Genomic DNA, 72,089 nt, shown 5'->3' with positions numbered 1-72,089 from the left:
CCTTGAACATTCGGACCATAGGCATTAACTAAACTTATCTCCATATTACAGTGCACTAACACTCCTTTAAAGCCACAATTCTCCTATGGGCAATCATCATTTGAACTTATCTGAATAATAAATTGAGCTTAATTAGTCATAATTAGACCAAAACTTATTTCTTTTTTCCAACAGTCGAGGGCTCCAACAATAATTAACTGGGTTTAAGTATCAAATAGAGTTAATTAAGAAACCATTTGCATAATTTTAAACTGCAACTTGGTGTCCAAGTCAACTATTAGGAACTCAGAATCGTTAATGAGACTGAAGGAAATAGAAGCAGACAAGTGCAGTTAAACGTCACTGCTAAGCCAACTCATATATATAACACCAAAACGCCATGAATAGTCTGAATTAGAAACGGACGCAAAATTTCATATTAATAGAAGAATTTATAAAATTTTAAGAGGACAAAAACATATTATCAGTAGACAACGCTTAAACTATATGAAAATTTCAAATTTTCATCCATCCCGACCACAATTGATAAAAAAAAATACTTAATTTTATAGAGGAAAGAAACCGTGCAAATCATGTGTGTATGTCAATAGAAATAAAACATTGTTAACAATTATGGGCTTCATGAGAGCTTCACGTTTGTTTTTAGAGTAGTTTAATTGCAAGTCTCATGGGTGATTATGATTGCTTTAAATTAATCACCAAAGGTGTGCTTTGAAAAGCATATTTGAGCTTTAACCAAATCCTTTTTTCGTACCTTGTTCAACTTTTTTTTTCTTTTTCCCATTTTATAGGTATAGCTCATGTAGTTGAATGGTGATCAAAATTTGACCCTCAAACACCAATGAATAAATAAGGAATTCTAATCATTGGTTTGATTTAATTAATCACTACATTACTATTTCCTTTAAAAAAACGTTTTTGATATATTAACGGTACGTACAAGTCCCTCTCAAAAGATGTATTTAAAATGAGGCTTTTAAAATATTTTATAATAAGGATTAATTTGTCAAATTTGAAATTATGAGAGATCTACTAGAACTTTTTACCAAAATTCATCATGAAAAATAATTAGAGATACTATCAAAATCTTTGTTTGTAACTTTAACACAAATCTTTTGGTTTAGGCACCAAAATATTATAATTTTATCTTGAATTTATAATATAATTTCTTAATTCACTCCTACATGAATTATCAAAATTCTAAATATCACCATTAAATTAAGATTTCGTTGACAATTATGCCATAACCAAAAAGCCTTGCATTTCGTTGATGGGTTAGTCCCCCCCCCCCCCGAGTAGAGGTTAGTTTTAAATGTGATCTAGATGATATTAGAAAAAAATAATTATTGGAGATGTAAGATTTTCTAAATAAAGATAAAAGCATTAAATTTTAATATTATAAATTATAAAAATAAATTAAAAATGTCATTTTTATAATAAATTTTATAAAATTTAATTCAAATTAATCAGCCTAAAATGTTATTAAAAAAATACATAAAGATGAACGCAATTGAGGATAGTCATGGCTTAATGGTGGACTGAATGATGATAAATAAGTTCCAATCCATGGAAGCTCAAAATCATAGTTGTAATTACATGGAGACGCCACATGTTAATAATTGGGTTCTAACTTTTGTTCTAAGTTGTAATTCGATTTTTTAAGTAAATTAACGTCTAGTTCAGACAGTTGTCAATTTTAACTGCAAAATAATGAGTTTAAAACATATAAATAATTAGATGATCATTTTGTAACTTTAATAATTAAAGGACTCGACAAAATAATATCATATAGTCAAATGATCATTTTGTAACTTTTAATAATCATGATATTCAACAAAATATGTCCATAGTCGAATGATCATTTATGTATTTTACCCTTATTATTATTACTTTTATTTTTTAAATAAACCCAATAATATATCAGTGGGAATTAGAATTAATTAATTAATTGATAGCATCGGGTTTTATAAAAAGAAAAAAAAACCCATTAATTTTGATATTTATAAGCAAATTAATAGAATCAATTAATTTGATTTGTTATATTACCAATTTTGAATATCGATAATCACTTACATTAATTGTATACTTTTGTTAATTATGTTAAAACAAAAATACTGAAATACCTCTGATTCATTATTATAAAATTTAATGTATACAGAATGTCTATATATAGTGCTAATTACAAAGAAATTGCTTCTAATCAACTTCTAACTAATTCCTAACTATACAGAAATAGCTAACTAAATTTTTATGCTCAACATTCCCCCTTAAGTTGGGAGGTAAAACACGTCTTTGACTCTCAACTTGGATAACAAATATTCATGCTGTGAAACACCAAGTGCCTTTGTTAAAATATTAGTTTGCTGCTCTGAGGTTGGAACAAATTCTGTTTGGAACAAACCCTTCTGAATTTTCCCCCTTATGAGGTGACAATCTATATCTATGTGTTTTATCCTTTCATGAAACACTGGATTAGTTGCAATCTGTAAAACAACCTTGTTGTCACTATAGATCTTTATTGGTTGGTCATTGTTGATTCCAAGCTCTTCTAGTAGCTCTTTTAGTCAAACTAGCTCTGAAGTTGTTATAACCATGCTCCTATACTCAGTTTCTACTGAAGACCTTGCTATGGTATTTTGTTTTTTAGATCTCCATGAAACCAATGAGTCTCCTAGTTTAATACAAAAACTTGTTACTGATTTTCTTGTCATTGGACAGGTTGCCCAGTCTGAATCATAACTTGCTACAAGCTGACAACTGCTTGAAGCCTTCAACATAATTCTTAAACCAGGAATCTTGTTGATGTATCTTACCACCTTAAGAGTTGCTTCCATGTGTTCTTTCTTTGGTTGGTGCATAAATTGACTCAAGTGTTGAACTGAAAAAGATATATCAGGCCTTGTGTGTATCAAATACAGCAATCTTCCAATTAGCCTCTGAAATTTTGCTTTGTCAACCAAGTTGTCTTCCTTTTGGTTATGCTGTTGAAGTGAGTTGTCATAATCCACTGTAGTGGATTTAGTATTTTTGCTCCAAAGGTGTTGTAGCAGGCTTTGCACCACCTACTCCTATATCTTGAATAAACTCAAGAGCATACTTCCTTTGATTTAGAAGTATTCCTTCCTTTGATTTAGAAGTATTCCTTCCTTTGTTCTCAAAACTTCTAAACCAAGAAAATACTTTAACTCACCCAAGTCTTTCATTTTAAAACTCCTATGCAAAACTTCTTTCAACTCTGCAATCATCTTCACATCATTTCCAGTAATCAGTAGATTATCAACATAAACCAAAAGTACCACAATGTTAGCCCCAAGTCTCTTAGTAAACATAGAATAATCATGTTTACTTTGATCATAGCCTGTTAAAAGTAAAGCTTCTGTAAGCTTATCATTCCATTGTCTCGAGGCTTGTTTTAGGCCATAAAGGGACTTTTGTAGTCTACATACAACATTCTCCCCCTGACTACAAAATCCTTGAGGTAACTCCATGTATATCTCTTCATGTAAATCACCTTGCAAGAAAGGATTATGAACATCCATTTACCAAAGGGGCCATGACAACTGTCGTTTCGATGTCAAAATAATTTCCTTCTTCTCGGATAATAAATAAAGGAAAATTCGTAGCGTAGAGAAGTAGGGTCGAATCCACAGGGACTTAGAAAATTCTTAATTTATGTTTGATCGGTCTATGTCAGAAGTGAAAGATAGTAAAATGGGGGGGTTTGGTATAATGAGATTTAAGTAGTAATAAAAATGATTAAATAAATAAAAGCAATTAAAGTAAAAAATAAGAGAATAAAGGTTGTGAATAAATACGGTAAAAATAGCCTCAAGCCTTGCTTTGACTCAATTTCCTTTAGATCATCGAATAAGATTTTCTCTTCGGGATTCACGTTGGTTACTTTGTCTACAAGGGCTATCCCCGTGACTTTATCTTGTATACCGAATACCTAAGGCAATCTTTGATTCTGGCTTCGGGAATTGATTCTATCAACATCTATTGTCGTATATCAATTATCGTTAAGTTTGTGGCGACCGACTCGGATTGTTGCTTCTATAACCGTCAATTTCGATCTCAAATCCCTCTTGGCGAAGCTATCTCGCCAAGTGTGTTCCCAGGAAGTCGAATTGCTTTCTATAAGCCGAATCTTCCTCCCACACATTCAATCGCAACAACCTCTTGACCAAAGTCAATCTTTGATTTTGAAAACTGTTTTGATTTTGAAAAATAAGCGCAGAGATTGAGAGAGATATTCCGAAGATATTAAGGGACCGTTTCAATTCTCCCATTGGAATTAAATCATCGCGATAGCTCTCAACTTATGAAAAGTTTAGCTAAGCATGACAAAAGTCATACTTAACATATTGAAAACAAAGCTTGAAAATAAAAGAAAAAATGGAAAAACTTAAAAAGTAAAAAGAGAGAACTTTAATAAAACTAGAGAGAAAAGAAGAATGTAAATTGAGTGATGAGTTTAGGCTTCCCCAAGTGGGTATTTATAGCCTCTCAAAGCCTAAAGGATAAGCAAAGAAAATAATTAAATAATACAAAAGATAGTTGTTTTTAAATTTAAATTCAAACTTAAACTAGTCTCCTAATGCAACTCTACTCGCCAATCTTCCAGAAGGCGTGCAGACAAAGTCCTCTAGAAACCGCCGCTGACTGGGCCTTCTAGAAACTGCCACGTCAGACCGCGTCGTGCCCATGTCTCCAGCCGTGACCAAATAATAAAAAAATGCAGAATTCGCCCGTTTTATCACTAATTCTTGAAAGTAAGGACCTGCACGAAAATAGGCATAACACAACCAAATCAGCAGCAATAACTCCATAAAATCGAAGAAATAACGAACAAAGATTAACGATTCTAAACACTCATCAAATTCCCCCTCACTTATCTCATGCTTGTCCTCAAGTATGATTAACGAAATCAATCAAACACTTCATTAAACGTTCTTTGTCAAGTTTCATATTCAAGAAAGCAAGGTAGAGACCACAATAACTATTCAAGTCAAGAAATCAATCAATTGAACATCACCAATTGGAACAAGTCAAGTGCAATTGTAATATTCGTTCATTCATTAATCTCAATGCTCATAACTCAACACCTTACCCGGATTCACTCAAATCACTCAATGTGTTTGGGGTAAAGAAACACTCAATGTTAGAATTGACACGGTATTACCATAAGCCTGCAAGTAAATCAAATCTCCACTACTAATAAGAACAAAATGCATAAATCAAAGGGTATTTTATTGGTTGTAACGGGGCTTAGGTAAAGGTGGGGAAAAGGCTAAAAATATGGCTACAAATTCAAGGCAAGGAACTAACAAATAATAATTTCAACTCCATTAAAACATTAAGCACAACAAGATAAAAAGACGACATATCAAACAACAAATTTCTTGTAGAAATGCATTTTTTTCTTTTTCACACTTTTGTTGTTTTGTTTTCCATTTTTTTCTTTCATGTCTTTTTTTTCTCTCTCTTTTTCTTTCGAACAACCCTTTTTTTTCTTTCGAACTGCTATTTTTTTCATTCATTCAACATTTTTTTTCGATGGAGAATACAACGGTAAAATTATTCACTTGCCCTGAAAAAGGTAGAAAAGAGGGATAAAATAAAAAGGCTCGGGTTTATGAATATGGTGAAAATAAAGAAACGAGAATAAGCTCAAAAGTGGTTAGCAAAGGGGAAAATGCATAGGTAGGCTTTTTAGTCGGGAAACAGAATGGTTAATCCTAAGGTGCCCAAATCATCTTTAAGCATCATGTTCATGTGTAATCTCGACAATATTTAACATGCAGGTTCTAGAATACCAATGCCAAATTCGACACACTCAATCAAACAAAATGAGAGCAAAAATGATATGCTCGTAAAGGCTCAAATCTTAGCAAATTGTTTCATGCATTGAGCTAATCACATTTCAACCAACAAATTCATGGAATATCACAAAAACATCAACTTATCACAATTCATGCTATTCGATATCAAGAACATCCTAACCTAAACAATTATGTGTTCCCAAACAAGCATAGCATTCCAAAAAAATTTCAACAAGACAAATAAATTCAGTGAAGTTTCTGCAAATTCAACCAACACATACTTGAATCGAAACATAAAGATAAGCAAAGGGAAATTCAATCCTACACTCTACTCTACTCCCCCTCACTTAAAGCGTTTTGCCTCAAAACGAAAAAAAATTAAAGTGCAAGAGAAGGAACAGAGTACTCCCCATATTTAATGTCGACTGGTCTCCTTAGAAGTGTGCTAACGTGTGTCGTTACATGCTCTTAGGGGTAGAATTTGGCATTTTTCGGATGATAATCTCTCAATTCTTCGTTGTTTAAGTTTGAATAAAAATCTTCGGTTCCTGCATAATAAAAATATAAATTAAATAAAACATGCTCGATAAAAATAAAAAGTAAAAATAAAAATTTAAAGAAAAAACAATGGGTTGCCTCCCATGAAGCGCTTTTGTTTAACGTCGTTGGCTCGACGACCTGGTTCAGGCTACAGGTTTCGTGACAAACACTTCCACTTCATTTGTTTTTTCCAACTAAGAAATTCCTTATGAGAAATTTGAAAATTCTCACAAAGATTTCTTCGGATATTTCCCAATTTTAAAATCTTGTCCAGAAGAATAGCCGTCAAAACATCTTTTTTTACCAAAAAATTATTTCTTCAAATGACTCCTTGATGATTTCGACTTAATTTTTGGCGCCTGCAAAAAGGAAGGTAAATCTTTAGTTTTTAAAGGAGATAAGATCAAATTTGAATCAACAAATGAAATATTTTTCAACTCCCTTATGTCGTCTTTTTTATCATCTGATTCCTTGCATAAATCATCAACCAAGTTAGATTTACCATCAACAAGTTCAAAAATGCCAACAAAATTAATACTATGAACGTTATCCGGATATCTCATTGCTTTATAAACATCAAATTTTAAGATCTCACCGTCGAACTCCATAGTAAGAATACCGCTTCGAACATCAATTTTTGTATTTGTCGTGTTCAGAAAGGGATGACCGAGGAGGATTTCAGAACCAATGTTGCTACGATCATTTTTCATATCAATCACATAAAAATAAGCAGGAAAAATTAAGTTTTCTACCTCTACTAGAACATTTTCTATGAGTCATTCAGGATAAATAATTGATTTGTCGGCTAGCTGAAGTGTAACTCTCGTCTCCTTCAAAGGCTTAGTGGAAATTAAATTGTAGACGGAGAGAGGCATTATATTGATAGAGGCACCTAGATCGTACATAGCTCGCTTGATTTTAACCTCACCAATTTTACAAGGTATTGAAAACATACATTGGTCTTTATACTTCGGTGGAAGCGGTCGTTGGAAAACTGCTGAGACGTTCGCGCCTAAATCCACTTTCTCGACCCCGGTAAGCTTTCTTTTAGTCGTACAGAGATCCTTTAAAAATCGGCAATACCTTGGAACTTTCCGGATAACCTCGAGGAGAGGTATGTTAACTTTCACCTTCCAAAGTATGTCTAATATTTCCTTTTCCTCAGTCTTTTTATACTTTTTAACTAACCTCGATGGAAAAGGCGGTGGCACGTCATAGGGAGATGACGTCGGGTCGTCTATTTGTTCTTTATCATTCTCTTTCTGGGATCATGCATCATCAGCTTTTTCTTCCCTCTGGGAGTTCGAATCTTCTTCTTTCTTCCGAGATCTTGAACTTACCTCCTTTGGGTCTGGTTGTTCAACAATTGTACCGCTTCGGAGGGTGATGGCGCTAACATTCTCTATTGGATTCGGTTCAGTTTGTGATGGTAGCCTCCTTTGTGACTCTAATCTCCCTACGGCTTGAGTCAATTGGCTTATCTGTTTGTCCATCTCTTGGAAGTGGGCTTCAGTTCGAGTTTGGAATTTTTCTTGGGATAGTGCTAACCTCTCGACAATCGATTCTAATGATGACTTCTGCGGTTATTGCGGTGGTGGAGGTCTCGCTTGATAGCCTTGATTCGGTCTTGGGTTCTGGGCATAACTGAAGTTCGGATGATCCCTCTATCCTGGGTTGTATGTATTTCCGTAAGGATTATAAGCTCTTTGGGGAGATCCTGGGAAATTCCCGACTGCATTGACTTGAGTTGTTGCGTCGTCTTGAATCAGTGGACATCCGTCTGTTGGATGATCAGGTAATGCACATATTCCACATAATCGGTTTTGTCCTGTCTTTCCTATAACAAGAGAGTTTATTACTTCAGTTAACTTGTCAATTTTATTTTCTAAGGAAGATGAACTTATCTCATGAACCCTTTGAGAAGGTTCATTGTTTGTGCGAAATTGTTGGGAATTTGCAGCCATTGTCGATATTAAGGCCCTAGCCTCAGTATGAATCATATTCACCAAGGCTCCACCGTTGGCTGCATCGATTATCTTCATTTTCAGGGGAGATAATCCTTCATAAAAGTATTGAATGAGTGTTTGTTCAGTTAACTCATGTTGTGGGCAACTAGAACATAACTTCTTAAACCACTCCCAGTAGTCGTAGAGTAACTCTCCATCAAGCTGATTAATTCCAAGTATTCTTCTTCGTAGTTCACTTACTTTTGCCGCAGGGAAAAACCTGTCAAGAAAAAGACGAGTCATGTGAGCCCACGTAGTAATAGAATTAGGAGGAAGATAAAATAACCACTCCTTAGCCGATTCGGCTAAGGAAAAAAGAAAAGCTCTAAGTTTGATTTGGTCCTCGGTTACTCCCTGTGGTGTCATGCTGGAGCAGACCATGTGAAATTCCTTGAGATGTTTGTGTGGATTCTCGTTTGACAATCCACGGAATGTAGGGAGGAGATGAATAAGGCCGGTTTTCAATTGGTACAGAGTTTCGCCTTGGGGAAAATCAATGCACATAGGTCCTTGTTCAGTGGGTGCGGCGGCTAACTCCTGAATAGTAAGATCGGCCATCGAATTTATATTACCTAAATTCGATTCTTCTTCTGGATTTGTTTGTTGTCTTCTTCTTTCCTGAAGTGGTTTTGCGTGGAGTCTCCTAGCTCTGGCTTCGATCTCCGGGTCGTACTCCACTAATGCTCCCGGATTAGTCCTGGTCATAAATCAAAAGCAAACAAAAATTAGTAACTTTGGCGAAGTCCCCGGCAACGGCGCCAATTTGACAACTGTCGTTTCGATGTCAAAATAATTTCCTTCTTCTCGGATAATAAATAAAGGAAAATTCGTACGTAGAGAAGTAGGGTCGAATCTACAGGGACTTAGAAAATTCTTAATTTAAGTTTGATTGGTATCTGTCAGGCGTGAAAGATAGTAAAATGGGGGGGTTTTGGTAGAATGAGATTTAAGTAGTAATAAAAACGATTAAATAAATAAAAGCAATTAAAGTAAAAAAAATAAGAGAATAAAGGTTGTGAATAAATACGATAAAAATAACCTAAAGCCTTGCTTTGACTCAATTTCCTTTAGATCATCGAATAAGATTTTCTCTTCGGGATTCACGTCGGTTACTTTGTCTACAAGGGCTATCCCCATGACTCGATCTTGTATACCGAATACCCAAGGCAATCTTTGATTCCGGCTTCGGGAATTGATTTTATCAACATCTATTGTCGTAGATCAATTACCATTAAGTTCATGGCGACCGACTCGGATTGTTGCTTCTATAACCGTCAATTCCGATCTCAAATCCCTCTTGGCGAAGCTATCTCGCCAAGTGTGTTCCCAGGAAGTCGAATTGCTTTCTATAAGCCGAATCTTCCTCCCACGCATTCAATCGCAACAACCTCTTGACCAAAGTCAATCTTTGATTTTGAAAAATAAGCGCAGAGATTGAGAGAGATATTCCAAAGATATTAAGGGACCGTTTCAATTCTCCCATTGGAATTGAATCATCGCGACAGCTCTCAGCTTATGAAAAGTTTAGTTAAGCATGACAAAAGTCATACTTAGCATATTGAAAACAAGCTTGAAAATAAAAGAAAAAAGGGAAAAACTTGAAAAGTAAAAAAGAGAGAACTTTAATAAAACTAGAGAGAAAATAAGAATGTAATTTGAGTGATGAGTTTAGGCTTACCCCAAGTGGGTATTTATAGCCTCTCAAAGCCTAAAGGATAAGCAAAGAAAATAATTAAATAATACAAAAGATAATTGTTTTTAAATTTAAATTCAAACTTAAACTAGTCTCCTAATGCAACTCTACTTGTCAATTTTCCAGAAGGCGTGCAGAAGAAGTCCTCTAGAAACCGCCGCTGACTGGACCTTCTAGAAACTGCCACGTCAGACCGCATCGTGCCCAAAGTCGTGCCCATGTCTCCAGCCGTGACCAAATAATAAAAAAATGCAGAATTCACCCGTTTTATCACTAATTCTGTAAATTAAGGACCTGCACAAAAATAGGCATAACACAACCAAATCAGCAGCAATAACTCCACAAAATCGAAGAAATAACGAACAAAGATTAACGATTCTGAACACTCATCAGGCCAATAAAAAATGGCAGCAAGGGCAAGAACAAATCGAACAGTAATGAGCTTGGCAACAGGAGAAAAGGTATCCACAAAGTCAACTCCTTCTCTCTGATTATAACCTTTGGCCACAAGTCTTGCCTTGAACCTCTTAACCTCACCTGAGGCTTTGAACTTAACTCTAAAAACCCATTTACACCCAATGCACACTTTACCTAGAGGAAAAAGAACAAGAGACCAAGTTTTATTCAACTCAAGAGCTTGAATTTCTTCCTGTATTGCCTTAACTCATCAGGGATCATATTGAGCTTCTTGAAAAATTTTAGGTTCAAGGGAATCAGAAATAGAAAAAAATAAAAGACGGTGAATGTTGTGGTAAATAAGAATAAGAAATGTGGTTAGATATAGGATATTGACCTGTAAGAGAAGCGCATTGACATGTATAAATGTAACCACTCAACCAAGATGAAGGTTTAGAAACTCTAGAAGAAGTCCTAATGGACACAAACCTAGGAATAGAAACAGTAGAAATAACATCTACTGAAGTATGAAAAAGATCACCTGTAGGATCAATGGAAACAAAATCTGGAGTATCTTGAGGTAAAACAGAGTCTGAAGGAGAAATTAATGCATGTTGATTTTGTGAAGGAGAGCCTGGAATATGAGGTAAATAAGGAGCAGGTGAAGTCATGGAAGGAAATGAAAGATTAAAAAAAATATGAGTTAGAAATATCATGATTATAGGGGGAAAAAGAAACAGAATCTGGTGAAGCCAACTTAAAAGGAAATACATCTTCATGGAAGACAACATCTCGGTTAACAAAAAAAAGTTTTATATTCAAGGTTAAAGAGAATATAACCTTTTTGAGTAGCAGAGTAGCCAAAAAACACACAAGGGATGGCTTTTGGGGAAAACTTATCAATATATTTTGGTTTGGTTGCATAGCACAAACAACCAAAAAACTTTTAGATGAGATAAATTTGGTGGCATATGATAGAGCATCTCAAATGGTGTTTTTCATTGAAGAACAGATGATGGTAGTCTATTAATGAGGTAACAAGCAGTGAGCACACACTCACCCCAAAATTTAAGAGGAACATTGGACTGAAATCGTAAGGCACGAGCAACTTCTAAAAATGTCTATGATTTCTTTCAGCAACCCAATTCTGTTGAGGGGTACCAACACTAGAACTTTGATGAATAAGACCAAGGGAAGAAAAGAAAGGAGAACACACATAATTAAAAAAAACTCAGATCTATTGTCACCCTGAATGATTTTAACTGAAGTGGAAAATTGGGTTTTAGTTATACAAAAAAAACTATTTGAGAGAAGAAATAACATCATTCTTATGCTTCAATAGATATAGCCAAGTCATCCTAGTATGATCATCAACAATAGTTAAAAAAAATGAAGACCGCCATGTGTAGAGACCCTATATACACATGAATAAGCTGAAACGACATAGACAATCGAGAAGTACTAACATGAAAAGGTAGCCTCGTTTGTTTAGCTAAAGGACAAACAAAACATTTATGAATGATATCTTGCTAAAACTTGACAGAATACAAAAAATCTACTTTATTCATCTTGGAAAAAGCACCATGCCCTAATCTAGCATGCCAAATACAAGTAGAGGAATTGGCATAAGCCATAAAAGAAGCATCAGTAGATAACAAAGATTGATCCAAAGTAGGAGATGAAAAAACAGACAAACCAGAATCTAAGCAAGAGGACTCAAAAAATAAAAGCCTTTGGATTCCCTACCAATACCCTTCATCTTTCCAGTGGAGAGATCCTGTAGGAGACAAAAATCAGGGTAAAAGGTAAGAAAATAACCAAGGTCACGAATAAGCCTAGAGACTAAGAGCAAGTTATGTTTGAATTGTGGAACAAAAAAAAACATTTTCAAGTTTACATTCTGGGCTAAGGAAATAAGATCCAAGGTGAGTAACATGAACTATTTTACCATCAGGAAGATGGATTAAACGTGTAGAAGAATCACAAGAAATAAGATAATCCAAGCTCTTAAAATTAGATAAAATGTGGTATGTAGCTCCTTTGTCAATAATCCATTTAAGTAAGACATTAGAATGCAATGAATTGTTATCCAAAATACCTGCAATATTAACAACAGAATCTGCAGAAGGTGGCTTGTTCAATAGCTGCAAAATTTGGTTATAGTGCTCTTGAGTGAATACTGGAGCAGAAAGAGCAGAAACATGATGAGTAGGAGCAGCTTCAGATTCGGTAGAGACACTTGAATTAGCCACAATACCAGAAATTACTTTCTTCTTATTGAATTTATAATTAGAAGAAAATCCAATTAATCGATAACACTGGTTTTTTTATGGCCCTTAATTTTGTAGTAATCACAAGTGCCAGAAAAATGTTTGCAATCAGAAGAACTACCAGAGTTGGAGAATAAAGCCATTGTATCAAGTGCAACAATCACAGAAAGATGAGATTGCTGCGATTTTTCTTGGATCAACATCGAGTAAGCTTGATTAACCGTTGGCAGGGGCAAGCTGCATGAGCAATATTTGACTCCGAATCGCCGAATAAGAGTCATTCAAACCCATAAGAAACTGAAACAACTTCTGTTGAACCAAATGTTTCATGTATTACTAAGATACTTCACAATCACAAGTAGTGAAAAGAATTAAAGACTCGCATTCATCCCAAAGCATCTTTAAACGAGTAAAGAAACCAGAAACAGTAGAATCCCCTTGGAAATGCATAGCAATTTCAAGATGCAAAAAAAAAAGATTCGTGAACTATCGAATTTGTCAAATCGTTCTTTCAGGTCGTTCCAAACATAAGCAGCACTCAAGGCAAACACCATCCCAGCTGATAAATCCTTGCTAACAACATTAATAAGCCATGATAGAACAACATCATTACATCGATCCCATTTCACCTACAAAGCTTCACTATATGCGCTTCGCTGACAAGAACCATCGATAAGCCCTAGTTTATTCTTAGCAAGCAACACAATCCTCATCGAGCTGCTCCACACACTATAATTGTCCAAGCCAACCAACAGCTGAGAAACGAGCGTTAACTCAGGCATATCTGACGGATGCAAGTATAGTAGATAAGTGAAGTCAAGCATCTCCTCGAAAGAAGACATTGTTGACAAGAACGGAAAAAACGAAAGCAAAAAAATTATAAAATTAGGAAAAGAAACTGCTCAACGAACAAAAAACAACATATAGGAAAAAATCCCAAAAAAGAAGGCAAAAAAAAAAAACTAATGAATTAGAAAAAAAAGGATTGAGATTAAGTATGATACCATGTTAAAACAAGAATACTAAAATATCGTTGATTCATTATTATAAAATTTAATGTATACAGAATGTTTATATATAGTGCTAATTACAAAGAAACTGCTTTTAGCCAACTTCTAACTAATTCCTAACTATACAAAAATAGCTAACTAACTTCTATATGCTGAACAAATTAATATCAAAGTTAATAAATTGAATTTAATTAATCAAACAATATATATTTTAACCAAGCAAATTGATCTTTCTTTGACTAATACCGTGTACCCAACCAATCTCTTGAGAATGAAAAAATATGAGTAAATTGTAGAGATTGTAGAAGTATTAAATAAGTAGATGAGATAATAATCCATTGGTTTAGTAAGATGATGTATTAAATATTTTAATTTAAGAGTTTGAATTTTAATATTTGGAAATTGAACAAATTGGATTGAGAATATCACCCTCATTTCTATAATGCTTAATGTAGATTAATCGATTTATAAATCATATACGAATAATTATACTCAAGAAAAAGAAGTGTATGGAAGGTTCCAAGGGATTGGAGCAGATGGTAGCCTTTCGGAAGATCCATCATCCACCGTAGGAATTTCACTTCGGTATTATTTAAGATATTTTTGGTAAATATATAATTTAATATTCATTCAGGTCCAAATTATTTGAACATTTACTATTAAGTTGGCGCGTCAAAAAGGGTTTTCACGATAAAACACACCAATCTTTGACCAAACGATACTAATAAATTTGACAAGTTACAATTCGACTGGATCATATTAGATTGATTTTTTTAAAAGATAGTTTAGGTCCGTTTGGTTTTCTTAAACTATGAGTTTGGATCAATTATGTTTGAGTTTAAAGTAAAAAAATATTCGATTTGATCTAACTCAAAAAATTAATGTAATTATATCTTATATATCTAGAGATAATTAAATTAACGAATTGAGTTTCGAGTAGATTGAAATCATCTTAAATCCACATCAAATCAAGTTCATATAAAGAATATATCTTTATCGGATTAGATTAAATTAACCCGAACTCTAACCCAATCTATGCAAATCCTAATTAAGACAAACATAAACAAATTTTTAAAACGTGAAAAGATGTCCTTGTAGCCCACATAAAATCCTCTTGTATCCGAGCGAAAACGAACCGCAAAACTAAGGAAAAAAAAGGTATATGTAGCCTTTTCATCTGTACAGTAAAACCTAGGGTTTTGACATTATCTTAAGGCTTGCCTATCGATGGTAAACTTTATCCATAAAAAGAAAAGCAAAAACTAATATTTAAAACTTGATCACTTACATTTTGGATTAGGTTTTAGGTATGATTTTATGAAATCTGCTGGGCCACCGCCACTTCGACCTCACACTTTGTGTTCATCTCTCTTAAAACTCCATAGCTAAACAATTGTTTAATCTCAGCTTAATCATTGTTTAGCTTATAGGGAACAGTATTAGGGCACTTCAAACTTTTTCCAACCAATACAAAATCCTGTTCATAGGTGTCACTAGGTTGCCTTTGAAGTTTTTTTTTTAGTATTCTTTTTTCTTCTTCTTCAGCTTAAATCATTGACTCAGGGAGAGGCTGGCTGAGTTGGCCACGTGTTTAAAGCGAGTAAATAGGTTAATAATTTTTATGAAATGTTTAGACTCATTGTGGACTAGACACGAAAAGAGAAGAATAATTAATGGTTAAGCTACTTTAATCAAAGCCCCCACATGCATGTAAGCGATGGAATCATGCAAGGGTTGGGTTTTATCGAATTTTGATTTCTTCTTAATTCATGATTTTGAAGTAATTTATCTTAAAACGCTTTACATAACATTAAATAGCTAAATTAGTTTTACAAAATTTCATGCCACGCTAATGTTTTTTTTATACATAAATACTAATGCTTATTTTATTTTGCTAAAACCCCATCCCTACAAAATCTTCATTCAACTTCCGATCTAAGCATATGTGTGTGTCCGGTCTTATGGTTGGTGTCGCTCATCACCGCTTCTCTTCTTCGAATTATGTTATATTTTTTTAGATGATCTCTGAAATCTGTGCACTTTTTATCAGTCAAGATCTTTAAATAAACTCATTTCTTTATTAAAATTTTTAAAAGAGTCATATTCTTCAGACACAAAAGTGTTACAACTTCCGAGTAAGCTACATTACACAGATAAGATCTCTGACGAGCTTATGAAATATGTCAGAGCGAAATGCAAGATCTGATAACCAAATATATTTTACATGTTGACCTATGAATAGTTATAATTACTATATACCTAACACCATCAACTATGGTCACTATGAATACTCCTCAGTCACGATTGAGAAGGGAATCCTCTTCACTTCTCCTTTTTACTCTTTATTTTCCCCTCATGCTCTCATCTCTATCATAGAGAAACCCGACCAATGACTATTATCTTATTGGTTGCGGCTCTCATCTAACTCAGAAAGGGCGAATCGTCAATAATCGATGAGACAAACTTGTTCCGTCAATAATTGGTGGAGTAAGCATGAACGAGCCTCACGATCGAGAGAATAAGTTGAGATCTACCCTAAAAATCAAAACAACCATCCTCACTTCTATTTTTCTTCCCAAAATCTACCCAAATGCACCTAGTTTCTCTAACCAGTCCATTGTAAGGAGCCAAAAATGCATATGACAAGGAGAAGAAAAGAGGATAGGGGACAACGCGAGCAACAACGCTTGCCTCTCAAGATCACTCTTCATATCTTAGACTCAACACACCTCTGCTTGTCCAAAGGTCCGAGCATATGAATAGATAGTATGTGTTGCTATAAAGCACTTCCGAGAAGCAACGGATGTTATCGCATGAGAGGCTCAGTAGTACGTACAAGGGATCATCCTCGAAAGCATAAGGAGTCGTACCTTGGACGATTACATCTAACTGAGGGCATCATGGAAAGGCAATCAATTATGTGGTTTCAAAAAATAACCTCATAAATGTGGTGGACATCTTCGAGCGCACGTCTCGATTCAAGTCACTTTATAACATTCCCTCGACTGAGGATGACAACTTGTTATATCTCTAAAGGTGACCTCCAACAACTATAGATCTTCTCCAATTGAGACCTCTAAATAGACTCCTACGCTTACCAGAGCTTTCAAGAAATCTATATCCTCCATACAAAGGAGTATCACAACCTTTGAATTAGCTACAATGCATAGACAAAACATCTTACGGGTCAAATTGACATGTCAGAGTGAAATAAAAGATTTGGTAACCAAATTTATAATTTTATTTAGTTTGTTGACCTACCAATAATCGTAGTTACCTTATGTCTGACAACACTAACTAAGGTTATTATATATATCCCTCAGCCACGATTAAAAATGAGATCATCTCTCCTTTTTTTAACTCTTAACTTTCTACTTATAACCGAAAAATATCGGTAAATGGTTGTTACATCATCAATCATGACTCTTCACTCAAATTAGAATAAGTAAATCATAAACAATCACGAAACAAACTTACACTTACGTAACATATTTTTATAATTTTATTTAACCAATTCATTGGCAACATAGAAAAAAAACGATATTAAAATTTTATTTTTTTTAAATATTATATTAACGACATCATTATATTTTTAATGATTAGTGATTAAAATAAAAAAAATATTAATAATGCTTTTATTAAAAAAATAAGTTAATATTCAAAATAAAAACAGATAATAAATTGATAATTAATTATATAATTTACACTTTATTTTTTTGTTTTATGAGAACATGCCCGTCAAAATTAATGCAATAATTCCGGCGTCAAAAAACTTTAAAATATACCGGTGAAGAAAAGTTATTTTGAAATCTATGACGTTTATTATAATATTTTGACATTTGTCATATAAGCATGATGAGACTCGTAACGTGAGCATAACGAATTTTAATAAAGAATACTTTTTTAAAAAATTTGTCATGTCTTCGTGATAAATTTTAATAAAAAATATTTTTTAAAATCCGTCATGTCTATGTGACGAGTTTCAAAATACTGTAATAAATGTCATAAATCTCAGAATAATTTTATTATATTTTATTTTGCCAAATTATTTTGACGCCACCAATATTTTACTATTTTGCCAACATGCCCGGAATCCTTGTAACTAATTTTGTTGTTCTCTTACCCTTTCAAAGATTTAAATGGATTTTTCCATAAAAAATAAATAGTTATTTTTCTTCATATTATATTTTTATATTTTAAAAATTTATTGTTGATTTGACAATTGAAGTTGGAAGATCAAAGACTTTAGTTTCAGATAGCTAGTGTACTACTCCACATGGCGGCTTGAAAACCAGTCTAGGCTCTATAAGCATGAGCCAAATTTATTATTTTTAAATATGATTAACATCTTTGAAAACAATTTTTTTTACATAAAAGTTTAGTTCAAGATTTTAAAGAAGTTTGTATTATTAATTTGATATATGTATGATTGAATAAAATTTGATTTGATTTAAATTTTTTATCTTTTTAAAATTTTAATTTATTTAAATTAAATTATTTATTTTTGAGTTGATTTTTAAATTTGAATTGAATTGAGATTTAAAACAAGTCACTTGAAAAATAAAAAATTGAATGAATATTTTGATAGTTTTACTATTTTTCCATTGATTTCCTTGTTTATTCTATTCATCCTTCCTCTTAAGTTTAATTTTGACTAAATTTGAACAAAATACTTATAATTATAGTAGAATATATGTGTACTTTCAATTCTAAGTTTTTAATAAATTTTATATTTTTCAATATAGTCCTTTTATTTTACATAATTTTTTTCAATTCATTATTTATTTTAAGTCTGATTTGACTAAATTTGAACCACATGTTATTATACTACTATAGAAGACCTACCTATGTAACTTCAATTCCTATTTCTTTTACTAAAATTATACTCTCTTTTTAAATTTATTGCCTTACCTTTATATTTTACTTAGTTTAATATTTTGATTGCAATTTTTTTATTTTTTTTCATCAGTTCTTTGACTCTTTTATACTCTCCAAAAATACTTTATCCTTAAAATACATTTTTTGAAATATATTTTACAATTTTAGATTGTATTTGATGTATTAAATAATATTATAATATAAAAATATCTTATATAATTAGAGAAAGTCAAAAAATTAGAACCAATTTATACCTTAATACTATAATAATTATAATTAAATTTATATAGAAACTTGAACAATTCAACTTGAAAATAAAATTAAATTAAATTTGAATCATAAAAATTCAAATTAAATTTGAGTCAAAGTAATTGTAACCTGTTTATGAAAGTGTCAATTAACACTATTTTTTCTTAAAAAATAAAATTTTTATATAAAATATCGAACATAAATTTAATATTATTTTAAAAATAGTTAAAAGAGTTTTTAAAAGATTTGAACCAAAAATATAGGGCATTAAACAATGTCGGTTGGACTCACACTATTTTCCCATATAAACTAAAATATGTTTAAAATTCGAACAACTTGTTATGATTTGGCTCAAAAAAAACTTAAATAAAGAGATTAATTCGATTTAATTCAAATCATTATTTATTATTTAAAATAGTTTTATTAATTTTAATTATATAAATAATTAAATATTAAAAATATATTCATATATTAACTTAAATAATTATAAAAAAATAAGTTTCTTTATGTATATTGATTTTATCTTTCAAAAGGATGTTTGATTAAAAAAAATTTCAAAAGGCTATTTTTGAATATTTAACCTATTTAATTTAAAAAATTGATGGTGCCTCCAAAATATTTTTTTATAAATGCCGAAATTTCAAAAATAATCGTTTTAAGTTTAAATATCGTTACCACAAAAATATATTCATATATTAAATTAAATAATTAACAGGGTTTCTGACATCTGATTTGACTAAATATACTTACAAACATTCAAATCAAATGGCAGATCTTTAGGAGAAGATTAGACCTTTCGAAGCTACTCTAAGATTAAAGCACAACCAATGATTGGTATATCCCAAAAGAAACTAAAAACCGCTGTCAAGTACAAAAACATATCTGCTTTTCATCACTGTTGCTGATCTTATATTTAGCAACCAACAATAAGTACAAAGCCACTATGTATTTTAATTAAGGTTTCGAATCTTAATATTTATAAATATAGTAAATTATATTATATTATATTAAAAGGTTTGTCTTTATCTTTATAATATTTAATTTAAATTAATCGATAAATAAATTAAATATTAATGATTATAAAAGAAAGATGATGTTTCGCTCCTAATTTTAATTACCATTATCTAAACATCGCCCAATTGATTTAGTTTTCCTTTTGAAAAACACTTAATTAAATTAGAATGGCAGCTAATCAAGAAAAGAAAATGGTAGAATATATCTTTATTAAGTTACTATAAAACAATTATATAATATTTTCTATAGCTAATATAATAGTTAACTTAATGAATAATATCTCATTTGATCTTTCCATTATAATTAATATTTTATTTTTTATACCTTTTCAAATATTTTTAAATAATAATTCCAAAATTATGTTTATAAATTTAAAAATAAGTAATGAATTTATATATATATATTTAAAAATTATAATTTCTTTCCATTTTTAAAATTTATTATTTAAAATATTAAAGAATATCAAATTAACATTAAAATTATAATTAAGGGGCTCATAAAATGTTATCTATTGAATTAACGTGCCACATTATCTCTAAGTGATATACTATTTTGCAACAGTTTGATAAAATCAATAACTATTATATAATGTTTAAAAATTCAGAAACTAAAAGGATATGTAGGGAATAGCTTAGTGACTACAAGTGTCATTTACCTAAAAAAACTCAAAACAATTAAAAAGTAAAGAAAGGGTCAATCATAATAATTGCACAAAGCTGCCAATCAATGGCAGCACAGAATCCCTGATCACATTCAATCATAAAGTTTAAATATGATTTAGTTTAGATTAACCCTAATTAAAACAAGTCAGCTACCTTTTATAGTCGCATTTCGAATTGTATGATATATATATATATATATATATATATATTTCTAAATTGAAATAAAAAGGGTAAACTACCTACTTGGTACCTCATTTTTACCTTTTTATTCTGGTCATCTAACAGTTTTTTTTTTTATAAAATCATACTTAACCAGTGACGAAACTACTTACCCCTCCCAAATTTTTTGGGTATAATAGTATTTAGGTTCTTTTTAATTAGATTTTTGTTCTTCTCAGTTTTTAAAATTTGAATACTTAACATATTCTTGTTCTTTTGATATAAAATAAACTTGCCCCCTCAATATTTGATCCTAGCTCAGTCTATGTACTTAACGTTATATTTTGTTTTAATTTTATTACTCACCGTTAGCTTTTACCATTGACTATACGAAGATGGTTATTTGGAAGAGTATAATAATAATTTTAGTCCCTAAAACTTACAACTTCTATTAAATTGGTTTGAATTCAAAATAATTCAATAAATTTTTAACATTTAAAAATCATATCCATTTTCTTCCTTATTTTAATTTGAATATTTTAAAATTGTATTAATAATTTAATAATATTTAATATTGAGGATTTATTGAATTATATAAAATTAAGATCAATTTGATAGAATGTGTAAGTTTTGAAACTAAAACTGTTATTATGTCATATCAATTATCATTTTGTTGAATTAACGATATCAAATAAAAATAAAATAAAATATTAAATATAATTTTTTAAATAATTAAATAATCAAAATAAAAAGACTAAAATAAATAAAATACCAAATATGTAATTTTTCGAAATAAAAATCTAAATCTCCTTTTTAGTAGTGCATTAACCTCAAATCAGAAACAATTAACTATATTTAAAGCTTCTTCTCCTTCTTCCTCAAGCACACTTATATATTTCAAAGGCAACAGCGCTGCCTTTTGGCTTTTACGAGGTACGCCACCATCACCATTTTTCAGCAAATTTTTGCTCGCTTTTTACTGTTGAAGACAAAACAAAGTAAGATTCCACACTCGTAAAAGGAAATATCAATAAAAAGGGTAAACCTTTTTCAACTTTTTTTCATTCTCTAAACTTCATAATCTGAGAATCACCATTTGTGGACTTCACTGTTTCTTTTACCTTTAATCTGTGATTGATTTTTTTTGGTAATATATTGGGTTTTTGTTTTTATTTGCAATTATTACTTTAGTTGGGAAGTCTTAGTTTTCCATGTTCTTCTTCGTTACACGTTTATCGATTTTTATCGTCTTCTTCATGATTGAGAATTATTAACAATGGCATTGACTACTCTTGAATTTAAATACCACAAATTTGTATTATAAAAGATGGCTCTGTTCCATTGGCCGGCAGCTTAGCGGGAACTGCGTGTGTCTGTGTCATTTAGCTTCACTTTCAGATTACGACCTCACCTCATCGGACTATCGCTTTGTTACTTTCATAGTTCATTTTCCATTATCTTCAGTTTTCCTTGAAAACAAACACTAAGATTTCTCATTTCCCAAACGCCTTTCACTTTCCATTTGTGTTCATCATTCCCAAATTATGAGGCCAGACTTTTCAATCTTTCAAATGCTTTCCCCTTTCTTCCCTTTTCATCTCTTTAATCAAGTACATGGAAGTACCAAATTATAAGGCCAGACTTTTCCAAGATGTATTACCAGAGATTTTTAATTTTTTCTCAATGATTTAAAAACTTTTACCCATTTTTCCACCATGTCTTCTTCTCTGTGAAGAAGCTTAAAAAAGGCTTAAAACCCAAAACTTTTTAAAAATATTATATTGGGAGTTCAGTTTTCTTTTCCTTTTTTAAAAACTATTTTTCTTCTCCATTTTGCTGTCTCCATTTCTCCTGCAACTAGTTTCTTTTATATTCCCGTTGAATTTGTTCACTTAGTTAAATCATCAAGTTCTCCCTCAGAATATTCATAACTTAATCGCCCAAATCTTTTTCTTTTCATCTGTTATTGATACTCTGAGTTGCCTCCCGGTTTTGTTTTGTTTTTTTTTTCATTCAAGACTTTATTTAATTCAGAATAATATATATAATTTTCCCCCGCCATTATAATATCAGTCAACTTGTTTTCGATCCTGATTTTAAATTTCCATTGCTCGGCAGTTAAGCAACGAGAAACAGATATGGGAAAAGTCTCCAAGGTATGCACCGGACGATTCATCGTTCGTCTGTTTTTTTTGAACGGAATGTTTGAATTCTGAATCTCTTTTTTTGCTCTGGCTGTTGCAGTTTTCGTGGCCTAAAGTAATCGTCCGAAAATGGCTGAATATACCGAGTGGAGTAGACGAGTTTCACTCCGATTACGCCATCAACGGTAAAAAATTTACAAATCCCACCATGAATATGTCTCCTTTCAGATCAAATTTCATTAGCAGATTTCGTTTTAGATTCAAAGGAAGAATCTTTGTTTCTGGTTTTCTTTTTTACAGGCAAAATTGATGAAACAAGAAAGAGTTGCTCCGACGAGGATTACTACGCGTTCGTACCGGAAGATTTCTCAGGTAGATTTTACGATGCGCCACCGGCAGTATTCTAATTTTCCGTACTGATCTGCAAGCTTTTCGTTCTTTCTTTTTTTTTTTTAACTTCCCGCAGCCGTCAGTTTGACGGCTACGATCGAATAACCGGTAATGATTCGGTTGGGACCTCGGTTTGGTTTAGTTGAAATTTGATGACCGGTTTTTAGTTTTCCCCGCCACGTGACGATCTATATTTGACCTTCACAGGACCACTTTCTAATAACACTTGGATTTACTTCATTATGATTATCTTGTTAACTGTGAGTTTTTGGTTTTTAATAGAAGGCTGGTTGATGGAAGCTGCCGGAGGGATTAAGCCGACGTTAGTCTCTCCGGAGACTCTTCCTGTCACCGATTCAGTCAATCTCAGGTGAGGTTATAAAAACTCGGTTAAGTTATTGTTTGAATATTGTACAATTAGTCTACCTTGATTATAAGTTAATACATTTTTAAAGTATTTCTTAGTATATTAACAACGCATACTCATCATGTTCAAATTAGGATTGTTTGAGTTGAAAATTCTTAATTTTTGTCAATAATTTGGTTTTGATTTGGTCTTTGTTTTGTTTTTTTTTCTGAGTTTCCAGGATGTTTGTAGGGACATGGAATGTGGGAGGGAAATCACCTCACCATGGTTTGAACTTAAGAGATTGGTTAAGGTCACCTGCTCCTGCTGATATCTATGTTCTTGGGTAATTTCTTTCTCTTTTCTCTAGGTCATGATCGACTAATCCGAATTGATTCGTTATGCCCTTTTTTATGCATCGAGGGTGTGATATTAATTACGATGTTGTGATATTTCGAGAATTGATTGGTTCAAACTGGATTTGTTCTGCTTGCTAGGTTCCAGGAAATCGTTCCTCTAAATGCTGGAAACGTGCTTGGAGCCGAGGACAACAGCCCTGCTGCACAGTGGCTTTCCCTTATTCGTCAAGCTTTGAATACCAACCCGAGTGACCTAGAACTTGCTCAATGTTACAATATTATGAGCCCGTCCTCACTGTGGCTTGAACAGCAAGCAAGTGGGAAGCGAAAGATCAGCTGTTCCGATTTACTTTCGATGGAAGATGAAATCAGGAAAGATGATTTCGAAAGATTGATGAACTTGAATTCTCGTTTAAGCGAAGACGGTTCACCTAGCCCCACTTGCATGTCCAGCAGTCCAAAGCAGCGGCGCTTCTGCTTAGCTGCTAGCAAGCAAATGGTTGGCCTTTTCTTGTGCGTGTGGGTTCGAGCTGATCTTTACCAGCATATTAGCAACCTGAAAGTCTCTTGCGTTGGCCGCGGCATCATGGGATATCTCGGAAACAAGGTCAGTAATTCCATTTGTTCTACACCCTAGTCGATACCGAATGGAATCCAGCAGTTATCTCAGTTAAATTGCCATTGCATTAAGTTTAGCTTCTTTTATTGTTTACAACAGGGTTCAATATCCATTAGTATGACATTGCACCAAACAACGTTCTGCTTCGTTTGTACCCACTTGACTTCCGGAGAGAAAGAAGGCGACGAGATCCGAAGGAATTCGGATGTTGCTGAAATCTTAAAGAGAACAAGGTTCTCTCATACCCTTAGAGGTCGCAAACAGCCACTTCCTCCGCATACCATTGTCGACCATGAGTAAGATATATTCTAAAATCCGTAACAATCTAAATTTCACACTTTTCTGTTAAGCCTCTAAAGGTTTCCGCTGTTTCGTATTTGTTCAGTAAGATCATTTGGTTAGGGGATTTGAACTATCGGCTTGCTGCCGGTTACGCTGATACATACGAACTACTGAAGAAGAATAATTGGCAAGCACTTCTAGAGAAGGATCAGGTGAGAACCTAATGTAAACAAAGAAAATAGATAGTTAACATCGTATTTCTTTATCGGTTTATTATTGTTATATCTAACGTGAACTTTTCCCTCATTGCTTGGCAGTTAAGATTAGAACAAAGGGCCGGTCTGGTGTTCGAAGGATGGGAAGAAGGCACGATATACTTCGCTCCAACTTACAAATATCTCACAGATTCCGACGACTACGTCGTGCAAACATCGAACTCCAAAGAAAAACGGCGGATTCCTGCCTGGTAAGATTTCAAGATTCTTGTTCCTTTCACCACCTGTTTTGCTTAGTTTTTAGTAATTAAATACATGAAGCAAAGATTAAATTAATCCCAACTTGTGCATTAATTAAGGTTGCTTGTAGGGAACATGTAGCTGCCTTCATCATCCTTTGAAAACAATAATCATGCTGATTTTTTAATGTTGTTAGATATATATTATTCTAATAGTATATATTACTATGGTTCTGCTTCTTGTTTTGGCAGTTTTCATTATTTTTAGGTCTAATTGCAGTTTTAGTCCTTCTATTACGTTGAGATTTCAGATTTATGAGAAAATTATTGCAGGTGCGATAGGATACTATGGAAAGGCGAAGGAATTAAGCAGATGTGGTACTCAAGGGGCGAGTTGAGGTTCTCGGATCACAGACCGGTTTATTCGCTCTTCTCTGTCCAAGTGAATTCAGCCAACTATCCCATCTCGACCGCAAGATCCTGCCCACCAACATTATCGAAATTAACAGCTTGTGTAGCCAAAGTCCAAGCCGAAGAACTTTTACTAATTCCCAGGGCACAAAGCTACATAAACACAACTCCCAGGTTCTGAAAACCCAAAAATTCCATGTCCAAAAGATGGGCCACAAAGCCGACATCATTCTTGCCTTCGGCATCCTTAAGATGGCACGCTTGCTCGGTTTATGATGATGGTCATGATGGAAAATATAGCATGGCCTGCTATTTGGAGGAACATCTTTTGGTGGATGAATCATAATAGAATATGTACACACTTAAAAAACTTGAATGGCATGCCTGAATTTTTTGTCGAAAAGGCGATGATCTCAATGGAATCTGTAAATACGTTCAGAAGTAGAAGCAGTGCAGCCCCTGGGGTTTGAGTTTTGATTATGATTTAAAGTCTTAACTGGAATGGAGGGAAACAAAAAGGGTTTGCAGAAGGGCTTTGATTAAAGCAAGCACTGTTTAGAAACTGCAAATGCTATATTATTGATTATTGGTGAATTTAGCATTATATGCCTTTTTGGGGAGAGTTATTTCTTTCTCAGTTTTGTGCAGTGTAAGTGCATTGTTAATAATTAAGAAAGATATTGAATAATCACTCAAAATTATTTAAAAGAAAAAATTGTCAATTAACGTGTTATATTGATTGCTTTGGGCGTATTCCTGTTTTGGCTTTAAGTGTGATGGTCATTGTCTTGAATCAAATGTATCTCATAAATGTTTACGACAGCGGGCCATGAATCATATGACCAAACCAGGACACTTGTTCAATTCTAGCCATAGGTTGCCAAGACCAAATGGTGAAATACAGCCAAAACACAGCCATTTCTGTTCAGACGTTTCATGGATGCCTGAGAATCCTTGCTTTTACGTTTACCCCAAAGTATCATTATGATAAAAATCCACAGGAACATTTGTTCAGCTAGGATGAAAGAGTCATTATCATGGCTTCAGCAACGGTACCTATAACCCTTAGTAAAGAAAAAGCAGGCTTTCACTGTACTTATAGAACGTTAAAGATGATCATCTGTTGCTCTCGATTCTCCTCTTCCGGTGATTTTCCTCCCTTTCGTTTGCATGCCAAAAAACAAATCTTATTACAAATCGAGTAAAATCTGAACAAATTATGTGGCTTTCATAGCTCAGCTGGTTAGAGCACCCGTTTAGTAAGAAGGTGGTCTTGAATTCAACTCTCAATGATGGTAAAAATTTTCGATTATATATGGTACGCTAAAAGAGCATATATTTCTATGCTAAATGTAACTAGGACATTGTATTTTTATTTGAGAGTATCCATATATTTTGATATAATATCATAATCTTAGTAGCTCAAGGCAGTATTGATATTTTTATTAAATTTTAAACTTTTTAAAATATTGAAGTTAAAATTGAGAACAATACCTATTTCAAGCCATTTTTTGAATAATAAAATTATTTTGTTTCATTAAAAAAACAAGGGATACAAACTCAACGAAATTAAATTAAAACTCAAAGAAATTAAATTAAATCCCAACTTTGAAGTAAAACCATCGGCGCAGGAACACACTCCTTACACATCAACCTGTCCCTTACAACTCATTTTATCAGCTCAAAAATACCCTGAGCACATCTAGACTTGCTCCCATGATTCCTAAAATTTTTTTTCTGTCAAATGAAATAAATCATAGAGTTCCAAGCAATACAAATAATAAGGTGCAGTAACCTTTTCCCCTCACCATGCCTTTGAACCCAATCTAGCATTTGAGTCTAAAAGGCAATATGCACAACCGGTTAGCAAGTGACTTTAATGATTAAGGAAAATTGTGTCTGCAAGATATGTGCACGGCATTTGAGTCTAAAAGGCAATATGCACAACCAGTTAGCAAGTGACTTTAGTGATTAAGGAGAATTGTGTCTGCAAGATATGTGCACGTCTTCCGATAATTTTCTCCCTTTAGTTTGCATGCCAAAAAATTACAAATTAACTAAAATCTGAATATATTCTATGACTTTCATTGCTCAGTTGGTTAGAACACCTGTTTAGTAAGCGGAAGATCTTGAGATTGACTCTCATTATTTATTCTTGTGTTTGAAACCCTTTTAACTTAGTTTCTCTACAAGACTGTTTCAAGCTATGTCATGGTCAAGAATCTCAATCTTGCGGAAGCTGATGGTAACCTAACTAAAACAAATATATGATAATTTGATATTTTCAAAAAGATGATTGGTTCCGCGCCCATCACGGCTTCTACTAATCTAAGGTGACTTATTTATACCTTATAAGTTGACTACCTGACTAGACCACTACGGTTAAGACAACAATCGTTTATCTTTTCTCTCAAAGTTTTCACTAATCTAGCTGTTGATCTTTTTTAACCTTGATGAAAGCGTGTTATTTCGCCATTGTCGTTATACAGATATATTACGCTGTCATTTTGATTATATGAATATGCTAGGGTGTCATTTCGGCTATAAAGTGTATCTCATACTTGTTGTATTGATTAAATGATTTTGTCACGTGAAAATTGAACATACAATACAAAGATGAAAGGTATAATTGACATGTTATAAAATTTCCTGCACTGCTCTACTATATGGAATTCAACTCACTTCACACTTGGTTTCTATACGGATTTTTACGCTTCAGTGCTATACTATTTATTTGTGTACCTAACTTAGAGTCCATTCTATTTACGAGGGTCATATGAGTTGTCAAAACAAGTAAATCAAGAAATTAATGACTGGGAATAAAGATTCGATAATTATATATTACTTATGTTATTCTTCTTAGAGGTTTCAGGTTTAAGCAGTTGCGTCTATATGATATGTGTTCGTTGTCAATAATTTAAAAATTATAAACAAATATTATCTTATAATAAACCTCAACTATCTTAAAAAATATAATAATTATCAAATCCAAATCGCTAGTACCTATAGGTGAAGGTATCATTACCTCTGCTCATAAAATGAACTTCTAATATTTGTTTATTTGGTTGCTATATCTATCTATATTATCCCTAAATGTTTATATTGAATTCAAAATGGTCCTTAAACTATAACACATGTTGAAATTATTTATAGATTAGTCTCAATTGAAGTGTTTGAAGTTCATGTGTTGAATTTAAATTTCGTTTAAGCCAAAAATTTTCTTGATGTCGGTTCATAATGTCACCTGTTCATCTAAATGTCCAAGCCGGATGGGAAGTGTCACTACTTCAGCCTATAATGGGAAAAAATTGTCCTATAGGTCGGCCCATCCATGATTTATGGACATTAAATAAATTTTTTACGACATTTGTGTTTGTTAAGTAAGGTCAAAGATTCAAATTTTATGTTATGAATAAAGTAAATTAAGTTGAGAGGATCATCCCATAATAGATCTCTATGTATATTAATATCCGATCTAAATTAATACACTCGTTTCCGTGGATAAAAAAAAGAAGTCCATTAGGGTTGACAACTGATCAATAACATTTTATATTTGAAAGTCGTATCGTTGTTACACTTGAATCAGAAAACAACTTACCCATTATTTTCTACTTTATCAATGGTTTCCTCTATGGATATCATTTTTTGGAAATCAAATCCCTTTTGAAGAGAATGGGAAAAAAATTCAAACCACAATTGAATCCCTTTTCTCTTGTTGCAGACTCTTATCAATTATGATGGCCTGATGATCAAAACTGGCATCTTCATTGTTAGTAGCATTAACTAATTTACCTGCTTCTACTTGCTGCTCCACTAATGGCTGTTGGGACTAGTATTCCTTGCTTCTACCCCATAGCACAAAATATAGTCCCAAGATTATGATAATTGCTCCAATCACACTTCCAAGGAACATTTGCTCACCCACAATGAAAGATGACATTACTGCTACAATCACCATACATAGGAGACTGAACGCCGTGACGAAAACTGGTCCTCTGTCGTTCATTACGACACCTTGAATGTAATAAGCAAGTCTTGAACATACAATACCCTGCAGCAGCCATGGTTAGATTTGAGGGCTCAATTAAATAAGTGAATCAGAGGTGATGAAATTCTGACACTGTATGCAGCTGTAAGTAACTTGGTGTCCCATTTAGGAGCCCAAATTGCAGCATTTCCCTTTTCCATTACCAAAGCTACTACTGTTCCTTCGAGTGTTCCCATCAGGCATATCCAAGCCGTGAGGGAAAGTTCAGCCGGATATGTTTTGAACGTGACAGCCTATAAAAACATGGCTTGATGTCAATGTCATGGTTCTAGCAAATATATTCTGAATGACTTTCTACTGCAATTTTTTGTGTTTCTTACTTGCAGAATAACGAAACAAGCGTAGCTGAAGCAACTGGCAGCGATCATCAGACCACCCTTGACCGTGTGGTGGAAATCCGTCCCCTTTTTTGATGTTGCTTCGTGGTTGTTAATACTCGATTTGGTCCAAAACAACTTGAGCACCGGTCCTTTCATCAGTGTCATCACCATGGCTCCTGCAACAGTTGCTAGGGTGCCGATAACCTTATCATGGCTTCGGATTGATCTGAAGTTTACCTTCTCAAACCTGCATAGATATATTACCAAACAAAATGAATATATCTCTGTATTATAACTTCTCTGTAAATTTCAGAAAATTTTACCTCAAAATCCAAGCCATTAAGAAGGTAATGGCAGGAAGAATGTTATAGGCAGCTGCAAAAGTTTCCGTTGTGTACTTCATCCTCACATAATACAAGTTTTGATCAATAACTGGCCTGTCCAAGTAAACAAACATGTGTTAATGTTATTATATGATGTTAAAAAAAAACTCGTAATTCGATTCGGGTAATTACTCCATCAAGCCGAGCACCATTATTTTGATGAAGATTGACATTGTCATCTTAGGCCTCACTTTCCTGTAAGTTAAAATTTCCATTTCAGCTTCATGACACTGATTACAAACATTACATCAAAGACTATACAGAAATAGAGATGTTTATATACTTTTCGATGATGACTGCAAAAGGAGCCATAACGAGGGTGGCGATGGCGTGACGGTAGACGACCAACGCGTAATTTCTCATGCCTGGGTTCCATGCAGCCTTAGATAAGACATCCATTCCTGCAAGACCAACTTGCAGAAAAATTGCAGCAAAATATGGCTTGAACTTTATGTGGAAACGATTTCTTTAGAAACAAATTTAATTTTTAAATAAGTGTGATTTAAAAAATTTCGTCTCGATTAATTTGATGTTTTCTTTTAAAATAAAAAAAATATGGTTCGAGGAGTCGCCACCAATATTTGATTAGGGTGTGATTGGGCACCCAAAATGTTTTGTCATTTTAATAAAATATAATTTAAAAATTATTAAAACAACATTTTAAGGTTTGCGTACCAAAAATTGAGTTCGAAAGTCGATTACGCGTGAGGAAGGATTAGCACCCCACAACGCCCTAAATCAGTACCTAATCAATTAATTAGTTGTCTTTGCAATGAATCTTACAAGTTCAAATTTAATTTAATTTAAGATCCCTTCAAATAATATTATTTGAACTTTAGGATGAAAAAAAGACAATATTTAATTATTTACTATCGAGAAGAAAAAACCTCTTATATCTTAAAGCAATCAATTCTCACTCCAAGCAAATAAGGAATATTATTATTTCATTCTAAAATTTATTATTAATTTAAATTGCATGAATAATGATGAAATAAAGTAAAACCAAATTAAATAAAATTACCAATCCTTTTAAAAAGAAGAAGGATATTCGATTATTTAAAACGTCGAGATCGGACCTTTTATAAGTTTTAACGATCTTTTCTCGAAGAATTTAAATAGACGAATATTTCTTTTTCTCTCGTTCTCAAATTTTAGGGTTTCACATGATGGGATATATTTTCATCTTAAAATTATCGAAAGTAACTTTCTTATACGTTAAGATAATAACTTCACAACAACCCTAAAATTAAAGGGCGTTACGCTTAATACAATTCTTTAAATTGGGTCTAATTATGCTCATGAGTGTATCATACATATTAATTAAAGAGTGTCACATACTCAAATAAATAATTGCACCTAGATCAATACATTCAAAAGAGCACATGCACATGCAAATGCTACTATATATATGATTTATAAACATGTTAAGGATTCATAATATTTGAATTTGGTTAAGCCAATATATATTATAATTATTTTAAAGTAACATATAATAAATGCCTATAATACTAGTTCATATAATAATTGAAAGAAAATGCTCATCATATAATGTTTGGTATATGCATAAATATATTAAGGTGAAAATTAGGATATATATATATATAAAAGAATGGACAAACACAACATACTATCTTAGAATATATATTTTAAATATATGAATACCTATACCTATAGGAAAAACAAAATAGATTACATATGGACCATACTATGCATATTTACGTACATTAATTAACCTACTTAATTGATAACATATCCTATAATATAGTAATTAATAATTAACCTATTTAATTCATAATAGTATAGCATATAAATATATAACTATATATAATCATAACTAACATTAATAATAATTAAAAACTAACCAAAAATTTGAACTAATTAATAATATATATATATATATATATATATATAAACACGAACAAAAACTCGAATGAAATCTCCGGACAAAATGAGTATCTACACTTTCCTAAAGAACCCATTTATTGGTTCTGTATTAGGGGTGCTTAACTAGTTGACCAGCTCGAACTTGACTCAATCAAAACTCAGTAAACGCTCGACTCGAGTTGGCTAGACTCAAACTCGAACTCAACTCAAGACTTTAACGGGCTGAGCCGAGCAAAGTCTAACTCGACTTGATAAGTTTGCGAGCACTCATTAATTTAAAAAAAAATATTTTTAGTAATTACTTCAAAATTATTTCATTCAAAAAATAAATCTAAATAATAATTATTAATAAATAATAAAAAATTATAAGTTAACTAATCTATTATTTTTTAATAAATAATAAAATATTATTAATTAATAATATTATTTTAATACCAAAAAAAACCAACCATAATATCCTCATATAGTATTAGTAAATTTTATTTTTAGTTAAAAAAATAAGGTAAATTTTTTAGTGAACTTAACAAACAACGAGTCGAGTTGAGCAACAAATTTTTTTAACGAACACGAGTTGAACACGATTTTAACGAGTTTAACGAGCAACGAGTTGAGTAGAGCAGCAAAATTTGTTACAAGCACAAATCGAGTACTGCCTAACTCACGATCGACTCGCTCAATAATCACCTCATTCTGCACGTGTGTATATATATATATATGTTTTGTATATCTAATGGATATGTGAATGCACACTTGGAATTAGCTCTCAAACTTATAGAAAATTAAAGTAAATGGTGTGTTGCACTCATGAGGGAGATTTGTGGTATCTGTGTCTTCCTATTTATAATACCAGAAGTGCTCCACTTTAATTTATGCCATATTCCACAAAACTTTCAAGTCATTTTCTGATGCAAAAGTAAATTATTTTATTAATAGGACCCTTATAACACCTGCCCACGGCCCGTGTTGCAGCTGAATTTTTGTTTTTGTTTTAAATCCGTGGGTCAAATTATTATTTATTTAAAGATTTAAGATGTTTATTTTAATCATTTGAAAGTGTTTCGAATTCAATTAAGTTCATTTGATTAGAAGATAGTTCGATCGAAATTAAATTGAAAATTAAAAAGTAACATTTGAAAGTTTAAGGACCAAATTGAAAAGATAGCTAAAGTGAAAGAATACATTACTATTAACCCAATTATTTAGGTTAGTGGGAATTGATGAGAAATTGGGAACTGAAAAGCACAATGTTTTCCTTTATCTTAGGGTGAAACCGATTTGAGAGGAAAGAGAGACTTTCCATCATCATCTTCCTTAAGCTATTTGTTAGTAATTGTTGAATGTTTTGAAATGCAAGTGAGAGAAAGTTCAATTTCTCTAAAAGTTACATCTGCATGAGATAATCAAGCTTAATTCTTAAACCTCAATCGAATTCCTTTCAATCGGTGCTATCCATTTCTAATTGAGAAAATAACCTCAGTGACCAAAAATGCCTTATAATATACGATTTTAACCAACTTTTTTTGGATTTGCCAAAATGACCAACTAAATCGCAATGCGATCGATAATTCGCAACGCGATCTCCGGTATCGCAAATCAGTTTCCAGATTCTTAACGCGATTCTGACTATCGCATTGCGATTTCCCAAATTCGCGTTGCGATTTTCCTAATTCGCATTGCGATTTACGTATTCGCATTGCGATTTTCATAATTCGCAATGCGAATACGTAAATCGCAACGCGATTAAGTAAATCGCAATGCGAATTAGGAAAATCGCAATGCGAATACGTAAATCGCAATGCGAATCTGACTATCGCAATGCGATTTACATAGTGCCATTTGTATTAACGCGTATTTTTTTTTTTCAAATTTCAAACACGAATTTTTTCTTAATATATCGGAAACTGAACCGTCCACAGTAATCGCAACACATAACCTCAAACCTAAAATCACAACACTCAGTCCCATCTCCATCTCTCACTCTCTACGGCGAAATCCGTCCCCATCTCCGAAGATTTCCGTCCCCATCGCCGGCGAAATCCCTCACAACCATTCACGGTCAGAAATCCCTCACAATCATTCAGAAATGGAAAATCAACCTCCGAGGGTTAGTTTTTTTAATTATTTTTATTTTGAAAATTTTGCATTATTTTAGGTTTTTCATATTGAAATTGATGATAAGTTTACTGGTAATTTCAATAATAGATTAACCATTTCACTTAGATTTCTTATTAAATTCATTCGATTGCTGCCAATACTGCTAAACTGTTTAGTATTTAACCCTGTGAAGTTAGTATTTGTCTTTGTTTTGTCTTTTGGTTGAAGTAATGCAGAAGAAGAATAGTTTCGAGAATGAAAATCGCAACGCGGAAATGACTATCGCAACGAGAGAATCGCAATGCGAAATGAAAATCGCAACAAGATAATCGCAACGCGAAACCAAAATCGCATTGTGATTTTCATTTCGCGTTGCGATTCTCTCGTTGCGATTGTCATTTCGCGTTGCGATTCTCTCGTTGCGATAGTCATTTCGCGTTGCGATTCTCTCGTTGCGATAGTCATTTCCGTGTTGCGATTTTCATTATCTTGTTGCGATTTTCATTTCAACCAAAAGACAAAACAGTGTTGCAAATTTTAGTTTCAAGAATAAACTACTATTTATGTTTATTGTTTTTGGTATATCTTCATAGTGTAGTTTTTGGTATATCTAACTTGGTATGTTTATTATTTTTGTAGAAATTTTTTTCGGCTTCATTGACATTAAGGAATAAAGTTAGCCTAGCCACTACAATTGCTTCGAAGCTTTCACCTGCACAAAGAAAATTATTTGAGGAAACCTGCTTCGGGCCATGGCTGAGAGTATAGCATCCGGGTGGAGATGCTAATTTAACCCATTTGTGGCTTCAGACCATGACTAGCGATCTACCCGACAGTATACAACGTGGTGAGGAAGAGATATGGTTTCATTTTCCACCGGTGTATACTTGTTTTGGGCGGAAAGAGTTCTGCTTAATCACTGGTCTACGATTCGGACACGATGATGTAGGCCAGTACACTCGTCATATCACCCGCCCATCATGGTTATCCAGGGTTTTTCCTGATGAGTCAATAGAGAAGCCGAACTTACACGTCAACGACCTGAAGAAATTGTTTAATAAGAAAGATGGTTTTACTCGGATGAATGACGTCGATGTTGTCCGAGTATGTCTTCTACTACTTTTGTATGCTGGTTTTTTAGGCAGAGAGGCCAGACAACCTATTCCTCAGGAGCTAATATTATTGGTAGAGGACCTAAATGCATGGAATCTGTTTCCGTGAGGTTCGTATATATGGAAAGCTACCTGGACTAAGTTGTCGTCTGCCTTTGATGACCGCAAAAGTTTGCGGGGCGATGGGTCGAAATACACTTTGTCAGGCTTTGTTTGGGCCTTTAAGGTAAGAATTTCTATATAATGTTTTCAAAATTATAATTAATTATTTAACAAGTACTAATGTTTGTTATTATATTGTTTGTAGATTTGGATATTCGAGGCTTTCCCCAGCATGCGGATATATGCATTAAAAACCTCAAATGATATTCCTAGGGCTATTTCCTGGAAGAGGAAACGTCTGTTGGATTGGGAAGACTTAATACCATATGCGACAATAAATAATGTAAGTTAACACAAATACTATCATATATAAACAAGTTATTAATAGTAGACGTTTAACTTTGTTTGAGTTTTTATATTTTTAGGAGGCCAACACTCCATTAATGAGACTGACACCCACGGAGGCTGAGCTTGTCACTGATTGGTTGCAAGCTAGTCAGTGTTTTCTTGATGGCACGAATGATGAGCAGTCTCCACTTCCTCCACTTCGAGAGCCATCACCTGATCGACCCGACTATACACCTCTACAACGAGAGCCATCACCTATCCCGTCACATCATCGAGCCTCTTCTCCACCATCACCTCATGATAGGCGACCGACAAAGATGCCACGACTTCTATCTCCCTGTTCTCCACCTCCACCTCCACGGGATGAGTCAAGGGAGTTACGTGATGAGGTCAATGCCTTGCGTGAGGAGATCGGTACTCTACGCGATAACGATGGTGCATGGCGTGTGGAGGTGTCTACTTTACGTGGTGAGGTTGCCGCTCTACGTGAGATGGTAGTATCGTTGCAGAATGAGGTTCATACTCTACGCAACGAGGTAAGTTTAAGATTTTTCATATTTAACTTGATGATAAATTTACTCGTAATTTCACTTAGATTAACCATTTCACTTAGATTGCTTAGTAAATTTATGCGGTTGCTGCCAATACTGCTAAACTGTTTATTAACACTGTGAAGTTAGTATTTGTCTTTTGTTTTGTCTTTTGGTTGAAGTAAATTTATTCGGTTGCTGCCAATTATGCTAAACTGTGTATTTTTAACACTGTGAAGTTAGTATTTGTCTTTGTTTTGTCTTTTGGTTGAAAGTAAATTTGTTCGTTTGCTGCCAATTCTGCTAAACTGTGTATTCTTTAATACTCTGAAGTTAGTATTTGTCTTTGTTTTGTCTTTTGGTTGAAGTAATGCAATCCATTCAAGTTTCAATTTGCAGAAGAAGAAGAAATAGTTTATTCTTGAAACTAATTTAGTAACATTGTTTTGTCTTTTGTTTTGTCTTTTGGTTTCGCGTTGCGATTTTCATTTCGCGTTGCGATTCTATCGTTACGATTTTCATTTCGTGTTGCGATAGTCTTTTTTCACGTTGCGATTTTAAGTTCCAGAAACTATTCTTCTTCTGCAAATTGAAACTTGAATGAATTGCATTACTTCAACCAATAGACAAAGACAAATACTAAGTTGACAGTGTTGCAAGTTTGAAACATATTTGCCTTTGTTATCTGATGTATTTTTTGAACTATGATAGAATAATGACTTGGGTGAATTCAATGCAAGTTTGAAACATATTTGTCTTTGTTTTCACTATTTAAATATCATGTCTGTTTATTTACTGATATTTGTATTTAATTATTTAGTGGACCGATAAGGTGGATGCTTTACGTCGGGTTTTTCTTGCACGACAGAGTTCACGCATCAGACGGCGTGCACGTGCTATTAAGTCTCCGTACACCCCAATAGTGCGAAGACACCGCAAGAAGAAGCCCAACTCGCATGTCATCCCTCAAGAGTCCACTCCTATCGTTGAAGAGGCCCCTATTATTCCTCGAGAGTCCCCTCCCACCATTCAAGGGGCCACTGTCATCGTTGAAGAGGTCCCTCCCACCATTCAAGAGCCCGATTCACATGGCGTCATATGTAGGATTCTTGAGAAACCCTCTGACGTGCCGGACATGATGGATTCAAGTTGGCTCTCGTATGAGTTACCGACCAGTACCATACCGGTATCTGAAGTGGAGAGGAGACAACTACTGGACACAATTCTGGATAACACCCTTTGGGCTAAGACCGGAGTTGATTTTTATCAACATGAGCGGAGCCAAGGGTGTTTCACTGACATATGCAAGCTCAACGATGATATCTATTTGTTGCTTGATCGGTCTTGGTGGGGCGTATTATTAGGGGTCGAAGACAATGGCTATTTCGATGGAGGGGTAAGTCTTATATTTTTCTTATATTTCAATTTGATTATTTTTTTTTAAATTTATGTAAGTTACTAATATATGTCTTTTTTTGTAAAACAGCATATCGATGTGTGGGTGTCACGTCTTTTAATAATTAGGAAACTTAAGGAAAATAAAAGAAATACACGATATACAATTATGCCGACGTCTTTTAACGCCGTTCACTTGAAGAATCAACGAGATGAATCATTTGCGTTGGGCAATGGACAAGCTAAACTTTATCCTGCATGTTGGAGGTCGATAAGGTTAGTATTTATTTTAGATTGAGTTTAAAGGTATTCATAAATAAGTGCGCAAATGAATGAATTATTACTTATGATTGCAAGTGTTTATCCCTGTTTTGGAACGTAAACATTGGCTTCTCGTCGAGCTTCAGCTCCCATCCCTTAAGGCAATAATATATGACATCATGATAAATTACATATCATTGGCTGATTTAAGAGATATTATTAAGGGATGGAGCTCTCATTTGGCTAAATTCTTGGATGCGATAAATTATTGGACTCGTTCTGGAAACAAGAAGCCAAAGAAGCTCAATATTACAGTTAGCAGAGACGAGACCGCACCACAACAAATGAAAGGACCCAGAGGGGATTGTGGTCCTCTCGTATGCTTGGCGTTGGAGCGTTTGATCACAGGAAGTATAAAGTATCTACCTCCCACCGATAGAGATAGAGCTGCAGTAGGCTTGTGGTTTCGGCATTATATGGCTAGATCGATATATAGAAGACGCTGCCTACCTGCATCCGCGTTATAAAAATATCCATAAACAATTGGTAAGTTTATAGGCTTGTGGTTTGAAAATGTTTGGTTAAGTACCTATAATTCAATAATTTGCTGTTTGTAGGTTTTAGATGTGTAGAAAGTGTTGTTTGAGCAAATGTTTGGTTTCTGCAGGTTAATCTCAGAAGTGAGCTGCGTGAAAATGATGTATGGCTGTAAAAGTTGATTCAATAGTAGATGAGGAAATAAGAATTATTGCTTATTTTTTGATTGTTTAATTGATTTGTAAAAGATGATTTGTAAAAGTTGATTTGTTTAATTGATGTGAACATAATTCTTATTTGTGCTTGTTTAATTGATTGAAATGTAATGGTTGATTTTGTTGATTTCAATCTGCATTATGTTGAAGGCAAAAATGACTATCGTAATGCGAAATGAAAATCGCAACGAGAGAATCGCAACGCGAAATGAAAATCGCAACGCGAAATGAAAATCACAACGACAAAATCGCAACGCGAAACTAAATTTGCGTTGCGATTTTCATTTCGCTTTGCGATTCCCTCATTGCGATTTTCATTTCGCATTGCGATTCTCTCGTTGCGATTTTCATTTCGCATTGCGATAGTCATTTCCGCGTTGCGATAGACATTAAGATGATTGCGAACGTCATTTCCGTGTTGCGATAGTCAAATGATTGCCTAATAAGTGATAACAACTGAACATATCATAGCAATTTTCAAACTCAAGTTACTAATACATGCCTAACTGAAAATGTTAAAAGTTCACACATAAAATCTACATAATACAACGTTTGCATTTAAAAATCACCTAAGTTAATAGTCCCAAAAGGTGAAGCCAGTTGTGATTGGGATTTTAAAAATGATTGCGATTTTGATTGCCTTTTGCTTGACACCATATGAGCTTTGGATTTTGATGAGGATCCATATTTTGGTAGAGGAAAAGATGATTGTGATGGAACTGGTGATCCACATGTCAACCTTGTATGACCACTTTCCTTGCACCGACTACATGTTGATCTCTTCTTCTCTTCACCCTTAGACGGTATACGATCGTGACTTTTTGGTCGGCCAGGTAGCCTTCTGTCCATGGCTGGTGGCAAAACTTTTTGTAAGTCATCTGGTATGTCCCACTCAGAAGGATGTGGAATAGGGTAGACAATCTCGCCATAAGTCTGTCGATATACTTCTGTAGTGTAGCAATCCATAGCGTATGCGCTTGAATCATCTTGGTTTAGATGAAGAGAAACTTTTATAACATGGCCACACGGATAACCAGATGTTTGCCATTTCATACAACTACACGTCTTTGCATTTAGATCGACAAGCCCATTTAAGTTATTATCCAGTACTTCAAACAAAGTGTTTGAACATGGTTCAACTCTCCATGACGTTGACTTCACAACACGTTTCGTTATCTTTTTTTCTGTCCATGGTGTAACACGATGTTCCAATGTTCCTATAAATTTAAATAAATAATACTTAGTAAAATATATGATAAGTTACGAATTTAAAGAAATAATACCTGCATGGTTTCTTTTCTTGTAGTACCACTGTTGAATAGAGGCTCGAAAAAACTCCATTAACATAGTAATGGGTAATTTCCGGGAATGAAAACTTAGAGCGTTGATTGATTCTGCACTATTAGACGTCATGAAACCATATCTTGCTCCAAGTTGATGTACTCTTGACCATCTTTCAAACCCGACATCTTCTAGTGTTTGAGCACATTGAGGCAAAACACGTCTTAAACAGTTTATATGCTTATTAAAATCCACTTCTCGATAAGCTTTTATAGCCTTCCAGTATGTCCATTTGTGATTTTTTATACCAACAGACCTTGATTTTAGATTTCTATACAAATGAACACCACAAAGTCCATGAAAAGCATATGGGAAACACCTTCTAACAACGTTGTCAATTGAGTTTTCCCTATCGGATATGATTTTCAGATTACTAATAGGACCTATACAATCCCTAAGATGCCCCATAAACCATGTCTATGAATCAGAGGTTTCAGATTTGCCAACCCCGTAAGCTATTGGCAATATCCCATTGTTAGCATCCATGGCTACTGCTAATAAGTTTACTCCAAGGTATCGACCTTTCAAATGTGCTCTGTCAACTATAATAACTGGGCGCATGCAAGTAATAAACGAACGAATCTACAAAATAATATACACAAGAAATATAATCATTTAAATGTGAAATGCATGTAACTAACAAAAATGAGTCAACAGAATTATATTGATTTACTAACCACAGCACCAATGGCGATAAACAGCAACTCAAAGCGTCCATCTCTATCTGTTTTGATATGAGTTACCGACCCAGGATTTTTCAGCTTTAAATTGTGACAATAAGCCGGCAGTTGGGCAAACGATGCTTCTGGCGACCCCCTCAACAATTCCAAGACATAACATTTGGGTCTCCAAGCTTGAGAATATGATATACTAATCTTGAACCGAGCATTCATGTCAGTCATAATTTCATGTCCCCGATATACCCTGCCATTCAAAAACATTAACTCAGCCAGAAAACCACCCAACACCTTTTTGTTTGCCTGTTTATGGTGAGGAAAAACTTAGGTTCTTGAACATGTATGTTTATCAATAAAAGTCCTAACTTGAAACATTTCGCAATCTTTTATCCTCTTTGCAATCATACGCCACGTACAGTTTTTGTCAATCATACACCTTGTTTCGAAACGATCTTTGCTTGATTTGTTAACTTTTAGTTGATAGCCATCTTCCACACATTTCGTATACAAAGCTATCTTCAAGTCTTCCTTTGTATCAAAACAATCATCTTTCTTGATACGAATAACTTTTGTGTAACAATCAACTGCTTTCTTTACTAACTCTTCTTCCGGTATCTGAAGTAATTCTGGCATATTCCTGTTATACTCCCGTGGCATTTTCTTTTCTTCGGGGACTTTTTCTTCTTCTTTTTCTTCTTCAGGATTATATGAATTACAGAATGGATGTTCAACATGTTCATTCACAGTCGTAACTTCCTCGTCATTATCATCAACAACATCTTCCTCGGTAACGGCTGTTTCATCATCAAAATTCGGGTATTGACCAATATCAAAATCATTACACGCAGAGTCTGTTTCTTCTTCTGAAACATCATCAAAATCCGAGTATTGACCAATATCAAAGTCCGGGTATTGACCAAGATCAAATTTCGAATACTGACTAGTACTCACAATTTTTTCTGTTGGCTCATCATCGTCTAATTGGTCAATACGAAAACCGGAATTTGGTGCTGAAAGTTGATTGGGATTTGGATTAGAGAAAGGTTGTGGGTTTTGAGAAAAACTTAGTTGATTACTACCCGCTACTGACCCAACAATACTACTTCTAGGTTCAACAACATACAATGTAACATCATCACTTGAAACACTAATGTAAGCAATGAATCGTTCAACATCTTCATTGTCGGTTAACAAATAAACTTTACCATTTCTCTGATAAGATAGCCTAAATCCACTTAGGGGCTCTAAATTCAATTTCTTTGAAACACGTAACATTAGAGTTTCATAAGTTAACTTTTTTAATGACAGTTTTAGTTGAAGATTCATGGGTAAAGGCATATATTGTAAAACACCATGAACATTCTCCCATGACCCTCCAAAACACAAATCTATCCAAACATGATCAACATTAGATGATTTCATGGTTGTAAATTAATTTACTAAACAAACGAGCTGCGAAACTAAGACCTGTTGCCGGATGGGGAAGGATGTAGGAACAGATATAGGAACGGATGTCGCCGGAGAGAGTGATAGATGGAGATGGAATGAGTTGCGATTTAGGGATTTAGGTTATGAGTTGTTGCTGCTGCGTAGATATATACCCAAAAAATTTGTGTTGCGAAACTAAAACCTGTTGCGAACTTTGAAAATCGCATTGCGATTCTGTATTATCTCGTTGCGAAAGTCAGAATCGCGTTGCAAAAGTCAGAATCGCGTTGCGAAAGTCAGTATCGCGTTGCAATTTTGAATTATCGCGTTGCGATAGTCAGTATCGCATTGCGATTTTCCAAATTCGCATTGCGATTTACTTATTCGCATTGCGAAATGGGAAAATCGCAACGCGAAATTGGAAAATCGCATTGCGACAGTCATAATCGCGTTGCGAATCTGGAAACTGATTTGCGATAATGGAGATCGCATTGCGAATTAGCGATCGCATTGCGATTTTGTTGGTCATTTTGGCAAATCCGGAAAAAGTTGGTTAAAATCGTATATTATATGAGATTTTTGGTCACTGAGGTTATTTTCTCTTTCTAATTTCAAGTTGAGTTAGATTTATCTAGACTATAATTTTTTTTTGAACAAAAGTAACTAGTATTATTAAAAAGTGAATATCCAAAATTATAAGAGTTTACAATTATCATCGTAAACTAAATACATAAATTGGACATTTTTCTATAACATTAAAACTAGTCACTTCATATCATATAAGGACAAACATGGAAAAAGTTAAAAAGCCAACCAAAATACTCGAACAAAAAATAAATACAAGCAAATCTGACTGCATTGACAAATGAACCACAAGATGAGATTAAGCTATTGAAAGACCACCGAGAACCGCAAATCAGAGCTGAGCGTCTTGAGAAACTATCCACGAACGCAGAACCACGTATCCAAATTCAATTTGAGGGTCCATAGCAGGAAAGATCAACTGAATTACGAATAAGCGCCATCTTGATCAGTCTTGGCGCCGTCAAATCCAATTGTGAAAACATAAAATAAAAGAACGACCAAACGACAAAAAAAGAAGACGAAAACATGCCAGAAAGACAGAATTATTCTTATTAAAAAATTTAAAAAAACAAAGAGAGAAGAGAACCAGAGGTCGGCAACCAATATCAAAGTCGGTGTTGTCGCTGGCTAAACAAAATCAAATTAAGAACAAAAAGTTAATCTAATCTATAGAAAACAGTATAAGCTCTAAAGGGAAAAAAAGAGGGAAAGGGATAGGGGAGAGTGGCTAGGGTTATTTATTAACTATAAATTAAAGATTAGAGTCATGCATGCTAATTTTCAATCTTTGATTATGATTTTAGTATCAAAAGTGTTAGCAAAATGTATGATTGTTCTTGAAACTTAAATGAAAATAATGGAAACCTCCAAGGCTAGGGGAAGCCAAGATTATCGACTAATCATCAATCCGAAGCATATTGAAAATTTGAGTTAAGTGAGTGTAACGTTGTAAAATATAGACATGTAATTTGTGCAAGTATACACTTTTAAATAAATAATATAATAGTGAGTGAGTACTGACTCCACATATATTGCATTAATGATTAAGTTATCAATTATTATCTATTTATCTTTTAAGAATGACAATAAACAAATAGAATGAAGGGGATTGAGACACGATTAAGAGAACATGCATAAAAAATAAGTCAATTTTGAGGCAAATAAGAAGCAGCCTCCTCACATCTCTAATCATGAAATAAGGAGAGGATTATTGTATGATGCACTGGTAATAAAAATAGAAAAAGAAAATTATAAGCAGTATTAAGATAATATCAAATGTTTCATTATCTATTTTTAAGCTTAAAAATATTTGACATCATCTGATGAGCACAGCTCGCAGAACTTTTTTATTACAATATATTAAATAATAATTCATAAAAGAAAAGTAAATAATTGTGAGTATTTTAAAATATAACATAATGGGTAATGAATGGGATGGTGGAGCGAAATCATTGCCCCGGTAGTGTGATAAATATTTGACCGTGAGAACCGATTCTAGTGTGATAAATAATAATTTTAAGTAATTATACTTGTAAGGTGTATATATTATTAATAATTAAAAAATATATAATTTTATTATTACTCCATATTATTAAAGAAAAAATAACAATTTTGATAGTGAGAAAGGAAAAGTCGAAAACACTAATGTTATTATATGCCTTTAATAATTTCACGTAGGGGTGGATGGTCCTCTCCATTGTTTTATAGATCTTCTTGTTGTTTTGGCTTTGAGTTGAGTCGATGAACAGGTGGAGTTGCTTTTGTAATTTTCTTATAGAAGAGTAAGAGTGTTTGCCGACTCCTATATAAATAACATCAAAGTCCCTATTAAATATTAAGAGATTCTTTTCCAACCCAACTTTGTGCGTATGACATCCACCCTCAGATCAACACAGTTTCTTCTCTTAAGAGCAAGATTTGGTTTTCTTTTTTTCTTTCTTTTTTTTAAATTAATTATAATATTTGATCTATTGACCGATAAATATAGATCGAGTTTTGTAGAGATCCATTATGATTTATGAGGGCGAGTCTCTCAACCCAATTTACTACATTCACAAACGTCAGAATTCAAACTTTTGACCTATTTCAAGATTATAATGCATCATCTCATCATACCAATTTTTTATTTTTTTTTAATTTAGTGGCATGCAAATAGGGAAAGGTAAAGTTAAGCAACAGGTTAACACTCTTTCTTCTGCATCAAGTGATTTTTGTAATTCCAAGACAGGATATAAATATGTACTCATTATTTTTATTTCAGAGTTCTAAAAGGTTTAAGAAAATATTACAATATCAAAAAATATCTCTAACGATTCATTAAATAATTATTTTAGTTTTTAATTTTTTTGAGTATTTAGATCTATAATGTTTTATTTTATGACAAAATTAGTATTTTAGAGTGTTTGTTGACTTATTTCACATAGGAATCTTTTTGTCTCAAATAAAAATTTAAAAGTCAAAATGTTAAAAAATATTAGTCAAAATGACTCTATAATCAATAATTAAATGTATTTTTTGTCACTATGCCTAAAAATTTTAAGATTGTATTAAAAATATATTCATGATCATAGTTTAAATTTTAATACATATTGTACATTCTCGGCAAATTACAGTTTCGTTGTTATTCCTTGGTATGAGGGATTCAAAGTCCCTAAAAATTTGTCTAAGATATCTCAAGGCTCACTCGGAGGTAATTCAACATGACCACTATCAATCTTATTATCAACTAAATTTACTATCTGACACTATCAGATCTACCCATCTACCAACCCATCAATAGACATTAATCTTATGATATTGACACTAACTGCTCTGTGACTTGGTGTCAAAGACATATATACTCGTACAAACAAAGCTCGGAAGAGGTAAGGATAAGCATGGATCGAGTTTCGGCCAATTCGACTCGATTCAAAAATTTTATATTTTTCACCCGATCTGATCCGACCGAAAAATATATACTCTCCACCTGACCCGAACTCGAACTTATTTTTTGAGATAAAATTTGAATCTGATCTTAGCCGAAATAATAAAAAATATTATTTTTATTAAAAAAACAGTGATTTAATTAAAAATAATAATATATAAAGTGATATTATTGTAATTATTCTTAAATATATAAGGTAAAATTATATTTTTTTCGAGTTGGGTCGAATATTTTTCACCCTAAACTTAAATCCGACCCGACCTGAATCTGAATTTTTTAAAAGAAATCTGACCCGATATGATCGGATCGGGTCGAAACCCGGGTTCGGTTCGTATGCCCATCATAGGAAGAGGAGGCTTTAATCCCACATCCACTATTCATTATCTTCGCTAACTTTTTCTTTTTCTCTAAATCACTATCACCGTAGCTCTCCCTGATAAAAAAGAATAAATCACATAGGTCACCGTCTTCCTATTCAAACCATCAACAATACAATAGATAAGTTTGAGTAGGGGTATGCTTTTGCTTATGCACGTTCCACAAATAAAGAAAGAGAAAGAGGATAAGACGAGAATTTGCCTTGATAATAAAATCGAACTCCATTATTGGAGGAAATCATTGAGATTTTTATTTTCATTTTTTAATTGTTCCAACATGAGAATCTCTTTCATATGTCTTTGTTTCAGCTTTACTGTATGGCTTACCTTGTTGAATTCTTGAGAAGAAGAAGGACCAGTAAGCCCATGGCAAAGGAAGAAAAGGACCCTTAATAAAGCTCTCTCCATTCAATTTTCATGGCTTACCCATCAGTTTGTATCGTTGTGCTTTATGCATGGCCACTAACTCCACCATAACACAATTATTTGTGTGCTTTAATGGACTCTGTGGTCTGTGCCTGGAAAACTTGTCGCATAATTATCCAATGAATCCCGACTCTGAAAACAACTCCAAGAAAATTACGTTTGATCGTAAAGGAACTGAAAGAGAAATCCCCATAAACAACCGACGAAAGCGGCTTTTCTTCCTAAAATTTTGAAGTATAGAAACCGATACAGAATTTTATGTTTGAGAGACAAATTTCTTAAATTTTGAGATGGATAAACTTATAAAATTTTAAATGACGAAAATATATAAAAAAAAATTAAAATATATGATAATTTTAAAATTCAAAAAATATCATCTCCGTCCGTTCCCTCGATCTATCCACATTGAAGCACCCAAAATCATTTACATAATACTACTATTAGTTCTTTAATTTAATCAAATTAAAATCACTCGATCTATTACTAATAAATTAAGGGTTTATTTGGAGTAGTGATGAAATTTAATATACATGACAGTGGAATTAATCATTGTAAGTTAAATGCTAAGGTAAATGGTGATAGTTTTATTTAAATTGACACAATAAAAGAAATTCTCAACATTTATTATTATTTTTCAATTATGTTGTTAAGTTTTTTTGCCATTTTAAATTCTAAAATCATTTTTTCCTAATAAATACTTTTACACGTCAATAAAAGGTATAATATCAAAATTAGTCATCAATATTTATCAAAATGATCATTATGACCTATATTCTTTTTTTTTTTTTTTTGAAGTATTTTGGCTCCCAACGTTTTATTTTGGGATAAAAAGACCCTTCTGTCGATGAAAACTATTAGTTAACAAATAACAAAGACTCTAAAATAGGGGTCTTATGTCCTTAAAAGAAATGTTCATTCCTAAATGTTCCAAAAAGAAAAGAATAAAGATCAAAATAACTATTTTGATAAAAAAATTGGGGGCTACTTTTTAGTATTATGCCTTAAAAATAAGAAAGCATTATGGTTTTTTTTATTACTTTTATACCTTTTACTATTGATTCATAATTTATCTCATCTTTAAATATAACAACTAAAAATAACTATTTAATAATCCTTTTTTCGAATAAACTTTTATATTAAAATATTTTTTCATCACATCGTGAGTGTAAAAGATCTAGTCCACAGTACATTATATGCTAATTAATTATAAAACTCAATAATAAAATGATATTTAAAAATAAAAAACATTTGTTATCAAGACAAATAAAATTAAAAGAATACCATAATATGATACATAACTTTTTATTTATAATTTGGTTGTTCGTCAATTTGATTTCGAAGTTGAAAAGAAGCCAAACAATGGATTATGATCTGTTAAGTGGAATTCGTCATATATTCTCATGTTAGGAGCTCATAGAATCATTGCAGATTAGTATCTCATCCAATTTAAGATAACTGAGTTGAGGAATAAACTCAAAAATCTTTGGAATTTAATACTGTTACTTTCTGCTGCAAATGAAATTCTAAAAACATTTTGAGAATCAGATGATTCTCACCATTAACATCGTCGGAACCGCCTTTCGGTTGAGCCCCAGAATCGGGCTTCGACGTGAGTGAATTGGGTTAAGAGTCGTCACCGATCATTTATTTAAAAGTAAATTGGTTGACCGAATACCTTATTTTTTACCTGACATGCGTCTTACCAGTGATGTGTTGGATTCGGGAGTCGGTTACAGTCAAGGAAGGATTAGCACCCTTGAACTGCCCTTTCGGTACTATGTAATTTCCAGTTGTCTTTAGTTAAGAAAAATGTAACTTTAAATTAAAAGGTAAAGTGACGATCTAAATTACTTACCTCTGATGGATTTAAAAGAGTGCCCCTTTCTAAGTCAAAAACGGGTTAGATAAAAAGTGGTACAACTAACTAAAATCAAAAACATAAGAATCAGATGTCATGAAGGAAAAAGAGATGAAAGGTAAAAAACAATATATATAAAAAATGAAAATAAATAAGTAAATAAAATGAACATGCCTGAAATAAAAAGACTAATAATAAAAGAAACCGAAGATGCAACATGGAAAAAAAGATAAATAAAAGAGAACAAAATAAAGTAAAATATATAAGATATATACTAATAGTAATAATAAAATATATACAAATAAAAAAAACAAGTAACACTATTTTAAGAAAAATCGATGGCCACCGCCTCGCCGCCTCTCATTGGCGGTGGTCCACCACAAAACCCATATATTTTAAGAGAATTTCCTTTCCACAATCCGAAAAACAAAGTGGTGTTTCAAAAATCCTCTCGGAAAAACGTAGATTTAGGAAATAGATTTCGAAAACAATGGGCTCACTTCGTTCATCGGCCGAAAATATTTCTCTTGGTTTTCTCTCGGATCAAAACACAACAAAAAGATGTCAAAATCAACATGCAAACCCGTAAATCGTAAAGGTATGGAAATCTTCACCTTTATTTCTTTCGCAAAAATGTTACAACGCTTCGAATGATTGTGTATTTGCTTCGTATTTTCTGGTATTGCCTGGTATTTCGTGGGTATGGTCTCTGTGATCCCCTATTGTGTTGATTACAAGCTTATTTATAGTCTAATATTTGGAGTGTTTGAGTCCTATCAAAACTCTAACTCTGTTATTTGTTGGTGGCGTCTTGCGAGATCCTTGCGCCGGAGGAATCGGAGCTGGTGGCGTGGGAGTCATACGATCGTGAGATTCGGGCATGGGACGGGGCGCCGCTTGGGAGGCTAGGGTTCTGGAAACCCTAGCTCGCTGGAATGGTTTGCATGCAGCCAGTCTTGGGCTGTTTCATTTTCGTGTAATGGGCTTGTAATATGTAACCCCATGAATAAACAAATAAATATTATATTCTATAATATAGTTTGAAATAATAAAAAATATATTATAAAAACTATATCAATGGATGAAATTTGATGTCTTCAGTTGCCGCTCTTTGCTCATTATCGTATAACGAAAATGGAGCAAAGATTAAAAGACATGAATTTCGGTCATATCGAATATCCTCTGTCACAGAGTTGAAATCCGATATTGAAACTGGTTTGTCAAATTGAACTAAAATATGAAATGACTCCCTCGTCGTGAGGTTAAGTTGAACTGGTAGCTTCTGAGCACGATATCCTTCGTCGTGAAGTTGAAATTGAACTTAGAACTTTTGGCAAGTAGCCTATGAATCGTCTTCTGGCTTAAGATACTTCGTCGTGAAGGTGAAACTTATCCTGAAGACTTTGGTGTTGATGTGCTACAGGTGACTCCTTCGTAGTGAAGTTGGGTCAACCTGTTTGTGAAATTGGAATCGTATATGGCCCCTTCGTCGTGAAGTTGAGCCTGATAATTGGATATCATTCGTCGTGAAGTTAAAATCCAAGTAAGGTGTATTGTTCCGAGTATAATATCCTCCGCCGTGAAGTTGAAATTGATTCTGGAATTGAGAAATTGTTAGTTGACAGTCAGCCGCCCCTTTGCCGTGAAGTTGAGCTTGTGCTATCTTGAGTCCAATATCATTCGTTGTGAAGTTGAAATTAGCTTTGAAATTGGAAAGTTGACAGTCAGCCACCCCTTCGCTGTGAAGTTGAGCTTGTGCTGTCTTGAGTCCAATATCCTTCGTTGTGAAGTTGAAATTGGCTCTGAAATCGGAAAGTTGACAGTCAGCCGCCCCTTCGCTGTGAAGTTGAGCTTGTGTTGTCTTGTGTGCGCGATTCCCTTCGTCGTGAAGTTGAAACCGCGGGTTGTGTGGGTACGATATCCTCCGTCGTGGAGTTGAACTAGACTTGAATATCCTTCGTTGTGAAGTTGAAATCCAAGTATTGTATGTTACGGGTGGACACGATTCCCTTCGCTGTGAAGTTGAAACCGTGGATGACCCCTTTATTTTGAAGTTTGGCTTCGAGCTAGATTTCCTTCGTTGTGAAGTTGAAATCTAATCTCGAGCAAATTATGTCGCTTAGAGTTCAAAATCCTCCGCTGTGAAGTTGAAATTGACTCTAGCTACAACCTGATAAAGTTATGCATATATGTGATGCTATGAATGCAAGACTCTTAGGTGTGCCTAAAATGCATATGCAACATATGTTATCTTGGGGCTCTGGAGAGAAATCTCGATCTCCGATTGCCTGTTGTTGTTGACTCTGGATTTTGAAATCTTGAAGTTCTGATCTCTGATCTTGAATTCTTCAAATGTTTAAATCCGATGTGCATATTTGGGAGCTGCTTCTCGACCATCTCAAGTATGTGCATGAGCCTCGATCGGTTTTCGGGTACCTGTACTTTTCAATGAATCTTTGTACAGTAATATGCGATTATCTTTTGCAAGAATAAATAAATCATTAGGTTTAAATCCAATTCAAGATGCTCAAGCGGAATTGATTTAGAGGAAAGATTGTCTTTATTCATAAGAGAGAAAAGATCAAATAATACATGACAAACATTTTGGAAAATGAATGTCTTAGATCTCGATAATGTGGGCACTTCTGAGCTGAAAAGCCGTAAAGTGACTTTGACCACAGCCTTTGCCAAGGGATCTTTGAGAATGCGACAATGTTCTAGAGAGTGCAATCCTTCTCCGACTTGTTGAGTTTGTTGGAGATTCAGATGCCGGGATACTTCCACTGTCTGGATTTCTTGAACTGATATCCAAATCGCCCTTTCGGCTTTTCAACTTGGACCCATCATTGGTTGTAAGATTCCCTTTGCGGGTTTTCATCTTGAACCCACCTTATTTTCTTTTCTTTTCTTTTTCTCTTTTTACTCTTTTCCTTTTCTTTTTTCAATTTAGGGCGCCCTTTCGGGTTTTCACCCTAAACGATTTTTTTTTTCAACTTAAGATGCCCTCTCGAGTTTTCATCTTAAGCAAAGTACTTTTTGACTGCATCCAAGTTGATGGGATGTGGCAGTTCAGGTCCGTCCATTTCAGCCAGGACAAGAGCTCCTCCAGAGAAGGCCTCTTTCACGACATAAGGTCATTCCTAATTTGGCATCCATTTTCCTCGAAAATCTTTCTGGACTGGCCAAATTCTTTTTAGCGCCAGATCTCATTCGCGAAATATTCTCTGGCGCACCTTTTTGTCATGTGCTCAGATCATTCGTTTCTGATAGATTTGACCATGATGAATGGCTTTAAGTCTCTTTTCATATATCAGATTAAGTTGATCATATCTGGATTGTACCCATTCTGCATCATCCAGTTTGACTTCTGTCAAGACCCGAAGTGAAGAAATCTCTACTTCAATGGGTAGCACTGCTTCCATTCCATAAGCTAGTGAAAATGGAGTTGCCCCAGTCGAGGTTCGTACCGAGGTTCGATAGGCAAACAAAGCGAAAGGCAACTTCTCATGCCAGTCTTTGTAAGTTTCAGTCATTTTTTCCACTATCTTCTTAATGTTTTTGTTTGCTGCTTCTACTGCTCCGTTCATCTTTGGTTTGTAAGAAGTGGAATTGTGATGTTTTATGTTGAACTGTTCACAAGCATCATTCATCATTTTGTTGTTCAAGTTTGTAGCATTATCGGTAATGATCCTTTCAGGTAGACCATACCGACATATAATCTCTTTCTTCAGAAACTTGCAAATAGTGGACTGAGTGACACTGGCATATGATGCAGCCTCTACCCATTTCGTGAACTAATCAATTGCTACGAGAATGAAACGGTGACCATTCGAAGCCTTCGGATGGATTTTCCCGATAACGTCCATGCCCCACACAAAGAAAGGCCATGGTGACGTCATTACATGAAGTGGATGAGGTGGAACATTGATTTTATTTCCGTAAATCTGACATTTATGACATCTTCTAGCATAGTTGATGCAATCCCTTTCTAGTGTGGACGCATTCATTATTTGTCTTGACATCATATGTCCATTTGCATGTGCTCCATAAACTCCATCATGTACTTCTTCCACTGTCATTTTTGCCTCTTCAGCATCGACGCACCTTAACAGGACTTGATTATGGATTTTCTTGTATAAAACCTCTCCGTCAAGGACGTATCCAGCTGCCATCCTTCTAAGGGTTCTCTTATCGATTTCAGTAGCTTCTTCTAGATAACTCCGATGCTTGATGTACTGTAGAATGTCGTAGTACCAAGGCTTAGTGTCTTTCACTTCTTCAATTTGGTAGCAATGAACTGGGTACTCATACGACTGCATGTCGATTGGCATCATTTCAGCCTCCCCACCAGCCTTGAATGCGGCTGCCAAGGTAACTAAAGCGTTAGCCATTTGATTTTCTTCTCTTACCACATAGTGGAAGGTGACTTCGTCGAACTCTTCGAGCAGATTCAGTATTAGTTTTCGGTACTCTAACAACTTTACATCCTTGGTTTCCCACTCTTCGCGGAGCTGGTAAATTACTAACACTGAATCTCCATATATCCGCAAGGTCTTTATGCTTTGCCCCAGTGCATCTCGGATTCCTAAGACACATGCTTCATACTCCGCCATGTTATTGGTGCAATCGAAGTTGAGTATGCTAGTAAATGGGTAGTGACTCCCTTCTGGAGAAATTAGGATTGTCCCGATGCCATGTCCTAATGCATTTGACGCACCATCGAAATGCATTCTCCAGAAACTGTCCGTTGAAGTCCTTGCGTCTTCTAAGGAGATAGCCATCAAGTCTTCGTCTGGGAAGTCAAAGTCCAAAGGCTCATAACTGTCATCGGTTCTACTGGCTAAGAACTCTGATATGGCACTTCCTTTGATTGCTTTCTGACTCACGTACTCGATGTCAAATTCAGACAAGAGCATTTTCCATCAGGCTAACCTTCTAGATAGAGCAGGTACACCCATCATGTACTTCAGGGGATCTAACTTGGAAATCAGCCAAGTAGTGTGGTACAACATGTATTGTCGGAGTTTTTTTGTAGCCTAGACTAAAGCACAACAGACCTTCTCGATAGGAGGATACCTAACCTCGCAATCGGTGAACTTCTTGCTTAAATAGTAGATGGCTCTTTCATTCTTTCCAGATTCATCATGTTGACCTAGGACACACCCCATGGAGTTCTCGAATATAGAGAGATACAAGAACAGAGGTTTGCTCGAGATAGGGGACATCAGGACAGGAGAGTGAGATAAATACTTCTTTACTTTCTCGAATGCAATCTGACACTTTTCATCCCATGTTCTTGGATTTTTCTTTCGGAGAAGACGGAAGATTGGGTCACACTTGTCGGTTAGCTGGGATATGAACCGTGCTATACAGTTCAATCTGCCCAGAAAACCTCAAACCTCCTTCTGTATTCGTGGGGAAGGCAGATTTTGGATAGCTTTAACTTTATCATGATCAACCTCGATGTCTTTCCTGCTGACTACGAAGCCTAATAGTTTCTTGGATGTTACCCCGAAAGTGCACTTGCTAAGGTTCAATCTTAGTTGGAACTTCCTCAATCTCTGGAAGAGATTCCTTAGATTCTCGACATGTTCATTCTCGGTTTGTGCCTTAACAATCATGTCGTCGACATAAACTTCTATCTATTTTGGTATCATGTCGTGGAACAGGGTCACCATAGCTTTCTGATATATTGCCCCAGCATTCTTTAGTCCGAAAGGCATCATATTGTAGCAGAAGGTTCCCCACATTGTGACGAACGTGGTTTTCTCCATGTCTTCAGTATGCATCTTGATCTGGTTATATCCTGAAAATCCATCCATGAACGAAAAGAAAGCATTCTCGGCCATATTATCTATCAATGTGTCAATGTGAGGCAGAGGAAAATTGTCTTTAGGGCTCGACTTGTTAAGGTCCCGGTAATCGACGCACATACGAACCTTCCCGTCTTTCTTCGGAACTGGAAATATATTGGCCACCCATTCTGGGTACTTGGCCACTTGGAGGAAACCGACATCGAATTGCTTTTTGACTTCTTCTTTAATTTTAAGGAGCATCTCAGGTCGCATCATTCTCAGTTTTTGTTGCACGGGTTTGAACTCTGGCTTAATTGGCAGTTTATGAACTACCATATCTGTGTCTAGTCCCGACATGTCTTGATATGACCAGGCGAAAACATGTCTATACTCCTGAAGTATAACTATCAGGCTTTGTCTTGCTTCAGCCGAGAGAGTTGTGCCAATTTTAACCTATTTTTTGTCATCTTCAGTGCCCAAATTTAAGATTTCTATCGCTTCCTCATGTGGTAGAATTTGCTTCTCTTCTCTTTCTACCATCATCAATAATTCGGTAGGCAAGTTACACTCCTCTTCAGTGTCGCATTCATCAAATTCCCCGAGACAAATGGCTGATTCAAAATCCACTTTCAGATCAAGATCATCAGTGCTTACATTATCGTTATCTGGGGTCCTGAAGGAACAAAGAAGGTATGGGTGTGTGAGAGGAAACATCCCACACGAAACAGTCAAAGAATTAAATTTGAAAGAGAAATGGAAATGAAGTGCTGAAATAAAGAAAATAAACAATGAATCCAAAAAAAAGAAACAAAATTTGTTTGCCATGGATATAGAAAAAAAATGCATCCTTTATTGAAATTAAACCAAATATTTATTCACCCTTACAAAAGATCACCTATTGCCCCGAGTATAGGCAAATAGGGATAGTTCGAATATTACTCTGAAAGACTCTTGTAAACCATATTTAGTTCTTCCACCGCCAACTGCTAGGCACGAACCCAGGTGGCAGAGGGCATATCTCGGATCTTTCTCCATTTTCAACATCTTATGTGGTCACAACATTGATGTTCAAATCTTCCAGAGCCACTTCTAACTCGGATATGGTGGTTTCAAACACATAACCGTCTGACTTGAATGTTTTGTAAAGAGGCGGGAACGTCATAGGCTTCCATTGGAGTTCATTTCCAGTCAACCTTGCTAATCTCCTTTCCCGGTTCTTTTGGAGCTCTTTCCTCTTTTCCTGATAACTGGGCTGAAAACCGAGCCCAAACTGATCTAGCTTTGAAATGGGAAAGACTGGATTAATCCTTCATTGCAGTTGTTTCCTAAACCCTCTTCCGATTTTAGCATCTCAACCTAAGGTTTTCTTAATCTCCATCTTTGTACATTTAGAGAGTCGGGGTTTAGGAATCCTTTTTCTCTCTACCATAAATGTGGCATTCACAAATCTACCTCGATATATGGGGCCTCCGTGGTTACACTTGCAATGATATCTTCCTCAGCATTAATGATTACCAGAGCCCCATCAATAACAAATTTAACTTTTTGGTGCAGCGTGGAGGGTACTGCACCTGCTTGATGAATCCATGGCCTTCCAAAAGACAGCTATAGGACGGCATGATATCCATCACAAGGAACTCGACGTTATAGGTGACAGGTCCGATGGTCAACGATACATCGATCTTGCTGATAACCTCTCTCTTGGTCCCATCAAATGCTCGGACCACGTTCTAATAGACTCTCATATGAGAGGTATCTATTGGTAGCCTCTTCAATGTCACCAAAGACATCATGTTCAGGGCTGAGCAGTTATCGATCAACCCACTCGGTAAGGCATGCCCATTGCAGTAGGTAGTGATGTGTAATGCCTTAGTTTGGCCTTTTCCTCCGAATGGAACCTCATCATCTGAAAACAAGATGAGATTATCGGCTTGAATATTGTTCACCAGTCAATCCATTTTGCTGACTGGTATGTCTTGTGGCACGAACGTTTGATTAAGGACCTTCAACAATGCTTCTCGGTGTGCTTCTGAGTTTAAAAATAGTGCTAGCATTGAAGTACGCGTAGGTAAGTTATGTAGCTGTTCTACAATGTTGTACTCGATATGCTTCAAGATTTTGAGGAACTCTTTAGCTTCCTCCTCCTTTATAGGTTCATTGACAATTAGCACATCTTCTTTGAATGGCTCAAGTAGTCTTTTTCCCACTTTGCCATCACATCATTTAGAAGTACTTACTTGGCATTCGTACTTCCATGGCACTTGTCGATTGTCCTTGTATTGAAAAGGCTGAGGTGCTGTGATCACCACCCTGGCTTGTGTTGTTGTTGTCGTCTTCACTTTAGGGGTAATTACCAGAGGACCACCCCTGACATACCTCTTGTCAGATGATTCTTCGGTAGCGCAAACATCTTCTTCCAAAGAATCTTGAATTTTCTCGTAAAATTCTAGCTCTTTCCAGTCCATCATGAGCTGGACTAACGATATGAACTCTGGGCATTCTTGCACATTATTCCCCTCTTCGTTGTGGTAACAACAATGGTTACCATCTCCTATCCTTGTTGGCCGTGAATGGGGTGTAAGAAGCCCTACCTTTACCATTTGGCTCCATACCCAAGCCAAAGGAGCTTTAACTTCCGAAACACAAGTTTTGACTTTCTTGTCATTCTCTGTGGACATTGCGTTGATCCTGGTCTCTGGATTATTAGGCAAGGGATTCTGGGCGACGTTCGGTGCTCCAGAGTTGAAATGAATCCAATTTTTATTTCACATTCGTTGTACCATTCTCTTAAAGACGAGACAGTTTTCATTTGAATGCCCCTGCACACCTCCATGATATTCACAGTGGGTATTCTCGTCAAACCATTTTGGATATGGGGGCTTTATCGGATCCATTGGGTAGGGTGATACTACGTGAATGTCGAAGAGTTGTTGATATAACTCTTTATATGTTATGGGAATGGGATTGAACTATTCCATTTCTCTTTCCCTTATTGGTTCTCTCTGAGATTGGTTAGAAGTACCAGATGGTACAGCTGCAGTTGTTTTCGAGATCGTAACACCTTTGATAGCGTTGTAGGTGTTGACATTGTTGATCTCGTGGTCCTTGTTCTTCACGGGAGGCTTTCTACTAGAGTCACCTCATTCAATATTTCCTTGTTTTATGGCCAGTTCAACCATCTCACCAGCCATGACTAAATCTGAGAAACTTCCTGACGTGATTGCTACCAAATGCCTGAAGTAAGGTGCCTTCAGGGTTTGTACAAACAACTTTCTAGTTTCCTTTTCATCCAAGGGTGGATAAACTTGCACAGATAAATCCCTCCATCTCTGTGCGTACTGTCGGAAACTTTTGTTATGCTTCTTTTCCAAGCTCTGCAGCATAACTCGGTCTGGTCTCATATCATTGATATGTTTGTACTGCTCTAAGAAATACTTGGCTAAGTCTTTTCATGTCTTGATATGAGTTCGGCTGAGCTGGTTGTACCACCGGATAGCTGAACCGGACAGGCTCTCCTAAAAGCAATAGATTAAGAGTTGGACATTTCCCCCATACCCTGTCATCTTCCGATAAAACATAGTGATATGGGCTGAAGGGAAGTTGTTCCCGTCGAACTTCTCAAACTTAGGAACTTTAAATTTTGGTAGAAGCACCAAATCGAGAACCAAACTTAGTTCCAATGCATCCACACCATAATAATCATGGTCTCCTTGGACCATCTTCATTTGGTCTTCTAACATCCTGATCTTTTCTTCCATCTTCCTTGCCTTATCATCCTCGTCAAAATCTGGGATATGGCAGTCGTCCGGATGACTATCAGGTTTTACCGTAAAAGTCTGTAAATTTGCCACTAATGCAGCTTTCCCTTTGGCGGCAGATGAGTCACCTTGTAGTCCGGGTAAGGTCCCGGATAAGACAACCACTTGTGGGGTCGGTGGTATGGTTATCCCCTCAGATGCACCTTCTCCAGATGTACTTGTTGTTGTTGTAAACCAGATAACTTAGCCACAATCTAGTCGACTAAGGACTCCGTGCTTTTCTTAATGGACTCCATGGTACGTTGATTGTTCTGAGTCATTTTGTCCTCCAATTCTTTCTGCAGTCTTGCCATGTTCTCCTCAATCTTCTCGATTCTGGCATCTATTTGTTTCTTTTTTGCACGAGTGTTGTGAGGGTGATGCGTATCTAATGCTTGCGGCGGTAAGCTTGGTGTCTGAGACATGTTCTGTTAGTTAATACGAATGTAAAAACATGGAAAATATAAAATAAAAACAAACATGAAATATAAAATACAAGAAATGCAACACATGATGTATGCAATTTGGAGGCATTGATCCAGAAAAGTGTCCATTATTATAAATAATCCTTATTCAGACAAATTTTTTTATCTTTTAAGAGACATAAAAACAAATTAAATGTACATTCGGACTAAATCCTCTAGACCCCTAACAGCTTCTAGTAGGTTAACAAGTCTTCTACCTTCATCTGTCAATGGTTGAATGCCTTGTCGAACCACTCCTACTTCCCTGGCCAGGCCGTGAAGATGACGAGACGCCTTCTGTACTTGTTCCAGGAATCTCGGATGGTTGCGTCTCTGGTCCTTACCCTTCGTTGTGCTTGCTCCCAACGGAAACGCCACTGTAAACCTCCATCGAATGGCACTATCTGAAGCTCGTTCGCTTTCCTTTTGAACCCATACACAATAGCTTCTAACTCAGCTATTGTCTTGCCATCCTTTTCATGTTGTTTCTCTAAGTCAGTCACTCGGATTCTCAAGCGTTGGTTCTGATGTTGACTGTCTGCTAAGCGCCTCTGAGCAGTCTTCAACTGTTCCTTCCAAAATCTTTCATCATGTCCCTCGAACTTTCTTTTTAGACTGTGAGCTTTGTCTTTCCAGTATTCAGAGGTTACTTTCAACTTTGAGTTATCTTTGACTTTATCTTGATACCCCTTTCTCAAAACGGACTCTTTTATGTTCTCTTTCAAGTTTGTCTGCTCTATCTTTCTGAGAGTCGGCATCTAGCTTCCATTGATAACGTTCAGCTTCAAGTTCCTTAATCTTCTGCTTAAGCTCGTTATTCACAGCTTCAAACTCTACCCTGGCTATCTCATGTCCAGAAGGGACAGACCTGAGATGTTCCTACATAGTTTGGGTGTCTTCGTAGTCTGGCACAGGGATGTTATCATTTTTTCTCAATCTTCGCCACTCCACATAGTCCGGAGTAAGCATGTCTCTGGCAGCTACAACATCCATCTGAAATACTTACTTCCATGAATCGTGTTGAGTTAATCGATTGACGAATATGGCCAAGAGGGGGTGAATTAGCAATTAAAAATTTGGTGGAAGCTTTTGCAGAAAATTGAAAGAAATTGCACAGCGATTTAGAGTGGTTCGACTTTATCAACCAAAGTCTACGTCCACTACCTTAGCTATCCACACTAAGGATTTTCCAACAAATTCACTAATTTGTTCTTTCTTTTGAGGCGAAAGAGATAACCTTACAACTCCCTCAAGAATATACCCCAATTCTTGAGAACACTATTTTCTCAAAGAGAAATACAAATTTGCAAACTTACAAGAAAAACCTCACAAGGCAAATATGTTTGCACAATTCTAGAACAAAGAAAGAAAACTCAAGAATAAATACAATTGAGCACAATAAGTGTTCTTGAAAGCAAAATGAATATTAAATGAAAAATAGGCTTGAAATGCTCAAACTTGAGGTTTGATGCTTTCTCTTTGATTCTCTCTTGATTCTAATTGCTTAATGTTTCTTGTTGTTGATCAATGGCTTCTAAACTTGTTTAAATACTTCTTGAATCAATTCTGAACGTTGGTGATAATTAGTGGAGTCAATAGAGCCGTTATTGTATGAAAACAATTAATTTTCTGGGTGGGAGCGTCTCATGCATCGATGCATGACCATTATGCATCGGTGCATTAGTGTAAAATTTCAAATATTTTGACCGTTGGACTCCTAGTGTATCGGTGCACTAAGAGTGCATCGATGCATGAAGTGCATTCGATGTTTGAAAAATAGCCTGGTGCATCGATGCATGGCTTGTGCATCGATGCATCAAATGCATTCGATGTTTGAAAATATTCCGAGTGCATCGATGCATGGAGAGTGCATCGGTGCATGAAATGCATTCGATGTTCAATTAAATCATAGGTGCATCGATGCATGGTTTGATGCATCGGTGCATCACCTTGAATAATTGTTTTAAGGCTTGATTTTGGTTCAAAATACTTTATGAAAATTGTTTCAAAAATAGTTTAAGTACAAATCATAATTTTACACATTTAGTAAGGATTAAAATTGATCTTGAAAAACTTGGAGTAATAATATGATATTCGATTAATTGAATCGAATATAAATTGTAAAATCATTTGTAAAAATCTTAAAATTCATTTAACTTAATTTGTTATATCGAAATATCAAAAATGTTTTCAACAATCTCCCCCTTTTTGATATAACAAAACACTTGAGTAATTTTAAGATTTGTTTAAGAATTTATTTTTGAAATCGATTTTGAAAAGTTTACTCCCCCTTACTATAGCACATCTTAAATCTTCTCCCCCTTTTTGTTAAATCAAAAAGACTCTATAAAACGTTTTAAACAAGAATTCTGAAAAACATTAGCCAATTGATTTAATAATTGGTCATATAAAACAATTAGAAGCTGCTAAGATCACAATCAAAAGAGAGATTAGCCATTAGTTCCATAAATCAATATTCATAATAAAATGTGAAATGACATAATTGGTCATATATCTAATGATGCAAAAATAAATAAAGTTTAAACCAAATATATTAAAATAAGTTTAAACATCCAAGCATCCAAAACAAAAAAATATCCAAACAAACATAAACATCTAAATCAAAGTGTTTAACAATCCATGTATTTAAAGTTCAAAACCAAACATAAGTAAATAGAGTTCAACCATCCATAGCGGGATCGGGAGGAGGAGGAGGATATCGAGCTCGCATCTCGAGAGAAAGACTATTTAAACGCTCGTTCATCTCTCGTTGTTGAGTCCCCAAGGACGTAAGGTGAGACTCAATGAAAGAAAATTGAGACTCCATGGATGCCGTATGCAAGGAAAAAGACTCCATAAAAGATAGAAAATATGATGGCACAGGGTCTTCTTGCTGAGCGGGTTCCGTAGCCGGAGAAGCATCGTCGAGAACTTCCTCATCAATGTCTCGCATGAGCTGCTGAAGTTACGGATTGTCGTCCGTATCTTGTGCCGGAGGAGGAACGCGAGAAGAGCTAGGAGCAGCTCGTGAAGAACTAGCTCCCGGGGTTTGCTTACCGGGTCGAAAAGACCATAATCCGGTGTCCTCATCCAATTTCCAATCCGATTTCTTTAAGGATTGTCGAGGGAGACATCTAGGCCGAGTTTGATAAACAAATTGCTTAGTAGACAACCATAAGGTAGGGTTTCTACATGCTTTGAAGGAATGACGTTTGTTATATCGACAAGCGTGCTAAAGACAATATGTGGAAAATTGATTTTCTTTTTGTTCTTTATACAGTGCATCCACCATAAGTCCCTAGTACGTAGTGTGGAGTACCGATCTGCGGATGGTCTAAACCACCAAGAGATCATTAAGTGAAGAAATCGATCGTGGTGAGATTTAAGGGTACTGACACTAGCATTAGGGAGATATGGATATTCCACATCTTCCTTCTCATTATACAAACCATCATCATCTAATCCAAATTGTGTTGCTATAGCTTGGGAGTCAATAGTAACATATCGTCCTAATAGATAGGATCTAATCGCTATAGTACCACACTGAGTTGTGTTCTGAATACACACCGCATTGGAATAAAAAATGCGGATAAGTTGGTGAAAGACAATGGGTTGGAGAGAAAATAGTTTATCAAATTTCCATCTTCTAAGAATAGGGAGGTATTCAAAGTCAAGTTTTATCATAGCTTGTAGTGAAGGAATACGCTCTTCCCTAATACGATAGGATTGGAAGGAGTTCATGTACCTAGTGTACAATTCATCCCTACGGTTTTCAGGCATGTTAAAACAAGTACTAATGAGGGATGAAGGAATATTGGATGGATTTTGGGGTCTAGGAGCGGGAGGACGGTTTTGGTGAGACCGACTCGAGGATGACCTAGGGCGTTTGGGATTAGACATGGTTAGGGAAATTGGAAAGGAATATCACCTACAATTTTTAAAACACATGTATGCACAAAAATCAATCCCAAAACTCAAATGAGTCCTCAATAATTCAAGGTTCTCTAACATAATCCTAATGGGCAAAGTTTTGAAAACTATTTTAAAATAATATCATAATATGAAAACAACACAATTGAATCAAAAACTATCACTAATTTTGATTTTTTTTTAATTCGAATTTTTTTAAAAAAAATTGAGAAATTGTGTGTTTTTGATGAAATTGATTGTTAAAACTATTTTAAAATCATCATATAACCAACGCCCGATAATTATTTCAAACTAGAACTAATCTAAACTAGTCTTAAGTTCAAAAATAGAGTTTTTGTAAAAATACATTGAACAATTCGGATTGAGGGGAATGAGGAGTTGTTTTGTGCGATTTAATGATTGTAGCAGGTTTTTAGGATAAAAATCTTGAAGAATCCGATGATTTTCCAAAGATTTTGAGCAAAAATATAGATTTGAGGGAGAGAGGGGTCGAACGGCTGGTTTGGAGAATTTTGGGGTTTTAGAAAAATGAAGAAGATGAAGCAATTTAACCTAAAACCCGACGGATGCATCGGTGCATGGTCTTATACATCGATGCATATTCAAGGCATGCATCGGTGCATCATGCGAATGCATCGATGCACATTCAAAGGTATGCATCGATGCATTGTTAAATGCATCGGTGCATGAAGCACAAAAATGTCAAAAATCCGTTTTAAACACTTAAAATGCTAAATAATTTGGCTCTAATGGTATTGGCAACTCATATATCATAAATTAATTATGTTCAATCAATCAAGTTAATCTTCAAACTTTATTTGAACATAAAATTAATTTTCACTAAGAATCACAAACTCCCCCTAACTAATAGCAAGAATGCAATCAAAAATTATTATTATAAGCATTTTTCATTTATTCTTAAAAGTGCTAAAAATTATTTTAAACACTAATTGAGGATAGGTTGGCTAAACCTAATTCTCTCCTAAGTGTCCAAAATCTTTCTTTGTTTAAAGGTTTTGTAAAGATATCCGCTAATTGGTGCAAAGTATCAACAAATTCTAGAACTACATCTTCCTTAGTGACATGGTCTCTAATGAAGTGATGCCTTATTTCAATGTGCTTAGTTCTAGAGTGTTGGATGGGATTTTTAGTGAGACAAATAGCACTAGTATTGTCACACTTGATAGGAATGGTATCAACTTCAATTCCATAATCAAAAAGTTGTTGTTTCATCCATAAAACTTGTGCACAATAACTACCAGCTGAAATGTATTCGGCTTCAGTAGTAGATAATGCAACACAATTTTGTTTCTTTGAAAACCAAGAAATCAACATATTTCCAAGGAATTGGCAAGTACCGGAGGTGCTTTTCCTATCTAATTTGCATCCTCCATAATCCGCATCAGAAAAAGCATGCAAGCTAAAGCTAGAGTCTCTAGGATACCAAAGTCCTAAACTATGAGTGTCTTTAAGGTATCTAAAGATTCTCTTAACAGCTAGTAAATGTGATTCCTTAGGATATGATTGAAATCTAGCACATAAGCAAACACTAAACATAATGTCCGGTCTACTTGCAGTTAGATAAAGTAGAGATCCAATCATTGACCTATATAATTTAACATCTACACATTTACCTCCTTCATCTAAGTCAAGCTTTGTTGAAGAGCTCATTGGAGTGTCATGAGGTTTCCCATTTTCCAGTCCAAACTTCTTGAGCATATCTTTGACGTACTTAGCTTCATTGATGAAGATGCCATCTTTTCTTTGCTTGATTTGGAGTCCCAAGAAAAATGAGAGCTCCCCCATCATGCTCATCTCAAACTCACTTTGCATTAGCTTAGAAAATTCTTGGCAAAGAACATCATTAGTTGAACCAAATATTATATCATCAACATAAATTTGAACTACTAATAAATCTTTACCTTTATGCTTCAAAAACAATGTAGTGTCAACCTTCCCTTTTGAAAAACCTTTTTCAATTAAAAAATTTGACAATCTTTCATACCAAGCTCTAGGAGCTTGCTTCAAACCATAAAGAGCTTTTGTCAATTTTAAAACATGATCCGGAAAATTTGAATCTTCAAAACCTTGAGGTTGTTCCACATACACTTCTTCTTTTATAAAACCATTTAAAAATGCACTTTTAACATCCATTTGATATAATTTAAATTCATTGAAATATGTAAATGCTAATAACATTCTAATTGCTTCCATCCTAGCTACGGGAGCGTATGTTTCATCATAGTCTATGCCCTCTTCTTGAGTATACCCTTGAGCAACAAGTCTAGCCTTGTTTCTCACTATATTACCACTCTCATCAAGCTTATTCCTAAATACCCATCTAGTACCTACAGTAGATTTATTACTAGGACTTTCAACTAATGTCCATAGTTTACTTCTCTCAAATTGATTTAACTCTTCTTGCATAGCCATAATCCAATGTTCATCATTTAATGCTTCTTTAATATTCTTAGGCTCTATGCATGAGATAAATGCAACATAATTACAAATATTTCTAAGAGAAGATCGAGTTGTTACCCCTTTTGATGGATCACCTATAATTTCACCATCCTTGACATAGTTGTACTCTATTGGATAAGATACTTCCCTTTCTTCAATGGTTGGATTCTCAAGAGGATCATGAGTTTCCTCATTTTTCATTTCTTCCTTTGATGATGGTTCTCCAACGTCATGTCTAACGTCATTTGTATTTATAACACCTACATCATCATTCACACAAGAATCCTTCCTCGGAAGGGGATTATCATCGAAAACAACATGTATAGACTCTTCTACAACTAAAGTTCTTTTATTAAATACACGATAGGCTTTAGAATTTAAGGAATAACCCAGAAAAATTCCTTCATCACTTTTAGCATCAAATTTGCCAAGGTTATCTTTACCGTTGTTTAAAACAAAACATTTACATCCAAAAGGATGAAAAATAACTAATGTTAGGCTTTTTATTTTTTGAAAATTTCATATGGAGTTTTCTTTAAAATTGGCCTAATCATTACTCGATTTATAACATAACAAGCAGTATTTGTGGCTTCCGCCCAAAAATATTTTGGCAAATTATTTTCACAAAGCATGGTTCTAGCCATTTCTTCTAAAGTTTGATTTTTCCTCTCAATAACTCCATTTTGTTGAGGGGTTCTAGGTGCTGAAAAATTATGGCTAATACCGTTAGAGTTACAAAATTCAGTAAATCCAAGATTTTCAAATTCAGTTCCATGATCACTCCTAACACTAGTTATAGAGTAACCTTTTTCATTTTGGATTACTTTTGAAAATGTGATGAATTATTCTAATGCTTCATCTTTAGTATTTAAAAATAGAACCCAAGTATATCTAGAATAGTCATCTACCAAGACAAATGCATATTGTTTTCCACCTAAGCTAGTAGTTCTAGTTGGCCCAAAAAGATCTAAATGGATTAATTGTAAAAATCTACTAGTTGATACATCATTAATGGATTTAAAAGAAACTCGCTTTTGTTTTCCTTTAGCACATGCATCACAGATTTTATCATTATCAAATTTAAGCTTAGGCAACCCTCTTACTAGGTCTCCTTAAATTAACCGTTGCAAAACACTCATACTAGCATGTCCTAGTCTCCTATGCCATAACCAACTATCATATTCATCCTTAGAAACTAGGCATAAATTAGTCATATCAAAAGAATCTAAATGCACCATGTATATGTTCCCTATTCTATGACCAACAAGCATAATCCGATTAGATGCAATGTCAATGACTTTACAACCATTAATTTCAAATAAGACATTGAATCCTTTGTCACATAATTGACTAATACTCAATAGATTATGCTTTAATCCATTCACATATAAAACATTTTTAATTTGTATGGAAGAGGTATTACCTATTGTACCAATACCTTCAATGTGACCTTTTGAATTGTCTCCAAAAGTCACTTCTCCTCCATTTTTGGCGTTAAGCTCAATGAACCGGCTTTTGTCTCCGGTCATGTGTCTTGAGCATCCACTATCAAGGTACCATGAATTTGAATTTATTTCCCGTGCCTTGTAGCAATGCTCTTTTCCCTACAAACATAGATTAATTTTTGATTTTTGGTACCCAAATTCTTTTGGGTCCATATTCATTAGTTTCCAAAATCCTAGTCCCCTTATGTATCCATTTGTGTAGGATATTTTTATCTTTATTAGTAATGAGTTCTTTAGGAACCCACATACTTCTAACGAGTTTTCCATTAGAGGTTCTTTGGGGACCTCTATGATTGTAGTTTCTAAAACATTTTCTAACAAAGTTGGAATTTGAATTTCCACCTTTTTCAAAATGTTTTGTTCCAACTTTATCAAAAGAAGTTTTAAGATCATCAATTTTCTTTTGATGATCATCATTGATCTTTGAAAGTAAATTTTGCAAATCTAAATTTTTCTTTTCAAACTCTTCTAGTTTGATTTGCAAATCTTTGATTTTACTTTCAAGATCGTTGTTGGTTTTGGATATGAGTTTGTTTTCATTTTTCAATTTTGAAACATCATTTTTATATTTTAAAAAATAATTTCTCATAATCCGAAGCCAACCCATTATATTCCTCTAATAACTCATCATAGGATAAATCATCAAAATCGGATGAGTTAGAGGTTACCTTAGAATCTTCCCCAAATGCCATCAAGCACAAGTTAGCTACTTCTTGTTCCTCTTCATCGAAACTTTCTTCATCGCTCCATGTAGCCACATGAGCCTTGTGCTTATTCTTTGATTGACCCTTTTTCTTCAATTGTGGGCAATCATATTTAACATGCCTTGGCTTTTTGCATTCGTAGCAAATGATTGGGTCATTCTCTTTCGGTTCATTTTTTAGGCCTTTATTTCGTTTGAATTTTCTTCCTCGATAAGGTCTCATCATTTTTCTGAACCGTTTGGCAAACAATGCCATTTCCTCGTCATCGTCATCGTTATTCGAATCACTCTCATCTTTTGTGGATTTGAGAGCAACTCCAATGTTTTTCTTCTTCTCCTTCTCCATTGGTGTCTCGTCAATCTTGTCGAGGTCCACCTCATCTTCGAGCATCATTTCATGAGTGAGGAGTGACCCAATTAGCTCTTCAAGAGTTAAGGACGTTAAGTCCTTAGACTCGATGATTGCCGTCTTCTTTGATTGCCACGATTTTGGGAGGGAGTAGACTAACTTCCTCACAAGCTTTTCATTTGAAATGATCTCTCCATATGATTTGAGACCATTGACAATCGTTGAAAATCTATCCGTCATAGCTTTGATATCTTCATTTGGTTTCATCTTGAAATTTTCATAGCTATGCGTTAGAATACTAATTTTAGATTTCTTTACCTCATCGGTACCTTCATGAGTGACTTGAAGTTTGTCCCATATTTCTTTGGAGGTTGTACACGATGAAACTCTTTCGTATTCATCTGGTCCAAGAGAACAAAAAATGATATGGATGGCTTTGGAGTTGAGCTGGAACATTCTTGTCTCTCCTTCACTCCACAACCTTGGCTGAGTGAGAGGTTTGATGTATCCTTCTTCTATAGCATTCCATGCTCCCATGTCACTTGCTTGAATGAAGTACATCATTCTATTCTTCCAATAGGCATAGTTAGCTCCATTGAAGAAAGGAGGCTTGTTGACGGGCATCGAGTTGAGACCGGAGTCGAAGTTTGAAGCGGAGGCCATTGATGACTTTGATTATTGATATAACTCTTCCCAAATCGACTCAAGAGGTGATTAAACCTTCAAATGAGTTAGGCTCTGATGCCAATTGTTGAGTTAATCGATTGACGAATATGGCCAAGAGGGGGGTGAATTGGCAATTAAAAATTTGGTGGAAGCTTTTGCAGAAAATTGAAAGAAATTGCACAGCGATTTAGAGTGGTTCGACTTTATCAACCAAAGTCTACGTACACTACCTTAGCTATCCACACTAAGGATTTTCCAACAAATTCACTAATTTGTTATTTCTTTTGAGGCCAAAGAGATAACCTTACAACTCCCTCAAGAATATACCCCAATTCTTGAGAACACTCTTTTCTCAAAGAGAAATACAAATTTGCAAACTTACAAGAAAAACCTCACAAGGCAAATATGTTTGCACAATTCTAGAACAAAGAAAGAACACTCAAGAATAAATACAATTGAGCACAATAAGTGTTCTTGAAAGTAAGATGAATATTGAATGAAAAATAGGCTTGAAATGCTCAAACTTGAGGTTTGATGCTTTCTCTTTGATTCTCTCTTGATTCTAATTGGTTGATGTTTCTTGTTGTTGATCAATGGCTTCTAAACTTGTTTAAATACTCCTTGAATCAATTCTGAACGTTGGTGATAATTAGTGGAGTCAATAGAGCCGTTATTGTGTGAAAATAATTAATTTTCTGGGTGGGAGCGTCTCATGCACCGATGCATGACCATTATGCATCGGTGCATTAGTGTAAAATTTCAAATATTTTGACCGTTGGACTCCTAGTGCATCGGTGCACTAAGAGTGCATCGATGCATGAAGTGCATTCGATGATTGAAAAATAGACTGGTGCATCGATGCATGGCTTGTGCATCGATGCATCAAATGCATTCGATGTTTGAAAATATTCTGAGTGCATCGATGCATGGAGAGTGCATCGGTGCATGAAATGCATTCGATGTTCAATTAAATCATAGGTGCATCGATGCATGGTTTGATGCATCGGTGCATCACCTTGAATAATTATTTTAAGGCTTGATTTTGGTTCAAAATACTTTGTGAAAATTGTTTCAAAAATAGTTTAAGTACAAATCACAATTTTACACATTTAGTAAGGATTAAAATTGATCTTGAAAAACTTAGAGTAATAATTTGATATTCGATTAATTGAATCGAATATAAATTGTAAAATCATTTGTAAAAATCTTAAAATTCATTTAACTTAATTTGTTATATCGAAATATCAAAAATGTTTTCAACAAATCGGCTGCTTCCTTGATCATCTTTTTATAACTGTCACCGCTATACACAAACTCTGATTTAATTAGTCCGTATGTTGCGGGGACAAATTGACATGCCCCATACTGTCTCACTGCCAACAAAGGAGCATACCCAACTGCACCCCAAATTCCAAGCAAAGTTATAGTATCAGAATCCCCATAACGAAAAAGAATATCACCGAGAAACAACCAGGGGGCTCTCCAGGTAATATACCGATCTTGAAGATGGGTAAAAACTTTCATCCACTTTTCCTTTGAAGCACCTTCATGCCATTTCATTGTGATGAACTCTCCCAAAGGTGAATATGTGGTGCTAAATCGGCGGTAGGCGACCCCGTTAGTCTTCCAAAAGTGGCTGTGAATCCAGACTTGAAGGAGCTGAATACACCCAACGAACCTTCCTCCACCAGATCTTCGACAATGATTAAGAGACCGAAAGGTCTCGGCTAAGATGGTCGGTGCTGGGTTGACTCGTCTTGGAAGTTGTCCAAATAGCTCCACCACGGCTGCATCAATGCACCCCAAAGCTTTCGGAAAGATAATCAACCCGTACAGACCTAGTGCAAAAAGGTCTATAGTCTTCCACTCATCATGGTGGTTCTTCATTAATTGCCTTATGTGGATCCATTCAATTCCTTCCCCACTACCTCTGTGCTGAGTCCGGTCAATTACCCATTTTTCGTCTACTCTCGCAACCCTGGCCAGTGTATTCTTAAAAAGCTGACTTTGAATGTGTTTAATGTAGGCTCGCTCTAGTTTGATGTTTTCACAATGCAGCAGTGTAGTGTATTCTTCAATGGTGGGCACCATGTCCTCCCGGTTAAAAGTGAAGCAACTATATCCCGGGTTCCAGAACTGAACCAAGGCCCTGATTAAGGGCTCATCAGTCTTAACCTGGAGTAGAAGTGCAATGTCACCATACCGTTGGCTGAATTTTTGTTTTCGATCATTCTTCCAACTGTCCCATATATCTCAAAGCTCTTGAACATTGTTCTGTTTTAGGCTGATAGAGGCTTAATTAACCAGCTCTGGCACATAGCTTCCTTGAAGATTGTCTCTCTTTTCCTTCTGGGTCTTCTCGGATCATAGTCGTACCTCAGGGTTTTTAATCTCTTGCATTACAACACCTTTTGTCCATTAATTCGAATTATTTTGTGTATAACAAATGCTTTTTAGTGATCAATAGCCTCTTGTAATGATGTCAATGCTAGAAAACAAACACAAAGGTAAAAACGTTAGTAAAATGAAAACATATAAATAAATATGAAATGACGAAAGAAAAATAAGAATAGTAAGAAGGAACAAAAATATGGTTAGGGTAAAAATGTCATAGGGTTTGAAATGTGGTTTCGGGGTAGGCTCTATTTTTTCCATAGCTTCCCGGTTTAGGTTCTAAAAAACGGTACCCGAGTTCTCCTTACCGGTGCCCCCTTGGACTTACCAGACCCTTAGTCCTAAACCCATCACAGGCTTGTGTGGACTAAGTTAAACTCGAGAGGACACATTCCCTTATGCCCATACGGAGAATAAATTCACACGAAGGCATAAGGTATATGAATCCCAAAGGCTACTTGCTAGGCCCATACGGTGAATAAATTCACACGAAGGCATCGCTTTTACCCCCACTTAAAACGGGTTTGGAGCTCGAGTTTAGAGCCTTAAGTGAAAAAAACTTTGAAGGCTGAAATCATGAGAAAACGATTAGTACAACTATTTACTCAAAAATATAATCAAAAGTAAGTAAAAAGGATCAAAATATTACCTAAAAATTTAAACTTACCCTTTTCGTTAAAAAGACAACTGGAAATTACCTTAGCCTGACTAACTTACCTGTGTCCCCAATGGAGTCGCCAAGCTGTCGAAACCGTCTTTCGGTTGGGCCCCAGAATCGGGCTTCGACGTGAGTGAATTGGGTTAAGAGTCTCCACCGATCATTTATTTAAAAGTAAATTGGTTGACCGGATACCTTATTTCTTACCTGACCTGCGTCTTACCAATTATGTGTCGGATTCGGGAGTCGGTTACAGTCAAGGAAGGGTTAGCACCCTTGAACTGCCCTTTCGGTACTATGTAATTTCCAGTTGTATTTAGTTAAGAAAAATATAACTTTAAATTAAAAGGTAAAGTGACGATCCAAATTACTTACCTCTGATGGATTTAAAAGAGTGCCTCTTTCTAAGTCAAAAATGGGTTAGATAAAAAGTGGTACAACTAAATAAAATTAAGAACATAAGAATCAGATGTCATGAAGGAAAAAGAGATTAAATGTAAAAAACAATATATATAAAAATGAAAATAAATAAGTAAATAAAATGAACATGCCTGAAATAAAGAGACTAATAATAAAAGAAACCGAAGATGCAACATGGAAAAAAAAGATAAATAAAAGAGAACAAAATAAAGTAAAATATATAAGATATATACTAATAGTAATAATAAAATATATACAAATATAAAAAAACGAGTAACGCTATTTTAAGAAAATGAAATACACGTATGATATAATAGTAATATAAACTATATATATATATATATATATATATATATATATATATATATAAAAGTTGAAACAAATAAAAAATATACATATA

At 34.6% G+C, this 72,089-nt stretch overlaps 2 protein-coding genes across 3 annotated transcripts; one reads left to right on the top strand and one right to left on the bottom strand.

Annotated features, from left to right (window-relative positions):
* The first annotated feature begins 21,617 nt into the window (after positions 1-21,617).
* Positions 21,618-26,276, top strand: LOC120211597 (type I inositol polyphosphate 5-phosphatase 8-like). Of its 2 annotated transcripts, none has more exons than XM_039210097.1 (11): positions 21,618-21,737; positions 22,813-22,855; positions 22,944-23,028; positions 23,144-23,215; positions 23,519-23,603; positions 23,821-23,925; positions 24,077-24,545; positions 24,657-24,853; positions 24,943-25,051; positions 25,157-25,305; positions 25,627-26,276. In XM_039210097.1, exons 2-11 carry the CDS (start codon positions 22,838-22,840, stop codon positions 25,883-25,885), a joined length of 1,548 nt encoding a protein of 515 aa, XP_039066028.1. In that variant the 5' UTR covers positions 21,618-21,737; positions 22,813-22,837; the 3' UTR covers positions 25,886-26,276. The 2 variants fall into 2 exon arrangements, with proteins under 2 accessions (XP_039066028.1, XP_039066027.1); XM_039210096.1 differs by having other exon boundaries at positions 21,627-21,737; positions 23,516-23,603; positions 25,627-26,275.
* Positions 26,277-29,423: 3,147 nt separating this feature from the next.
* Positions 29,424-53,161, bottom strand: LOC120211604 (WAT1-related protein At2g37460-like). Its single transcript, XM_039210101.1, has 7 exons — positions 53,033-53,161; positions 30,739-30,902; positions 30,588-30,650; positions 30,396-30,509; positions 30,073-30,319; positions 29,824-29,985; positions 29,424-29,755 (listed from the first exon to the last, which is right to left on the bottom strand). Exons 1-7 carry the CDS (start codon positions 53,159-53,161, stop codon positions 29,534-29,536), a joined length of 1,101 nt encoding a protein of 366 aa, XP_039066032.1. The 3' UTR covers positions 29,424-29,533.
* Positions 53,162-72,089: the final 18,928 nt, after the last annotated feature.

The sequence above is a fragment of the Hibiscus syriacus genome, unplaced genomic scaffold (genome assembly GCF_006381635.1).
Source record: "Hibiscus syriacus cultivar Baekdansim isolate YM2019G1 unplaced genomic scaffold, ASM638163v2 tig00109973_pilon, whole genome shotgun sequence".
In the NCBI taxonomy this organism is placed as follows: Eukaryota; Viridiplantae; Streptophyta; class Magnoliopsida; order Malvales; family Malvaceae; genus Hibiscus; species Hibiscus syriacus.
This window is presented reverse-complemented; position numbering and strand designations above follow the sequence as displayed.

Excerpts from the sequence above, each read along its gene's own strand:
- LOC120211597 (XM_039210096.1), top strand. Across the intron at positions 24,854-24,942 it reads CATACCATTGTCGACCATGA|TAAGATCATTTGGTTAGGGG; the intron begins GTAAGATATATT and ends GTATTTGTTCAG. Across the intron at positions 25,052-25,156 it reads CACTTCTAGAGAAGGATCAG|TTAAGATTAGAACAAAGGGC; the intron begins GTGAGAACCTAA and ends ATTGCTTGGCAG.
- LOC120211604 (XM_039210101.1), bottom strand. The coding sequence starts at position 53,161 with ATGGCGGAGTATGAAGCATGTGTCTTAGGAATCCGAGATGCACTGGGG. Across the intron at positions 30,510-30,587 it reads ATGGTGCTCGGCTTGATGGA|GCCAGTTATTGATCAAAACT; the intron begins GTAATTACCCGA and ends TTACTTGGACAG. Across the intron at positions 29,756-29,823 it reads TACTTACAGCTGCATACAGT|GGTATTGTATGTTCAAGACT; the intron begins GTCAGAATTTCA and ends TGGCTGCTGCAG.